The sequence below is a fragment of the Saccostrea echinata genome, unplaced genomic scaffold (assembly GCF_033153115.1).
Source record: "Saccostrea echinata isolate AGI-Se365-2 ecotype Australia unplaced genomic scaffold, CSIRO_AGI_Sech_v1 ptg000055l, whole genome shotgun sequence".
Lineage (NCBI taxonomy): Eukaryota > Metazoa > Mollusca > Bivalvia > Ostreida > Ostreidae > Saccostrea > Saccostrea echinata.
The window spans coordinates 784,073-856,161 of record NW_026889804.1 but is presented as its reverse complement, the minus strand read 5'-3'; the positions used below and the strand labels follow the sequence as shown (position 1 = coordinate 856,161).

Here is a 72,089-nt window from a genome sequence, read left to right as displayed (position 1 = left end):
GGGCTCAGAAGGGCCAAAAGACTTTTATCTATAACTCTTTAATGATCAATATTTTGTTATAAATTACTGAAGCAAAAATGTTTATCTTAACATTCTGCAACTATATATTATAAAATTTTGATCATATGTTACGTAATAAGGGGCCATAAGGGGCCAGAATGCTAAATCTTTGACACTTTGTATCTCGAAAAGGAGAAATATTTTGATCAGCAATATTGAACAAAAAATGTTCAGAATAATGTTCTAAACAATATACACCCTTTTAATTTTTGCAAGGCATCCCCATAAAGGACTTGGAGGGCTGGCCCCTAGATATTGTTATTCTATATATCTCTTAAACGAAAGGAAATTTCTGAATAGTTGTTAGACACAAAGTCTTCAAAATCACAAGACCTTTTATTTGATATCAAGAAAAAGGGGCTGACCCCTCAAATTAGGGGCTCAGAAGGGCCAAAAGTCTTTTATCTATAACTCTTTAATGATCAATATTTTGTTATAAATTACTGAAGCAAAAATGTTCATCTTAACATTCTGCAACTATATATTATAAAATTTTGATCATATGTTACGTAATAAGGGGCCAGAATGCTAAATCTTTGACACTTTGTATCTCGAAAAGGAGAAATATTTTGATAAGCAATATTGAACAAAAGATGTTCAGTATAATGTTCTAAACAATATACACCCTTTTAATTTTTGCAAGGCATCCCCTTTAAGGACTTAGAGGGCTGGCCCCTAAATATTGTTATTCTATATATCTCTTAAACGAAAAGAAATTTCTGAATAGTTGTTTAACAAAAAGTCCTCATAATCACAAGACCTTTCATTTGATATCAAGAAAAAGGGGCTGATCCCTCAAACTAGGGGCTCAGAAGGGCCAAAAGACTTTTATCTATAACTCTTTAATGATCAATATTTTGTTATAAATTACTGAAGCAAAAATGTTCATCTTAACATTCTGCAACTATATATTATAAAATTTTGATCATATGTTACGTAATAAGGGGCCATAAGGGGCCAGAATGCTAAATCTTTGACACTTTGTATCTCGAAAAGGAGAAATATTTTGATAAGCAATATTGAACAAAAGATGTTCAGAGTAATGTTCTAAACAAAATACACCCTTTTAATTTTTGCAAGGCATCCCCATAAAGGACTTGGAGGGCTGGCCCCTAAATATTGTTATTCTATATATCTCTTAAACGAAAGGAAATTTCTGAATAGTTGTTGAACAAAAAGTCTTCAAAATTACAAGACCTTTTATTTGATATCAAGAAAAAGGGGCTGACCCCTCAAATTAGGGGCTCAGAAGGGCCAAAAGTCTTTTATCTATAACTTTTTAATGATCAATATTTTGCTATAAATTACTGAAGCAAAAACGTTCATATTAATATTTTGCAGCTAATATTGTAAAGTTTTGATCATATGTTGCGTAATAAGGGACTTTAATGTGCCAGAATGCTAAATCTTTGACACTTTATGTCTCGAAAAGGGGAAATATTTGGATAAGCAATATTGAACAAAAGATGATCAGAATAATGTTTTTAACAATATGCATCCTTTAATTTTTTATAGACGAATATTTCAGTCAAGATCTTGACGAATCTTATCCAAAATGACACGGAAGACCCACTCGTTGCTCGCAACGAGAACCATCTAGTTATTATTATTATTCTTTTTTTTTTCCTTACCGATTTTGTGCAGAAGATTTCTCGGAGATCTCTTGATCGATTTGCTTCAAAATTTCAGGGTTAATGCGTTGCCATCTGAAGTTTATAACGCCGCTTCAGTTTTTGAAAAATCACTTCCGGTCAGAAGTTATCGCCCTTGGATCGATTTTTACATAGACCTTGTGTCTGCACAAAAACTCAAGAACGACAAATGCTAGAGTGTTGAAACTTTCAGTGGTGATAGAGGACATATTCTAGATGTGCACCTTGGTTTTCAAATTTTCCGGAAGTGCGAAGTATGGAAGCTCGGTAGCGGTCAAAATTTAGGACGTGATTTATGAGTGAATTTTAGAGACATTTCTTATAATAACATTTTAAATAGAAGTATTTTGTTATAATATATTGAACAAAAACTCTTCAAAATTACAAGACCTTTCATTTGATATCAAGAAAAAGGGGCTGACCTTTTAAATTAGGGGCTCAGAAGGGCCAAAAGTCTTTCATCTATAACTCTTTAATGATGAATATATTGTTATAAGTTATTGAAGCAAAAATGTTCATCTTAACATTCTTCAACGATATATTATAAAATTTTGATCATATGTTACGTAATAAGGGGTCGGAAGGGGCCAGAATGCTAAATCTTTAACACATTATATCTCGAAAAGGAGAAATATTTTGATAAGCAATATTGAACAAAAGATGTTCAGAATAATGTTCTAAACAATATACACCCTTATAATTTTTGCAAGACATCCCCATTAAGGAGTTGGAGGGCTGGCCCCTAAAAAGTGTTATTCTATATATCTCTTAAACGAAAGGATATTTCTGAATATTTGTTGAACAAAAAGTCTTCAAAATCAGAAGACCTTTTATTTGATATCAAGAAAAAGGGGCTGACCCCTCAAATTAGGGGCTCAAAAGGGCCAAAAGTCTTTCATCTATAACTCTTTAATGATCAATATTTTGTTATAAAATACTGACACAAAAATGTTCATCTTAACATTCTGCAACTATATATTATAAAATTTTGATCATATGTTACGTAATAAGGGGCGATAAGGGGCCAGAATGCTTAATCTTTGACACATTATATCTCGAAAAGGGCAAATATTTTGATAAGCAATATTGAACAAAAGATGTTCAGAATTATGTTCTAAACAATATACACCCTTTTAAATTTTGCAAGACATCCCCATTAAGGTCTTGGAGGGCTGGCCCCTAAATATTGTTATTCTATATATCTCTTAAGCGAAAGGAAATTTCTGAATAGTTGTTGAACAAAAAGTCTTCAAAATCAGAAGACCTTGATATCAAGAAAAAGGGGCTGACCCCTCAAATTAGGGGCTCAGAAGGGCCAAAAGTCTTTCATCCTTAACTTTTTAATGTTCAATATTTTGTTATAAATTACTGAAGCAAAAATGTTCATCTTAACATTCTATAACTATATATTATGAAACTTTGATCATATCTTCAAAATAATGGGCCAAAAGGGGCCAGAATGCCAAATCTTTGACACGTCAAACAAGGGGAAATATTTTGATAAGCAATTTTGAACAAAAGATGCTCAGAATAATGTTTTAAACAATATGCATCCTTTCACTTTTTATAGACGAATATCTCAGTCAAGGTCTTGACTAATCTTATCCAAAATCAGACGGAAGACCCACTCGTTGCTCGCAACGAGAACCATCTAGTTATTATTATTATTATTCTTTTTTCTCCTTACAAAATTTGTGCAGACGATTTCTCGGAGATGGCTCGTTCGATTTTATTCAAATTTTCAAGGTAGATGCGTTGACATCTGAAATTAATTCCGGCAAGTCCATTAAGGGATATCTACTTCCGGTCGAGCGTTATCGCCCTTTTATTAAAATTCAGAGGACCTCCTTGTCTGTGATGGAACTCAAAAACGGCTTCAGCTAGAGCGCTGAAATTTTCAGTGATGATAGAGGACATGTTGCCATTTTGCACCTGGGTTTGGATATTTTCCGGAAGTGCCTAGTATGGAAGCTCGGTAGGGGTCGAAATTTAGGACACGAATCATGAGTGAATTTTTGAGACATTTTATATCATATCTTTTAAAGTATAATTAATTTGTTAAAACATATTGAACAAAATTTGTGCAGAATGACAAGATCTGTAACATGATATCAAGAAAAAAGCGCTGACTCATCACATTAGGGGCCGATAGGGGCCAAAAGTCTGAAATCGATAACTCTTAAACAAGCATTATTTTGGTATACATTACTGAAGCAAAAATATTTATCTTAACAATTTACAATTATATATTATGATTTTTACCTCGTATGGCACATAATTAGGGGCCACAAGGGGCCAGAATGCTTAATTTTTGACGCTTTATATCTCGAAAAGGGGAAATATTTTGAAAACCAATATTGAACAAAAGTTGTTTAGAATGATGTTCTCAACAATGTGCATCCTTTGGATTTTTCCTAAACAGCCTTAAAGGGACGGCCCCTAAATATTTCAAGTCTACATATCTCGAAAATGAAACGAAACTTCTGAATACTTGTTGAACAAAAAGTCTTCAGAATTACAAGACCTTTCATGTGATATCAAGAAAAAGGGGCTGACCCATCAAATTAGGGGCTCAGAGGGGCCAGAAGTCTTTCATCTTTAACTCCTTAACGTTTAATATTTTGATATTAATTATTGAAGCAAAAATGTTCATCTTCACAATCTGCAACTATATATCTGAAAGTTTTCTTCAAATATTACGTAATTAGGGACCATAAGGGGCCAGAATGCCTAATTTTTGACGCTTTATATCTCGAAAAGGGGAAACATTTTGAAAAGCAATATTGAACAAAAGTTGTTTAGAATGATGTTCTCAACAATGTGCATCCTTTGAATTATTCCTAAACAGACCCTAAACGGACTTAAAGGGACGGCCCCTAAATATTTCAAGTCTAATATCTCGAAAACGAAACAAAACTTCTGAATACTTGTTGAACAAAAAGTTTTCAGAATTACAAGACCTTTCAAGTGATATCAAGAAAAAGGGGCTGACCCCTCGAATTAGGGGCTCAGAGAGGCCAAAAGTCTTTTATCTATTACCCTTTTACAGTAATGTTCATCTTCACGATCTGCTACTATAAATATTTTAAAATCTTCATCAAACATTGCGTTTTTAGGTGCCATAATCATCAAAATTTTGTTAAACATAACTGAAGCAAATTGTACGTTTTCACTATTTATATATTTATGAACGAAAATCTCAGTCAAATTCGTATCTCATCTTATCAAAAATCGGACGGAAGACCCACTCGTTGCTCGCAACGAGATCTCATCTAGTTATTATTTTTATTCTTTTTTCTTCTTACAAATTTTGTGCAGACGATTTCTCTGAGATGGCTTGTTCAATTTCATTCAAATTTTCATGGTAGATGCGTTGTCATCTGAAGTTAATTCCGGCAATTCCGTTAAGGGATATTAACTTCCGGTCGGAAGTTATCGCCCTTTTATCAAAATTTAGAGGACCTCCTTGTCTGCGATGGAAATCAAAAACGGCTTAAGCTAGAGCACTGAAATTTTCAGTGATGATAGAGGACATGTTGCCATTTTGCACCTGGGTTTGGATATTTTCCGGAAGTGCCTAGTATGGAAGCTCGGTAGGGGTCAAAATTTAGGACACGAAACATGAGTGAATTTTTGAGACATTTTGTATCATATCTTTTAAAGTATAATTATTTTGTTTAAACATACTGAACAATATTTGTGCAGAATGACAAGATCTTTAATTTGATATCAAGAAAAAAGGGCTGACTTGTCATATTAGGGGCCGAGAGGGACCAAAAGTATTAAATCAATAACTCTTTAACGATCAATATTTTGGTATACATTACTGAAGCAAAAATGTTTATCTTAACAATTTACAACTATACATTATAATATTTATGTCATATGTTACATAAATAGGGGCCATAAAGGGCCAGAATGCCAAATCTTTGACATTTTATATCTTAAAACTATGAAATGTTTTGATAAGCAATATTGAACAAAAGATGTTCAAAATAATGTTCTAAACAATATGCAACCTTTCATTTTTTGCTAAACGTCCCCATTAAGGAGTTGAAGGACTGGCCCCTAAATTCTTCTTTTGCAAATATCTCAGAAACGAAAAAGAATTTCTGACTAATTGTTGAACAAAAAGTGTTCAAAATCATGAGAGCTTTAAAATGATGTGAAAAAAAAGGGGCTGGACCCTCAAAATAGGGGCTGAGAGGGGCCGAAAGTCTTTGATCAATTACTCTTTAACGATCAATATTTTGTAATGCATTACTGAAGCAAAAATGTTTATCTCAACACTTTACAACTATATATTATGATATTCACATCAAATGTTACATAATTAGGGGACATAAGGGGCCAGAATGCTAAATCTTTGACGCTGTATATATTAAAACTATGAAATATTTTGATAAGCAATATTGAACAAAAGATGTTCAAAATAATGTTCTAAACAATATGCAACCTTTCATTTTTTGCTAAACGTCCCCATTAAGGAGTTGAAGGACCGGCCCCTAAATTCTTCTTTTGCAAATATCTCAGAAACGAAAAAGAATTTCTGACTAATTGTTGAACAAAAAGTGTTCAAAACCATGAATGCTTTAAAATGATGTGAAGAAAAAGGGGCTGGACCCTCAAAATAGGGGCTGAGAGGGGCCGAAAGTCTTTGATCAATTACTCTTTAACGATCAATATTTTGTAATGCATTACTGAAGCAAAAATGTTTATCTCAACACTTTACAACTATATATTATGTTATTCACATCAAATGTTACATAATTAGGGGCCATAAGGGGCCAGAATGCCAAATCTTTGACGCTGTATATCTTAAAACTATGAAATATTTTGATAAGCAATATTGAACAAAAGATGTTCAAAATAATGTTATAAACAATATGCAACCTTTCATTTTTTGTTAAACGTCCCCATAAAGGAGTTGAAGGACCGGCCCCTAAATATATACTTCACATATATTTTGAAAACGAAAAAGAATTTTTGAATAGTTGTTGAACAAAAAGTGTTCAAAATCATGAGAGCTTTAAGGTGATATCAATGAAAAGGGTCTGACCCCTTAAATAAAGGGCCGAGAGGGGCCGAAAAAATACCATTAATAACTCTTTAATGATCAATATTTTGTAATACATTACTGAAGCGAAATAGTTCATATTCACACACTTTTTCTAAATAACATGATGTTGATATCATATGTTACGCAATAAGGGGTCTTTAGGGGGCCAGATTGCATAATCTTTGGCGCAATATATCTCGAAAAGGAAGAATATTTTGATAAACAGTATTGAACAAAAGACGATCAAAATAATATTCTGAACAATATGCATTCTTTCAATTTTTGCTAGACGTCCCCATTTAGGACTTGAAGGACCGGCCCTTAATACTTCTTTTGCATATATCCCGAAAACGAAAAAGAATTTCTGAATAGTTGTTGAACAAAAAGTGTTCAAAATCATGAGAGCTTGAAAGTGATATGAAGAAAAAGGGGCTGGCCCCTCAAAATAGGGGCTGAGAGGGGCCGAAAGTTTTTGAACAATAACTCTTTAACGATCAATATTTTGTAATGCATTACTGAAGCAAAAATGTTTATCTCAACAATTCACAACTATATATTCTGATATTCACATCATATTTAAATAATTAGGGGCCATAAGGGGCCAGAATGCTAAATCTTTGACGCTTTATATCTCAAAAGTGGGAAATATTTTGATAAGCAATATTGAACAAAAGTTATTCAAAATAATGTTCTAAACAATATGCAACCTTTTGATTTTTTCTAAACGTCCCCATTAAGGAGTTGAAGGGCTGGCCCCTAAATATATCCTTCGGATATATCTCGGAAACGAAAAAGAATTTTTGAATAATTCTTGAACAAAAAGTGTTCAAAATCATGAGAGCTTTAAGGTGATATCAAGGAAAAGGGTCTGACCCATTAAATAAGGGGCTGAGAGTATACAAACAATAACTCTTTAATGATCAATATTTTGTAATATATTACTGAAGCGAAATAGTACTTCTTCACACACTTTTTCTAAATAACATGATGTTGATATCATATATTACGCAGTAAGGGGTCTTAAGGGGGCCAGATTGCATAATCTATGGCGCAATATATCTTGAAAAGGAAGAATATTTTGATAAACAGTATTGAACAAAAGACGATCAAAATAATATTCTGAACAATATGCACTCTTTCAGTTTTTGCTAGACGTCCCCATTTAAGACTTGAAGGGCTGGCCTTTAATATTTCTTTTGCATATATCCCGAAAACAGAAAAGAAATTCTGACTAGTAGTTGAACAAAAAGTGTTCAAAATCATGAGAGCTTTAAAATGATATCAAGAAAAAGGGGCTGACCTCTCACATTAGGGGCTAAGAAGGGGGGAAAGTCATTAATCTATATTCCTTTAATGATCAATATTTTGTAAAACATTATTAAAGCAAAATTGTTCGTCTTAACAATTTACTTATATCATTATATTTGAACGAAAATCTCAATCAAATTCTTATCTCATCTTATCAAAAATCGGACGGAAGACCCACTCGTTGCTCGCAACGAGATCTCATCTAGTTATTATTATTATTTTTCCTACACCGGTATCTCAGTAACGGTTCAGTGGATTTTTATGAAACTTTCGGAGATGATAGGGAAGGATGTTCCCTCGGGATATTTTTTTCATTTTTGATGATTTCACTTCCGGTCACGAAATATGACGTATTTTTGACGTTTTTCTGCAATTCCGGTCTGTCCTACTCCGAAGAAACTGCGCAAAATAAAAATTTGAAATTTTCAGGAATGATAGAATTGTGACCTTGACATGTGCACCTGACTTTTGAAATTTTAAGAAGATGTTTAAATTTTTCAAATTTTAAAGTTAAATTTTTCAAAAAAAATTTTTTAATCGAATTTTGAAATTTTTTATATTGTCAAATAGATCTTGGCGAGAACTTTCCAAAAATGTACTTGTTTTGCATGTGAGTACATTAATAAACAATATATAATCTCAGGTGTGTTAGGTCACTTGAGTGCAAGTGTACTTTAAGAACTTTTCTTTAAAAAATCATTACTCTTTTATTTCTTGACCGATTTTAAAACTTTTTACACCGTCAAATAGATCTTTACGAGACCTTTCCAACAGTATATTTGGTTTTATTGTAAGTGCACTAATAAAGAAAATATGAGCTCAGGTAAGTTAGCCTTTTGTTTTGACAAGACATGTCAAAATCATTGTCAAGGACACTTGCGTATGACCGTACTCTTTGATCTTTGGCAGATATCCTTTGATTTCTTTTAAAAAGCATTACTCTTTTATTTCTTGACCGATTTTAGAACTTTATACACCATCAAATAGATCTTTACGAGACCTTTCCAACAATGTATTTCTTTTGTTTGTAAATGCACTAATAAAGAAAATATGAGCTCAGGTATGTTAGCTTTTTTTTGACAGGACATGTCAAACTCATTATCAAGGACACTTGTGGATGACCGTACTCTTTCATCTTTGGCGGATATCCTTTTATTTTTAAAAAATCTTTACTCTTTTATTTCTTGACCGATTTTAAAACTTTTTACACCGTCTGATAGGTCTTCCTGTGACCTTTCTTACAGTATATTTGTTTTGATTTTAGGTGCAATTTTAAAGAAAATATGAGCTCAGGTGTGTTAGAGAATTTTGACGGCCCATGTATAAGCTATCGATTTTCTTCAGCGACGTTTAATACACAGTGACCTAGAAGAAAGCAAGGACATTCAATTAAGTCTGAAATAGTGATTTCATAATGTACCTGCGATTATGAAAATTTGTGTATTCAATTTAAGTCATTGAAAGTTTTGAATACTGTAATTTCAAATTTTAAAACCTTTAAAATCGTAAGATTTTGATATATCCTCTAATGTTTAAAGCGGTAAGCTCCTACTTGATGAATTTTTATTACAGAATTTAAAACTTCAAAAATTTTCAAATTTGGAATAATTTAAAAGCCTTAAAATATGAAATCAAGGACATCTAAAATAATGAGAACATGAATGAGAGTGATTTGGAGTCTATTGGAGGTCAAAAAGAGTGAAATTTAAGCGATTTAAATTTAAAAAAAAAATTCAAAACTGCTTCCAAAGATGGAGAACATCATACAATGAGGTGAAATCTCTCAAAGGTCAAAGAAAGTAAAATTTTATCGATTTAATTTTTTTCAAAAAATTTAAACTGAATCCAAATGTTAAAACAAGGACTGTCTCTGTATTTTGAAAGATGTAGAACATCAAACAATGTGTTTTGAATCTCTAAAAGGTCAAATAAAGTGAATTCTAAACGATTTAATTTTTTCAAAAAATTCAAATTGAATTCAAATGTTAAAACAAGGACTATTTCTATATCTTGAAAGATGGAGAACATCATATAATGTGTTTTGAAATCTCTCAAAGGTCAAATAGAGTGAAATTTAAACGATTTAAATTTTTCAAAAAAATTAAATTGAATCCAAACGTTAAAACAGGGACTATCTCTATATTTTGAAAGATGGAGAACATCATACAATGTGTTTTGAAATCTCTCAAAGGTCAAATAGAGTGAAATTTAAACGATTTAAATTCTTCAAAAAATTTAAATTGAATCCAAACGTTAAAACAAGGACTATCTCTGTATTTTGAAAGATGGAGAACATCATACAATGTGTTTTGAAATCTCTCAAAGGTCAAATAGACTGAGATTTAAACGATTTAAATTTTTCAAAAAATTTAAATTGAATCCAAACGTTAAAACAAGGACTATCTCTGTATTTTGAAAGATGGAGAACATCATACAATGTGTTTTAAAATCTCTTAAAGGTCAAATAGGGTGAAATTTAAACGATTTAAATTTTTCAAAAAATTTAAATTGCTTCCACAAACATAAAAAACGCAACAAATGATGTTCTCTTCCTTCAAAATATGTAAGTTGACTTTTGTTTAATTTTTCAGTGCAATTTAAATTTTTGGAAAAAATTAAATCGTTTAAATCTCACTCAAATTGACCTTTGAGAGGTTTCAAAACACATTGTATGATGTTCTCCATCTTTCAAAATACAGAGATAGTCCTTGTTTTAACATTTGGATTCAATTTAATTTTTTTGAAAAATTTAAATTGTTTCAATTCCACTCTATTTGACCTCTGAGATATTGCAAACCACATTGTATGATGTTCTCCATCTTTCAAAATACAGAGATAGTCCTTGTTTTTATATTTGAAATCAATTAAATTTTTTTGAAAAATTTTAATCGTTTAAATTTCACTCTATTTGATCTTTGAAAGATTTCAAAACACATTGTATGATGTTCACCATCTCCCAAAATACAGAGATAGTCCTTGTTTTAACATTTGGATTTAATTTAAATTTTTTGAAAAATTTAAATCGTTTAAATTTCACTCTATTTGACCTTTGAGTGATTTCAAAACACATTATATGATGTTCTCCATCTTCCAAAATACAGAGATAGTCCTTGTTTTCACAATTGGATTCAATTTAAATTTTTTGAAATATTTGAATCCTTTAAATGTCACTCTCTTTGACCTTTAAGTGATTTCAAAACACATTGTATGATGTTCTCTGTCTTTCAAAATACAGAGATAGTCCTTGTTTTAACATTTTGAAGCAATTTAAATTTTTGGAAAAATTTAAATCCTTTAAATCTCACTCTATTTGACCTTTGAGTGATTTCAAAACACATAGTATGATGTTCTCCATCTTTCAAAATACAGAGATAGTCCTTCTTTTTACATTTGGAAACAAATTGAATTTTTTGAAAATTTTAAATCGTTTGAATCTCACTCTATTTGAACTTTGAAAGATTTCAAAACACATTGTATGATATTCTCCATCTTTCAAAATACAGGGATAGTCCTTGTTTTAACATTTAAAACCAATTTAAATTTTTAGAAAAATTTAAATCCTTTAAATCTCACTCTAGTTGACCTTTAAGTGATTTCAAAACACATTGTATGATGTTCTCCATTTTTCAAAATACAGAGATAGTCCTTGTTTTAATGGTTGGTTTCAATTTCAATTTTTTGAAAAATTTAAATCGTTTAAATTTCACTCTATTTGACCTTTGAAAGATTTCAAAACACATTGTATGATGTTCTCCATCTTTCAAAATACAGAGATAGTCCTTGTTTTAACATTTGGATTTAATTTAAATTTTTTGAAAATTTTAAATCGTTTAAATTTCACTCTCCTTGACCTTTGAAAGATTTCAAAACAAATTATATGATGTTCTCCATCTTCCAAAATACAGAGATAGTCCTTGTTTTAACATTTGGATTTAATTTAAACTTTTTGAAAAATTTAAATCGTTTAAATTTCACTCTATATAACCTTTAAGTGATTTCAAAACACATACAGTACCGACCGGACACAGCCTAACACCAGAGCGAACCCAAAGCGCACCCCGGGTTCGCTTCCTGGGTTCGCTCGGGGTCCGCTGCGGGTCCGCTTTCAGAAAATTTGGGACCGTTCTGGGTGCGCATCGGGTTCGCTCTGCGTTCGCTCGGGGTCAGCTCTGGGTCCGCTAGAGCGAACCCGGCGTTCGCTTTCCGGGTTCGCTTTACGCACTCATGCGTGAAGCGGACCCCGCTTTAATCTTGCCGCCAGTAAGCCCCGCCCCTTGTATATTCCAAATACAGTAGTGAAATCGATCATTACTGTTTTTATGGCGATCGAAACATGTACATGTAAGTGACAATATGGAGAACGTTGATATAAATTTTCAAGAATTTCACCGTACATTCGACGTAGAATTATCATTTTTATTTTTCTTAACTTATAAAACTTATAAGCTAAGTATATCTCGAAAGAAAAATTGTCAAATTTATTTTCGATGTATCGGATGGAGTGAAATTGATAAGAGTATCTTAATAAAAAAAAAGTTTTCAAATTCATTTGTTTACATTATTCTTGCGTTTTAAAATAAGTTGGAACTTCCAATTGTAATTGCAATTGCTAAATCGTAATTTAAATGTTTGAAAGACAAACAACTGAATTATGATCTTATCTATGAAATAACTGAGACATACTGTACACGTAAAATGCTAAGTTTTCATATTTAGCAGTATACATTTAAGCTAGGTTGTCGTCTATTACATGTATATGTAGGTCGTGATAATCACAAAAAATTCTCATACAGTGTAACTTGAGTTTCGTTTTACAGATCGTTTATAATTTACTTCCATGCTATTAATCATTGTTTATAAGGCGAGTTCAACGTAGGACTTATAAAAAAACAACAACAATCAAAAAACCAAAACAAACAAAAACTAATAACTGGTCCACTGATAAGGACATATTATTTTTTTAAGTTGTTTTGAAATACATGTAAATGATCATTTGAATAGTTTGTGTTCCTTACTGGTTCATGAACCCCCCCCCCCCCCCCCACTACATACATGTACATACTGGAGCGACATGATAACAAACAAAATTCTAAATGTTTAAAAATAAATAAAAACAAGAAAGAAAAGAAACAAAACAAGAATTCAATAACTGTAAACTCGCATGATTAAGTAGATGAAATTAAAATAATAACGCCCAATTTTTTTTAATATATTGTTTTATTTCGATGAGCGCCCCACTCCTCTCCGTACTCGAATTGTTTTCTATGGGCCGGTTGTAGCGATTTTAATTTCAAATTATATACAGTGTTCTCTCTCTCTCTCTCTCTCTCTCTCTCGTAAAGCTATTTTACTGATTTTCAGCATTCAGGTGGCAGCAAATAACATGAACATGTACTCTTCATGCAACGTACCAAAGAACTATGACGTTTCCAAATTCAAAAATCAAAAAAAAAAAAAAAAAAAAAAGAATAATAATTGAATTTCTTATTGATGACATGCCCAGACGAGGTACATGTAACTTAAGGGGCATCGAATGTAGGGGGAGTATATACTCAGGTATACCGTGACCATGGAGACAGTATACATCCAGCTAGCAAGCGTCAATTAAAAAAACCCACCGCAATTGCTCTTAGCACCCGCAGTATCTTCGAAACATGTGGATGATTACCGACACGTGATGACCTTAGCTTCACTTTGAAACTATAATTATTAAAGTGTTAAAATTAAATAGTTATGACAATTACAAAGTTCAAATACAGGTACCTATGTAATGAAAAGATATATGTACGTTTTCGTATTAAGGTATCTTTGCAAGTTCAATTTACTAATGTTAGAATTACGTGTACTTTTTATGCACAAGTACAAAACGTACCCGTCTAGTATTTTTTTTATATCCATATGAAGTATTTCGAAAATTACATGTAGTGCATGTAAGAGGTTCGTGAACATGTAAACCTGTATAATTATATATATCGACGCGAAGGAAAGTGATAAGCATTTTTTTTGTCTTGCAAGTAGTTACAAAAATTCAAAAACATACAATGTAAGGTCTACATGTAGGATAATTAGAATTGACAAAATAATCTTTCCCTATATACATGTATTTAAATCAAGCTATTTATTAAATTTTGGTAAAAAAGTCATTAAAAAAATATCATAGTAGTTGAAAAAATGAGATTTTTTTCTCCAATTTACGTATTGACATAATGCACATTTATACTGTACAATGTACATTTAATTTTTTCATGATCAATTATTAAGATCGATAACTTCGATGGTGATCTGGATAAATTAAAACGTGGATGTAAATTGAAATAATAGATAAAAAATAATCAAATTAAAGCACGTACATGTTCTTATACTGTATCTTGAGATAATAAAATTCTATAATTTATCGGAAACCAGTTTTTTTTAATTCTTTTTTTAAATAACAATTGTTATAATCATTATAATCTTCTTTTTTTCTATTATAAATTACTTATTGTACTTATTGTCTGATAAAATTACGCAATGTATATTTATATATTAATGGATTTTAAAAATATAAAGAAATAAATATGTAAATATACATGTAACATGCTACCTGGATAATAAAAATATATAATGTATTAAAAGATTTTAGAAATAAAAAAAATAATGAAAATAGATGTGTAAATATTGCATGCTGTCTGGAGAATTAAAATATATAAATGTAAAATCATGTTTAAAAATCATATTAAAAATATTTTTACACTGTACATTCACACGCTTTGCTTGTACAATGTTTAGATTACAAACTGACATGTTGACTGGTCGATGAGCTGATGGTCAACGCATTTTATCACTTATCCTGATTGACAGACCTGTTCGGCATGTTGATTGGTCGACGCGCTGATGAGTTAATCGCTAATCCTGATTGACAGCTCTGTTACGCAACACCGAGCGCGCGTTCGCTTTCTGGGACCGCTACTGAATTTGGGGTTCGCTTTCAGCGTTCGCTCTGGGTCCGCTCTGGGTTCGCTGCGGGTTCGCTACGGGTGCGCTCCGGGTTCGCTCGGGGTCAGCACTAGCGGACCCCAAGCGAACCCGAAGCGAACCCAGAGAGCGAACCCGGGGTGCGCTCTGGGTTCGCTTTCTGTTAGGTTGTGTCTGGTCGGTACTGTAGTATGATGTTCTCCGTCTTTCAAAATACAGAGATAGTCCTTGTTTCAATCAAAATGACACCTCATCGAAATCGGACGGAAGACCCACTCGTTGCTCGCAACGAGATCGGATCTAGTTAGGGTCTTCCGTCTTCAGCGGAAGACCCTTCTATTATTCTTCGGTTTCTTTTTTACCTTTATTAGGGTCTTCCGTCTTCAGCGGAAGACCCTTCTATTATTCTTCGGTTTCTTTTTCACTTTTATTATTATTAGGGTCTTCCGTCTTCAACGGAAGACCCTTCTATTATTCTTATGTTTCTTTTTCAATTTTCTTATTATTATTCTTTTTTCTGCACAAATTTTGTGCAGACGATTTCTCAGAGACGGATTGATGGATTTGCATCAGATTTCCAGGGTTGGTGCTAGGTTATCTGAAGTTAATTCCGGCTAAATATTTTTTTGAAAATCACTTCCGGTCGAAAGTTATCGCCCTTTTAATAAGATTTAGAGGACCTCCTTGTCTGTGATGGAACTCAAAAACGGCTTAAGCTAGAATGCTGAAATTTTCAGTGATGATAGAGGACATGTTGCCATTATGCACCTGGGTTTAGATATTTTGCGGAAGTGTCTAGTATGGAAACTCGGTAGGGGTCAAAATTTAGGACACGAATCATGAGTGAATTTTTGAGACATTTTGTATCATATCATTAAAAGTATAAATATTTTGTTAAAACATACTGAACAATATTTCTGCAGAATGACAAGATCTTTAACAGGATATCAAGAAAAAAGGGCTGACTCATCACATTAGGGGCCGATAGGGGCCGAAAGTCTTTAATCGATAACTCTTAAACAAGCAATATTTTGGTATACATTACTGAAGCAAATTATTTATCTTAACAAACTACAACTATATATTATGATTTTTACGTCATATGTTACATAAATAAAGGCCACAAGGGGCCAGAATGCTTAATCTTTGACGCTTTATATCTTGAAAAGGGGAAACATTTTGAAAAGCAATATTGAACAAAAGTTGTTTAGAATGATGATCTAAACAATGTGATATCAAGAAAAAAGGGCTGACTCCTCAAATTAGGGACTCAGATTGGCCAAAATCCTTTCATCTATAACTCCTTTACGTTAAATATTTTGATATTAAATATTGAAGCAAAAATGTTCATCGTCACAATCTGCAACTATATATCTTAAAATTTTCTTCAAATATTACGTAATTAGGGGCCATAAGGGGCCAGAATGCTTAGTCTTTGAAGCTTTATATCTCGAAAAGGTGAAACATTTTGAAAAGCAATATTGAACAAAAGTTGTTTAGAATGATGATCTAAACAATGTGCATCCTTTGAATTTTTCCTAAACAGCCCCTATAAGGACTTAAAGGGACGGCCCCTAAATATTTCAAGTCTACATATCTCGAAAACGAAATGAAACTTCTGAATAGTTGTTGAACAAAAAGTCTTCAGAATTAGAGGACCTTTCAAGTGATATCAAGGAGAAGGGGCTGACCCCTCAAATTAGGGACTCAGAGTGGCCAAAAGCCTTTCATCTATAACTCCTTAACGTTAAATATTTTGATATCAAATATTAAAGCAAAAATGTTCATCTTCACAATTTGCAACTATATATCTTAAAATTTTCTTCAAATATTACGAAATTAGGGGCCATAAGGGTCCAGAATGCTTAATCTTTGAAGCTTTATATCTCGAAAAGGGGAAACATTTGGAAAAGCAATATTGAACAAAAGTTGTTTAGAATGATGATCTGAACAATGTGCATCCTTTGAATTTTTCCTAAACAGTCCCTATAAGGACTTAAAGGGACGGCCCCTAAATATTTCAAGTCTGCATATCTCGAAAACTGAATAGTTGTTAAACGAAAAGTCTTCAGAATTGCAAGACCTTTCATGTGATATCAAGACCCCTCGAATTAGGGGCTCAAAGGGGCTAAAAGTCTTTCATCTATAACCCTTTTAAAGTAATGTTAATCTTCACGATCTGCTACAATAAATATTTTAAAATCTTCTTCAAATATTGCGTTTTTTTGGTGCCATAATGATCAAAATTTCGTTAAGCAAAACTGAAGCAAATTGTACGTTTTCACTATTTATATACTAGTATTTATGAACGAAAATCTCAGTCAAATTCGAATCTCATCTTATCAAAAATCGGACGGAAGACCCACTCGTTGCTCGCAACGAGATCGCATCTAGTTATTATTATTATTCTTTTTTTTCTTTACAAAATTTGTGCAGAAGATTTCTCGGAGATGGCTCGTTCGATTTTATTCAAATTTTCATGGTAGACATCTGAAGTTAATTCCGGCAAAATCGTTTTTTGAAAATCACTTTCGGTCGGAAGTTATCGCCCTTTTATTAGAATTCAGAGGACCTCCTTGTCTGTGATGGAACTCAAAAACGGCTTAAGCTAGAGCGCTGAAATTTTCAGTGATGATAGAGGACATGTTGCCATTTTGCACCAGGGTTTAGATATTTTCCGGAACTGCCTAGTATGGAAGCTCGGTAGGGGTCGAAATTTAGGACACGAATCATGACTGAATTTTTGAGACATTTTGTGTCATATCTTTTAAAGTATAATTATTTTGTTAAAACATATTGAACAAAATTTGTGCAGAATGACAAGATCTGTAACATGATATCAAGAAAAAAGCGCTGACTCATCACATTAGGGGCCGATAGGTGCCAAATGTCTGAAATCGATAACTCTTAAACAAGCAATATTTTGGTATACATTACTGAAGCAAAAATATTTATCTTAACAATTTACAACTATATATTATGATTTTTACGTCGCATGGAACATAATTAGGGGCCACAAGGGGCCAGAATGCTAAATCTTTGACGCTTTATATCTCGAAAAGGGGAAACATTTTGAAAAGCAATATTGAACAAAAGTTGTTTAGAATGATGGTCTCAACAATGTGCATCCTTTGAATTTTTCCTAAACAGCCCCTATAAGGACTTAAAAAGACGGCCCCTAAACATTTCAAGTCCACATATCTCGAAAACGAAACGAAACTTCTGAATAGTTGTTGAACAAAACGTCTACAGAATTGCAAGACCTTTCATGTGATATCAAGAAAAAGGGGCTGATCCCTCAGATCAGGGGCTCAGAGGGGCCAAAAGTCTTTCATCTATAACTCCTTAACGTTAAATATTTTAATATTAATTATTGAAGCAAAAATGTTCATCTTCACAATCTGCAACTATATATTTTAAAATTTTCATCAAATATTACGTAATTAGGGGCCACAAGGGGCCAGAATGCTTAATCTTTGATGCTTTTTATCTCGAAAAGGGGAAATATTTTGAAAAGCAATATTGAACAAAAGTTGTTAAGAATGATGTTCTCAATAATGTGTAACCTTTGAATTTTTCCTAAACAGCACCTAAAAGGACTTTAATGGACGGCCCCTAATTATTTCAAGTCCACATATCTCGAAAACGAAACGAAACTTCTGAATAGTTTTTGAACAAAAAGTCTTCAGAATTACAAGACCTTTCATGTGATATCAAGAAAAAGGGGCTGACCTCTCAAATTAGGGGCTCAGAGGGGCCAAAAGTCTTTCATCTATAACTCCTTAACGTTAAATATTTTGATATTAATTATTGAAGCAAAAATGTTCATCTTCACAATTTCCAACTATATATCTTAATATTTTCATCAAATATTACGCAATTAGGGGCCACAAGGGGCAAAAGTGCTTAATCTTTGAAGCTTTCTATCTCGAAAGAAGGGAATATTTTGAAAAGCAATATTGAACAAAAGTTGTTTAGAATGATGTTCTGAATAATGTGCATCCTTTGAATTTTTCCTAAACAGCCCCTATAAGGACTTAAAGGGACGGCCCCTAAATATTTCAAGTCCACATATCTCGAAAACGAAACGAAACTTCTGAATAGTTGTTGAACAAAAAGTCTTCAGAATTACAAGACCTTTCATGTGATATCAGGAAGAAGGGGCTGACCCCTCAAATTAGGGGCTCAGAGGGTCCAAAAGTCTTTCATCTATAACTCCTTAACGTTAAATATTTTGCTATTAATTATTCAAGCAAAAATGTTCATCTTCACAATCTGCAACTATATATCTTAAAATTTTCATCAAATATTACGTAATTAGGGGCCACAAGGGGCCAGAATGCTAAATCTTTGACGATTTATATCTCGAAAGAAGGGAATATTTTGAAAAGCAATATTGAACAAAAGTTGTTTAGAATGATGTTCTCAACAATGTGCATCCTTTGAATTTTTCCTAAACAGCCCCTATAAGGACTTTAAGGGACGGCCCTTAATTATTTCAAGTCTACATGTCTCGAAAACGAAACGAAACTTCTGAATAGTTGTTGAACAAAAAGTGTCTTCAGAATTACAAGACCTTTCATGTGATATCAAGAAAAAGGGGCTGACCCCTCGAATTAGGGGCTCAGAGGGGCCAAAAGTCTTTTATCTATAACCCTTTTACAGTAATGTTCATCTTCACGATCTGCTACTATAAATATTTTAAAATCTTCATCAAACATTGCGTTTTTAGGTGTCATAATGATGAAAATTTTGTAAAACATAACTGAAGCAAATTTTGTAAAACATAACTGAAGCAAATTGTATGTTTTCACTATATATTTATGAACGAAAATCTCAGTCAAATTCGTATCTCATCTTATCAAAAATCGGACGGAAGACCCACTCGTTGCTCGCAACGAGATCGCATCTAGTTATTATTCTTTTTTTTTTCTTTACAATTTTTGTGCAGAAGATTTCTCGGAGTTGGCTCGATCGGTTTACTTGAAAATTTCAGGGAAGATGTAAATGTATCTTTGTCTGAACCTTATACGTTTTTTTTTTTCATTTTTGTGGAATTCACTTCCGGTCGGAAGTTATCGGCCTTTAATCAAAATTCAGAGGACCTCCTTGTCTGCGATGGAACTCAAAAAAGATTAAAGCTAGAGTGCTGAAATTTTCAGCGATGATAGAGGGCATGCTGTCATTGATCACCTGGGTTTTCAAATCTTCCGGAAGTGCCTAGTATGGAAGCTAGGTAGGGGTCAAAATTTAGGACACGAATCATGAGTGAATTTTAGAGACATTTCTTACGATAACTTTTTAACTATGAGTATTTTGTTAAACTATATTGAACAGAAATTGTGTAGAATTACATGATCTTTTTTATGATATCAAAGAAAAAGGACTGACTCATCACATTAGGGGCTGAGAAGGGCCAAAAGTCTTTAATCAATAACTCTATAACGATCAATATTTTGTAATGCATTACTGAAGCAAAAATGTTTATCTCAACAATTTACAACTATATATTATGATATTTACATCATTTGTTACATAATTAGGGGCCATAAGGGGCCAGAATACTAAATCTTTGACACTTTATATCTCAAAAGTGGGAAATATTTTGATAAGCAATATTGAACAAAAGATGTTCAAAATAATGTTCTAAACAAGATGCAACCTTTCATTTTTTGCTAAATGTCCCCATTAAGGAGTTGAAGGGCCGGCCCCTAAATACTTCTTTTGTAAATAACTCAGAAACGAAAAAGAATTTCTGACTAGTTGTAGAACAAAAAGTGTTCAAAATCATGAGAGATTTAAAGTGAAATGAAAAAAGGGCTGGACCCTCACAATAGGGGCTGAGAGGGGCCGAAAGTCTTTGAACAATAACTCTTCAACGATCAATATATTGTAATGCATTACTGAAGTAAAAATGTTTATTTCAACTATTTACAACTATATATTATGATATTCACATCACATGTGACATAATTAAGGGCCATAAGGGGCCAGAATGCTAAATCTTTGACGCTTTATATCTCAAAAGTGGGAAATATTTTGAAAAGCAATATTGAACAAAAGATGTCCAAAATGATGTTCTAAACAAGATGCATCTTTTCATATTTTGCTAAACGTCCCCATTAAGGAGTTGAAGGGCCGGCCCCTAAATACTTCTTTTGCGAATATCTCAGAAACGAAAAAGAATTTCTGGCTAGTTGTTGAACAAAAAAGTGTAAAAAATCATGAGAGCTGTAAGGTAATATCAAGGAAAAGGGTCTGACCCCTTAAATAAGGGACCGAGAGGGGCCAAAAGTACACAATCAATAACTCTTTAATGATCAATACTTTGTAATATATTACTGAAGCGAAATAGTTCTTCTTCACACACTTTATCTAAATAACATGATATAGATATCATATGTTGCGCAACAAGGGGTCTTTAGGGGGCTAAATTGCATAATCTTTGGTGCAATATGTCTCGAAAAGGAAGCATATTTTGATAAACAGTATTGAAAAAAAGACGTTCAAAATGATATTCTAAACAATATGCACTCTTTGAATTTTTGTTAGACGTCTCCATTTAGGACTTGAAGGGCCGGCCCTTAATATTTCTTTTGCATATATCCCGAAAACAAAAAAGAATTTCTGAATAGTTGTTGAACAAAAAGGGTTCAAAATCATGAGAGCTTTAATATGATATTAAGAAAAAGGGGCTGACCTCTTACATTAGGGGCCAAGAAGGGCCGAAAATCTTTAATCTATAACCCTTTAATGACCAATATTTTGTTAAACATTATTAAAGCAAAATTGTTCTTCTTAACAATTTATTTATATCATAATATTAAAACGAAAATCTCAGTCAAACTCTTATCTCATCTTATCAAAAATCGGACGGAAGACTCACTCGTTGCTCGCAACGAGATCTCATCTAGTTATTAGGGTCTTCCGTCTTCAGCGGAAGACCCGTCTATTATTCTTCGGTTTCTTTTTCACTTTTATTATTAAGGTCTTCCGTCTTCAGCGGAAGACCTTCTTGTTATTCTTAGGTTTCTTTTTCACTTTTATTATTATTGTTTTTTTTCTTACCGATTTTGTGCACGCGATTTCTCGAAAACGGCTCGATGGATTTCCATCAAACTTTTAGGACTTATGGAACATCAGTTGATCCCTATGCGTTTTTTTCTGTTTTGATGACGTCACCTCCAGTCTGGAGATATTGCCGATTTAATGGTTTTCGAAGGGTAGGGTTGTCTCCAGATTTCCTCATATACGGCTTTAGTTAGAACCATGAAACTTTCAGGTATGATAGACCTATGTCTTTAGATATGCATAACGCATTTCATTTTTACCGGAAGTGCCGCACGTCGGCGCTCGCTATGGCCCGAAAGAAGTCCAATCGGGAATTTTAAATTTTCTAACACTTTATCTATAATATCTTTTTACCTGTAAATATCTTGTTAAAACATATAGAATAAGTTGTGTAAAATGTTACGATCTTTCAAAGGATACCAACAATAAGGACCTGGCCCCTAATATTAGGGAGCTAGAGGGGCCAGAAGTGTTTTCCTGATATCTCAAAAAGTATCGAGAATTTGTATAGCTTCATAGAAGAAAAGCTGTTCCAAATGACAAGTAGCAGCTATGGTGACCATTAAAAGTCGTCAAAATGACGTCACTTCCGGTCACACCGAGAGTAATGGTAAATGGCTCATTTTTGTACATACGACCGTAGAAGTCTCTCGATGTCAATCTCATCTCCTTGAGATTTAGACGGAAGACTTTTTTGTTGCTTTGCAACAAGCTCGTCTAGTTAGGGTCTTCCGTCCTCAGCGGAAGACCCTTCTATTATTCTTCGGTTTCTTTTTTACCTTTATTAGGGTCTTCCGTCTTCAGCGGAAGACCCTTCTATTATTCTTATGTTTCTTTTTCAAGCTTCTTCTTCTTATTATTAGGGTCTTCCGTCTTCTGGGTTAAATTTTCAGGGTTAATGCGCTGCTATCTGAAGTTTATAACTCCGCTTCAGTTTTTGAAAAATCACTTCCGGTCAAAAATTATCGCCCTTTGATCGATTTTTACATAGACCTTGTGTCTGCACAAAAACTCAAGAACGACAAATGCTAGAGTGTTGAAACTTTCAGGGGTGATAAAGGACATGTTGTAGATGTGCACCTTGGTTTTCAAATTTTCCGGAAGTGTAAAGTATGGAAGCTCGGTAGGGGTCGAAATTTAGGACGTGATTTATGAGTGAATTTTAGAGACATTTCTTATAATAACATTTTAAATAGAAGTATTTTGTTAAAACATATTGAACAAAAAGTCTTCAAAATCACAAGACCTTTCATTTGATATCAAAAAAAAGGGCTGACCCCTCAAATTAGGGGCTCAGAAGGGCCAAAAGTCTTTCATCTATAACTCTTTAATGATCAACATTTTGTTATAAATTACTGAAGCAAAAATGTTCATCTTAACAATCTGCAACTATATATTATAAAATTTTGATCATATGTTACGTAATAAGGGGTCATAAGGGGCCAGAATGCTAAATCTTTGACACATTATATCTCGAAAAGGGGAAATATTTTGATAAGCAATATTGAACAAAAGATGTTCAGAATAATGTTCTAAACAATATACACCCTTTTAATTTTTGCAAGACATCCCCATTAAGGACTTGGAGGGCTGGCCCCTAACTATTGTTATTTTACATATCTCTTAAACGAAAGGAAATTTCTGAATAGTTGTTGAACAAAAAGTCTTCAAAATCACAAGAACTATTATTTGATATGAAGAAAAAGGGGCTGACCCCTCAAATTAGGGGCTCAGAAGGGCCAAAAGTCTTTCATCTATAACTCTTTAATGATCAATATTTTCTTATAAATTACTGAAGCAAGAATGTTCATCGTAACAATCTGCAACTATATATTATAAAATTTGATCATATGTTACGTAATAAGGGGCCAGAAGGGGCCAGAATGCTAAATCTTTGACACATTATATCTCGAAAAGGGGAAATATTTTGATAAGCAATTTGAACAAAAGATGTTCAGAATAATGTTCTAAACAATACACACCCTTTTAATTTTTGCAAGACATCCCCATTCAGGACGTGCTGGGCTGGCCCCTAAATATTGTTATTCTATATATCTCTTAAACGAAAGGAAATTTCTCAATAGTTGTTGAACAAAAAGTCTTCAAAATCACAAGACCTTTTGTTTGATATCAAGAAAAAGGGGCTGACCCCTTAAATTAGGGGCTCAGAAGGGCCAAAAGTCTTTCATCTATAATTCTTTAATGATCAATATATTGTTATAAATTATTGAAGCAAAAATGTTTATCTTAACATTGTCCAACTATATATTATAAAATTTGGATCATATGTTACGTAATAAGGGGCCATAAGGGGCTAGAATGCTAAATCTTTGACACCTCGAACAAGGGGAATTATTTTGATAAGGAATATTGAACAAAAGATGCTCAGAATAATGTTTTAAATAATTTGCATCCTTTCACTTTTTTATAGACGAATATCTCTGTCAAGATCTTGACTAATCTTATCCAAAATCAGACGGAAGACCCACTCGTTCCTCGCAACGAGAACCATCTAGTTAAGGTCTACCGTCTCAACGGAAGACCTTCTTATTATTCTGTTGTTTCTTTTCAACTTTTTTTATTATTATTATTCTTACCGATTTTGTGCAGGCGATTTCTCGTAAATGCATCAATGGATTTTCATGAATCTTTCAGCAATGATGGCAAATTACATGAACTTAAGGCTTTTTTTTATTTTGATGATGTCACTTCCGGTCGCGAGTTATACTTGATTTTCTCTTTTTAGATTGAAATTTTGTTTGTGTCTCTTCTCAAAAACGGTTGATGATGGAGTCAAGAAACTTTCTGGGATAATAGATTATGACCTGTACATTTGTCTCCGGTGTTTTTTTTTTTTCCGGCGTCACTTCCGTTGTCCACCGGAAGTAGCTTAAATATATGCAAATTTTGATTTTTTTTATTTTTAAATGTTTATAACATTGACACATATAGGGTTTAAAGTCATTTCATTTTCCACCGGAAGTTGTACTTTTAAACCGGAAGTTGTCCAAAAAATAAATATTTTTCATCCAAACTTTCAGGAAAGATTTGTACACACTCACTGTGGAGTTTTAAGGCGTTTTGAGCACTTCTTGCCATACCAGAAGTGAATTTAAAGAACCGGAAATGGATTGAAATTAAAAGATATCACTCTTTCATGTGTTTCTAAACATATTTGAATAATTCAAGCGCCTATTTTATTCAATTATACTTGTTCTTCCTTCTTTTTTCTTTTTTTTTTTGAGTAAATTTTTCACAGTCAACATCGTTAATCGGACGGAAGACCTACCCGTTGCTTTGCAACGAGCTTTGCTCTAGTTATTGTTATTATTCTTTTTTTTTTTTTCCTTACCGATTTTGTGCAGAAGAATTCTCGGATATCGCTCGATCGATTTGCTTCAATTTTTTTTTAGGGTTAATGCGTTGCTATCTGAAGTTTATAACGCCCTGTCAGTTTTTGAAAAATCACTTCCGGTCAGAAGTTATAGCCCTTTGATCGATTTTTAGATAGACCTTGTGTCTGCACAAAAACTCAGGAAAGACAAATGCTAGAGTGTTGAAACTTTCAGTGGTGATAGAGGACATGTTCTAGATGTGCACCTTGGTTTACATATTTTCCGCAAGTGCAAAGTATGGAAGCTCAGTAGGGGTCAAAATTTAGGACGTGATTTATGAGTGAATTTTAGAGACATTTCTGATAATAACATTTTAAATAGAAGTATTTTGTTAAAACATATTGAACAAAAAGTCTTCAAAATCACAAGACCTTTTATTTGATATAAAGAAAAAGGGGCTGACCCCTCAAATTAGGGGCTCAGAAGGGCCAAAAGTTTTTCATCTATAACTTTTTAATGATGAATAATTTGTTATAAATTATTGAAGCAAAAATGTTTATCTTAACATTCTGTAGTTATATATTATAAAATTTGGATCATATGTTACGTAATAAGGGGTCATAAGGGACAAGAATGCAAAATCTTTGACACTTTATATCTCGAAAAGAGGAAATATTTTTATAAGCAATATTAAACAAAAGTTGTTCAGAATAATGTTCTAAACAATATACACCCTTTAAATTTTTGCAAGATATCCCCATTAAGGACTTGGAGGGCTGGCACCTAAATACTGTTATTCTATATATCTCTTAAACGAAAGGAAATTTCTGAATAGTTGTTGAACAAAAAATCTTCAAAATCACAAGATCTTTCATTTGATATCAAGAAAAGGGGGGGGGGGCTGACTCCTCATATTAGGGGCTCAGAAGGGCCAAAAGTCTTTCATCTATAATTCTTTAATGATCAATATATTGTTATAAATTATTGAAGCAAAAATGTTTATCTCAAAGTGATATGAAGAAAAAGGGGCTGGACCCTCAAATTAGGGCTGAGAAGGGCAGAAATTCTTCAATCAATAACTCTTTAACGATCAATATTTTGTAATGTATTACTGAAGCAAAAATGTTTATCTCATATATTAACAACTATATATTATGATATTCACATCATTTGTTACATAATTAGGGGCCATAAGGGGCCAGAATGCTAAATCTTTGACGCTTTGTATCTCAAAAGTGGGAAATATTTTGATAAGCAATATTGAACAAAAGATGTCCAAAATAATGTTCTAAACAGGATGCAACCTATCATTTTTTGCTAAACGTCCCCATTAAGGAGTTGAAGGGCCGCGAATATCTCAGAAACGAAAAAGTATTTCTGACTAGTTTTTGAACAAAAAGTGTAAAAGATCATGAGAGCTTTAAGGTGATATCAAGGAAAAGGGTCTGACCTCTTAAATAAGGGGCCGAGAGGGGCCGAAAGTATACAATTAATAACTCTTTGATGATCAATATTTTGTTACACATTACTGAGGCGAAATAGTTCTTCTTCACACACTTTATCTAAATAACATGATGTTGATATCATATATTACGCAATAAGGGGTCTTTAGGGGTCGAGATTGCATAATCTTTGGCGCAATATGTCTCGAAAAGGAAGAATATTTTGATAAATAGTATTGAACAAAAGAAGTTCAAAATAATATTCTGAACAATATGCACTCTTTGAATTTTTGCTAGACGTCCCCATTCAGGACTTGAAGGGGCGGCCCTTAATATTTCTTTTGCATATATCCCGAAAACAAAAAAGAATTTCTGAATAGTTGTTGAACAAAAAGGGTTCAAAATCATGAGAGCTTTAAGATGATATCAAGAAAGAGAGGCTGACCTCTCACATTAGGGGCCAAGAAGAACCGAAAGTCTTTAATCTATAACCCTTTAATGATCAATATTTTGTTAAATATTATTAAAGCAAAATTGTTCGTCTTAACAATTTATTTATATCATTATATTCGAAAATCTCAGTCAAATTCTTATCTCATCTAATCAAAAATCGGATGGAAGACCCACTCGTTACTCGCAACGAGATCTCATCTAGTTATTATTAAGGTCTGCCGTCTTCATGGAAGACCTTATAGTGATTCTACTGTTTCTTATTATTATTATTAAGGTCTTTCGACTTCCTTCGGAAGACCTTATTGTTTTCCGTCTGTTTTCTATTATTATTAGGGTCTTTCGTCTTCAACGGAAGACCCTTCTATTATTCTTATGTTTCTTTTTCAAGCTTCTTCTTATTAGGGTCTTCCGTCTTCAGCGGAAGACCCTTCTATTATTCTTATGTTTCTTTTTCACTTTTATTAGGGTCTTTCGTCTTCAGCGGAAGACCCTTCTATTATTCTTAGGTTTCTTTTTCACCTTTATTAATATCTTCCGTCTCCAACGGAAGACCTTATTGTTTTCGTTCGGTTTCTTTTTCCCTATTAATATTATTATTATTATTCTTACCGATTTCGTGCACGCAAGTTCTCTGAAACCTCTCGGCCGATTTTCATGAAACTTTCAGATCTGATAGGTATTGATCTGAACTTTATTGGAAATTTTTTTCGTTGATGACGTCACTTTCCATCTTGAGATATTTGGGATTTTCTGATTTTCAGAGGGTCGGCTTGTCCTGGAAATTCCTCCGAAACGACTTAAGATATTGATTCAAGATTTTCAGTGAAGGTAGGGAAAGTTTGTGAAATTGCAGGCAGGTGTCCAAATTTCTCTAGCGCAAAAGGCGCCAAAGCTCGGTAGGGCTCAAAAAATGTCTCAGAAACATCTCACAAAATTTTACACCTTTTCTTTCATATGATATCAAGAAAAAGGGGCTGACCATTCAAATTAGGGGCTGAGAGGGGCCATAAGTCTTTCTTCTTTAACTCATTAACGGTCAATAATTTGTAATACATTATTGAAGCAAATATGTTTATCTTAATAATTTACAACAATATATGATAAGATTTTGATCATATCTTACGTAATAAGGGGTCACAAGGGGCCAGAATGCTTAATTTTTGACGCTTTATATCTCGAAAAGGGAGAATATTTGGATAAGCAATACTGAACAAAAGATGGTCAGAATAATATTCTTAACAATATGCATCCTTTCAATTTTTGTCAAACGGCCCCATTAAGGACCTGGAGGGGTGGCCCCTAAATATTTCCATTCAGCATATCTCCACAACGAAAAGAAATCTCTGAATAGTTGTTGAACAAAAAGTCTTCAGAATTACAAGACCTTTCATTTGATGTCAAGAAAAAAGGGCTGACCCCTCAAATTAGGGGCTAAGAGGGGCCAAATGTCTTTCATCTATTACTCTTTAACGATCAATAATTTGTAATACATTACTGAAGCAAAGATGTTTATCTTAATGATTTACAACAATATATGATAAGATTTTGATCATATGTTACGTAATAAGGGGTCACAAGGGGCCAGAATGCTAAATCTGTGACGCTTTATATCTTGAAAAGGGAGAATATTTTGATAAGCAATACTGAACAAAAGATGGTCAGAATAATGTTCTAAACAATATGCACTCTTTCAATTTTTGTCAAACGGGCCCCATTAAGGACTTGGAGGGGTGGCCCCTAAATATTTCCATTAAGTATATCTCCACAACGAAAGGAAATCTGAATATTTCTTGAACAAAACGTTTTCAAAATCACAAGATCTTTCAATTGATATCAAGAAAAAAGGGGCTGACCCCTCAAACTAGGGGCTCAGAGGGGCCAAAAGCATGTCATCTATAGCTCTTTGATAATGTTATATAAATCAAAAGAATGAAATCTAATTAGGGAAGTCTATATATTATTATCTTTTAACAAAGAATATAGTCAAAATCATATCTCATCTTATCGAAAAATCGGACGGAAGACCTACTCGTTGCTCGCAACGAGATCTCTTCTAGTTATTATTATTCTTTTTTCTCCTTACAAAATTTGTGCAGAGGATTTCTCGGAGATGCCTGGCTCGATTTTATTCAAATTTTCAAGGTAGATGCGTTGACATCTGAAGTTAATTCCGGCAAGTCTGTTAAGGGATATTTACTTCCGGTCGAGTTATCGCCCTTTTATTAAAATTCAGAGGACCTCCTTGTCTGCGATGGAACTCAAAAACGGCTTTAGCTAGAGCGCTGAAATTTTCAGTGATGATAAAGGACATGTTGCCATTTTGCACCTGGGTTTGGATATTTTCCGGAAGTGCCTAGTATGGAAGCTCGGAAGGGGTCGAAATTTAGGACACGAATCATGAGCGAATTTTTGAGACATTTTGTGTCATATCTTTTAAAGTATAATTATTTTGTAAAAGCATACTGAACAATATTTGTGCAGAATGACAAGATCTTTAATATGTTATCAAGAAAAAAGGGCTGACTCGTCATATTTGGGGCCGAGAGGGGCCAAAAGTATTAAATCAATAACTCTTTAACGATCAATATTTTATTATACATTACTGAAACAGAAATGTTCATCTTAACAATTTACAACTATATATTATAATATTTATGTCATATGTTACATAATTAGGGGCCATAAGGGGCCAGAATGCCAAATCTTTGGCACTTTATATCTCGAAAGTGAGAAATATTTTGATAAGCAATATTGAATAAAAGATGTTCAAAATTATGTTTTAAACAAGATTTAACCTTTCGATTTTTTGCTACACGTCCCCATTAAGGAGCTAAAGGGCTGGCCCCTAAATATATCTTTTGCATATAGCTCGGAAACGAAAAAGAATTTCTGAATCGTTGTTGAACAAAACGTGTTCAAAATCATTAAAGCTTTAAAGTGGTATGAAGAAAAAGGGGCTGGCCCCTCAAAATAGGAGCTGAGAGGGGCCGAAATTCTTTAATCAATAACTCTTTAACGATCAATATTTTGCGATTCATTACTGAAGCAAAAATGTTTATCTTGACAATTTCCAACTATATATTATGATATTCACATCACATGTTACATAATTAGGGGCCATAAGGGGCCAGAATGCTAAATCTTTGATGCTTTATATCTCGAAGATGGGAAATATTTTGATAAGAAATATTGAACAAAAGATGATCAAAATAATGCTCTGAACAATATGCAACCTTTTAATTTTTGTTAAATATCCCCATTGAGGAGTTGAAGGGCTGGCCCCTTAATATATCTTTTGCATATATCTCGGAAGCGAAAAAGAATTTCTGAATAGTTGTTGAACAAAAAGTGTTCAAAATCATAAGAGCTTTGAAGAGGTATGAAGAAAAAGGGGCTGGCCAAACAAAATAGGGGCCAGAGGGGCCAAACGTCTTTAATCAATAACTCTTTAACGATCAATATTTTGCGATTCATTACTGAAGCAAAAATGTTTAACTGGACAATTTCCAACTATATATTATGATATTCACATCACATGTTACATAATTAAGGGCCATAAGGGGCCAGAATGCCAAATCTTTGGCACTTTATATCTCGAAAGTGGGAAATGTTTTGATAAGCAATATTGAATAAAAGATGTTCAAAATAATGATCTGATCAATATGTTACCTTTCGATTTTTGCTAAAGGTCCCCATTAAGGAGTTGAAGGGCTGGCCCCTAAGTATATCTTTTGCATATATCTCAAAAACGAAAAAGAATTTCTGACTAGTTGTTGAAGAAAAATTGTTCAAAATCATAAGGGCTTTTAAGTGGTATGAAGAAAAAGGGGCTGGCACCTCAAAATAGGGGCCGAGAGGGGCCAAAGTCTTTAATTAATAACTATTTAATGATCAATATTTTGTAATGTGTTACTGAAGCGAAATAGTTCATCTTCACACTCTTTAACTATATAACATGGTGTTTACATCATATCTTATGCAATAAGGGGTAATTCGGGATCAGATTGTATAATCTTTGGCGCAATAAATCTTGAAAAGGAAGAATATTTTGATAACCAATATTTTAACAAAAGACGTTCAAAATAATATTCTTAAAAATATGCAATCATTCAATTTTTGCTAGACGTCCACATTTAAGGCCGCCCCTTAATATATCTTTTGCATATATCTTGGAAACGAAAAAGAATTTCTCAATAGTTTTGTTGAATAAAAAGTGTTCAAAATCATGAGAGCTTTAAGATGATATCAAGAGAAAGGGGCTGACCACTCATATAAGGGGCCAAGACGGGCCGGAAGTGTTTAATCTATAACTTTTTAATGATCAATATTTTGGTACACATTACTGAAGGAAAATTGTTTGTCTCAACAATTTATTTATATACCTATTTTAAACGAAAATCTCAGTCAAATTCTTATCTCATCTTATCGAAAATTGGACGGAAGACCCACTCGTTGCTTGCAACAAGATCGCATCTAGTTATTAGGGTCTTCCGTTTTCAGCGGAAGACCCTTCTATTATTCTTATGTTTCTTTTTCAAGCTTCTTCTTCTTATTATTAGGGTCTTTCGTCTCCAACGGAAGACCCTTCTATTATTGTATTGTTTCTTTTTCACTTTTATTAGGGTCTTTCGTCTCCAACGGAAGACCCTTCTATTATTGTATTGTTTCTTTTTCACTTTTATTAGGGTCTTCCGTCTTCAGCGGAAGACCCTTCTATTATTCTTAGGTTTCTTTTTTACCTTTATTAGGGTCTTCTGTCTTCAGCGGAAGACCCTTCTATTATTCTTAGGTTTCTTTTTCACTTTTATTAGGGTCTTCCGTCTTCAGCGGAAGACCCTTCTATTATTCTATTGTTTCTTTTTCACTTTTTTTATTCTTCTTCTTCTTTTTTTTTCTTTACAAATTTTGTGCAGAAGATTTCTTGGAGATGGTTCGATCGATTTTATTCAAATTTTCAGCATTAACACCTTTTTATCTGAAGTTAACTCCGGCAATTCCGTTTCTAGAAAATAACTTCCGGTCGGAAGTTATCGCCCTTTTATCAAAATTCAGAGGACCTCCTTGTCTGCGATGGAACTCAAAACGGCTTAAGCTAGAGTGCTGAAATTTTCAGCGATGATAGAGGACATATTGCCATTGTGCACCTCGGTTTAGATATTTTCCGGAAGTACCTAGTATGGAAGCTCGGTAGAGGTCGAAATTTAGGACACGAATCATGAGTGAATTTTAGAGACATTTCTTACGATAACTTTTTAACTATGAGTATTTTGTTAAAACATATTGAACAGAAATTGTGTAGAATTACAAGATCTGTTATATGATATCAAAGAAAAAGGGCACGAGTAACTTCCGTGAAAATGGACATCAACAGTAAAAGTAAGTTCTTAACAACATATTTTGACAATTTTTACATAGTACAAAATCCGAATTAACTGTTTTTGACATGTTTTATTATTATTTAGTCGCTTAAAGACCAGAGTATTGATAAAAAAAATTATAACATGATTTTAACAGATTGTTTTGTTAGAAATGACATTCAGTTAAGGATGTGAATAAAGTTGCACTTCTTCTAAGGATATTTTCTCTATTAATTGAAATAATTAACTTTAAAATAACGTACCGTGTTTAATGAAATTTTTATTTTAAACTTTAAAATCAGTTTTATATGTTACATAACATTTATTAATATTGACTGAATTTCCTCGAAACTCCGACATTTTAAAGTAGTTTGTCAAAGACAATGCGATTGCAAACAGATAAATTAACAAATTATAGGCCCTAAGTTTGTCTTTTGTGCACTTAACATTAGGGTATTGAAAAAAGTCATTGTGAGTTACTGGTTGTAAAAGTAGAATGATGGATAATCCGAATTTCCTGATCAAGAATGATAAAAGTGGACTTACCTTTTCTTAAAAAAAAAATGTTTAGTAAATAAATATATGTAAATATTTTAGTTAAAAACAAGTGAATTTGTTTTAGTGTTCTTTTATCCGTTTGTTTGGGTTTTTTTTAGTGTTTTTTATCTGTTTTAAAAAATTCATTTTAAATAATGTTGCCTTATCTAATGAGATTATTTCATCATCTCTAATGAAATTATTTCATCATATAATCTCACATTTTATATACCAGTAATTTGACTTTACCAGAACTTCCTGAAAGTTAAGTTTATTTGAAAGAATGAGTTTGATACACTTGCAAAATATTCAAGAGAAAAAATAAAATTCTTTCATATTTGCTTAATATTAAAGAACAAGTAATTAAAATAATTGTTTGCTTGTTTACCATCCCTTTGAAAATTTTTCTCTCGTACTGAGATGCCACCACTTGCCGGTGGAGGGCCAAAAATTTAGACCTGTGCACCCATAAGCAATTATGGATCTTTTTCATGCCAGCACATACTATGAAACAGAAGCTCGGTATATACTGTCATCCAAAGGACCTGTCCCCATGTCCCGCAATGAGATTCGAATCTGCAATGTAAGCTGCGACTCCAGAGCAAATGCTATAACCACTGCGCATAGTATTAGTAATTAAAAAAGATAAATGTGAGTTAAATGGAAAGAATTTTCAAGCTTTCTTTATGCAAAAGGACGGGAGCAAAATAAATCAACATTTTTAGACTAACATTTTGGTTGGCTTTCAGTTTTCAGATTATTTCTGCTGCTGTAGGGTCAGTGCTGAGTTCTAGTAACTGAGATTCTTTAAATGTGGTCATATTTACATGTAAAATCTGTTGAATCAATTTCATTTTTATTTATTAATTTTTTCCCTTAACTATTTTTTCATTTTGCCATTCAATTGAATAGTTTTAATTTTATGACCACGGTCTCCACGACTCGGTTTATACAGTCTCATCCGAAGACCGGTGTCCACGACCCGCAGTGGGATTCGAACCTGCAACGTAAGGATCAACTCCTTTCTCCGCGACTCTAGAGCAGACACCCTAACCACTGCGTCATGCAGGCGACAAGAAATCTTATTAAAAAGTCTAATAAACTGTAGCTCTGTACATTGTATTTACCCTAAAATGTGCGAATTCAATGCATCACCAAACTCGATAAATCATGATATCTGTATAACAACATATTGCTGTTTCCTAATTAATGAGAATTAGTTTGTGTATATATATAGTGCAAACATATAGTGCATATGCATATATGCATAGTGTATATGTATATAAACATATAAAGTTTTCAAGCAATAATTACTTAAGTTGAACTTCAGTATCCACGACACTGATATATTGAATATCATGGATATGTTGAAGGGATTTTGAAGTCCCAAACCCTTATTCTTTGGGTATTTTGCCCTGGATATCTTGAATCCTCAGATATCAAGGTTTGACTGTATTTAATATTTTTGGAGTTTCATTGTTATTTTGCTAACCCAGTCAAGCAGGTATTACTATTTCAATCTATACTATATGTCTTGTTAATTCCTAACCCATACTAATTATCAGACTATATGATCACTTTCAGGTACATTAACAGTGGCAGATTCACTCAACTACACTCAACTTAGTATTTATATAATACAATCTCAAACTTTATATTACTGAGAAAGAACTTCAAGATTCCCAAGGATTCAGGATATCGAGGGCTGTGCCTCGGTTGACAGTGGTTTTCTTGGGGTGAAAATTTTCAATGATACACTCAACTACATGCAATATTTATTATATTATGCTGAATGTTTTATGCGAATACATATAAAAGTGAACCTTGCGCGCATAAATTCTGCGCAGTCACTATTTTTGGAATATCACCCGTCATCAAGCATTGTTGACTGTTGCTATGCCGGAGGGCATGACTTTATCATTCAGTGGGTAATAGTGTTTTTTAACAAATGTTTCTCGACGAATCAGATTCAACTAAGTTACATGAAAGTATAATATACTTAAATAATATATGGTTGGACCACAAAATCACTCCGACATATCCATGGTATTCTAGATAGCAGTGTTTGAGATACTGAATCTCAACCATTACGGTAGTTATTGATATATTAAATCATGTAAAGGTTAACAGATTTTAACAAATAGACCTCATGTTTAAGTCAAGTTTGCCCAGTTTTTACAACAGTGTAAAATTGGAGTGTTACAACCTGTCTGGTGGCAGTTCAAATGAAAAATTAATTGGTAAGAATTAGGTTAAAAATAGAAAAACACATTATTGGTCATAAAATTAAAACTATTCAATTGAATGGCAAAATGAATAAATAGATAAGGAAAAAAATTAATAAATAAAAATGAAATTGATTCAACAGATTTTACATGTAAATATGACCACATTTAAAGAATCTCAGTTACTAGAACTCAGCACTGACCCTACAGCAGCAGAAATAATCTGAAAACTGAAAGCCAACCAAAATGTTAGTCTAAAAATGTTGATTTATTTTGCTCCCGTCCTTTTGCATAAAGAAAGCTTGAAAATTCTTTCCATTTAACTCACATTTATCTTTTTTAATTACTAATACTATGCGCAGTGGTTATAGCATTTGCTCTGGAGTCGCAGCTTACATTGCAGATTCGAATCTCATTGCGGGACATGGGGACAGGTCCTTTGGATGACAGTATATACCGAGCTTCTGTTTCATAGTATGTGCTGGCATGAAAAAGATCCATAATTGCTTATGGGTGCACAGGTCTAAATTTTTGGCCCTCCACCGGCAAGTGGTGGCATCTCAGTACGAGAGAAAAATTTTCAAAGGGATGGTAAACAAGCAAACAATTATTTTAATTACTTGTTCTTTAATATTAAGCAAATATGAAAGAATTTTATTTTTTCTCTTGAATATTTTGCAAGTGTATCAAACTCATTCTTTCAAATAAACTTAACTTTCAGGAAGTTCTGGTAAAGTCAAATTACTGGTATATAAAATGTGAGATTATATGATGAAATAATTTCATTAGAGATGATGAAATAATCTCATTAGATAAGGCAACATTATTTAAAATGAATTTTTTAAAACAGATAAAAAAACACTAAAAAAAACCCAAACAAACGGATAAAAGAACACTAAAACAAATTCACTTGTTTTTAACTAAAATATTTACATATATTTATTTACTAAACATTTTTTTTTTAAGAAAAGGTAAGTCCACTTTTATCATTCTTGATCAGGAAATTCGGATTATCCATCATTCTACTTTTACAACCAGTAACTCACAATGACTTTTTTCAATACCCTAATGTTAAGTGCACAAAAGACAAACTTAGGGCCTATAATTTGTTAATTTATCTGTTTGCAATCGCATTGTCTTTGACAAACTACTTTAAAATGTCGGAGTTTCGAGGAAATTCAGTCAATATTAATAAATGTTATGTAACATATAAAACTGATTTTAAAGTTTAAAATAAAAATTTCATTAAACACGGTACGTTATTTTAAAGTTAATTATTTCAATTAATAGAGAAAATATCCTTAGAAGAAGTGCAACTTTATTCACATCCTTAACTGAATGTCATTTCTAACAAAACAATCTGTTAAAATCATGTTATAATTTTTTTTATCAGTACTCTGGTCTTTAAGCGACTAAATAATAATAAAACATGTCAAAAACAGTTAATTCGGATTTTGTACTATGTAAAAATTGTCAAAATATGTTGTTAAGAACTTACTTTTACTGTTGATGTCCATTTTCACGGAAGTTACTCGTGCGCATGCGCAAAAAATCCATCAGGAGAAAGTGTGTAAACGCCATGGTGCAGCATGAAAATGTGTGTGGAAAAAATCACGTTCAGACCGGAAACACACACTATGAACAATTTCGTATTTTCTGGGTAATATACGGTGCGAAATTCCGTTTTCAACACTTTAGAAAACTCACTACATGAGTGTAAAAGGTGACTCTTCAAAATGTAGTAACTTGGTGGTGTGTTACCTAGTACGTGTAGTGAGTATCGGAGTCTTACACACACACACACACCCATACGTGTACAACCGCAATTCTCACTACACGAGGTTTTACACCTGAAAGTCACTACACTATGTTCCAGCAATGCTAACAAGATAAACAGACCATAACTGTGATTCTATGGGTCTTTGTATATGCAAATGATGTTCAGAAAGATGAAAATTCAAATAATGAAAAAATGATTTTTCACCTAAAAGTCACTACATTTGGTCACATGATTTTGCTCAATCACACACCGGAAGTTGACAAGTCACTACATGGCTTTACCAGGACACACACAGGAAACTCAGTACATAAACACTCTTGTAAGATATTATACAAGAAAATCACTACATTCAGTAAATTTTGAACGCGTTTCCCGTAAAAACACCAATTTTTCCAAAAAATTATCGAAAATACATGACAATGTCTGCATGAAATCTGTATGCTATTGAAAAAAAAATTGTCAAAGGATATCCGATAAAGTTAAAAGATAAAAAATTGGCTTTCAACATCTGTATATAGATTAAAATAAAGCAAATGAAAGGAGAAGAATAAATTAACAGTCATGACAAAGATTTAAAAGTATTAACGGCCAGGCACGTAACATCGTTTTTGAAAGTCGGGGGTGGGGGGTGGGGGCAGAAAATACAACTTAATACCCGAAAATCTTTGGCAAGCAAGAGAAATAGGTAAACTTCAAAAAGTCGAAAATCCTATTGGTGGGTTGAACTTTTGTGAACCCTCCAAAAAATTTCTTTACAATAAAATGACCGCATTTAAATACATAACAAAACAGTGTGTGTATGGGGGGGGGGGGGGGGGGGTTAATGAACACTTTCACAGTAAATTAAAAATAAAACTTTTAAGTTTGAAAAAAGGAGGGGCCAAGCTACCCCTCCCCTCTGCTTTTACGTCGCTGACGGCAATGAATTGCCGAGTGTGCGTTGATTCAAGACTTGCTTCGTCAAGAATATTCGTTTTGGGTTTTTTTTTCTTTTGCATTGAGTAAGACAAGTAGAAATTGAAAATCGTTCCCCAGTTTTAAATGCAATCATTATGTTTTTTATGATCTTAAAGAGTTTATTTTTTTCTTAACAAGAATTTTATAGGATTACAAATTCTTTAACTACTGTTCATGTAATAACATCTCGTTCTTTTTTATGTGGATGACACCACAACCAGCATTCAAAGGAAAATTTACAATAGTAATATAGTATATTCAGAAAAGGGGGGGGGTAGCCTCCGCGTTCTACGGACCTGAAATAAGGGGAAAAATAATGATCCCTCTTATTTATTCTTGCAATTTAATGACTTCAAAAAACTGAAATTACTTTGGTGGGGAAAGTCCACTTCATTGTTTTTTTATGCATAACATTCTATCATTTCATATTCATCATTTCATTTTCCAATTCAGCATTTAAAAATCCCATTGCTCAAATATGTTGGTCTCTAAAACCATGATTTTTTACGAAATGCAGTTCATACAGCACCCTTTAGTTTTCTTATCCCTTTGCTCAAATGTTTTACAACATTTTGAAAGATCAAACAAAAAAGACGGTTTGTTTGCATGAAACAATTTAATTGCATCAACTATACAAAAAAGTACATAAAAAGAATGCCGACATGAAATAAGATACACATGTATAAGCCAAGTGTTAACAGATAATTCTTGCTGTTAATTTTTAAGGTATCCAAAATAAGTTTATTTTCACAGAACAACCAAGGACAATCAGTCAGTATTTGTGCAAAATATAGTGACATTTTCTTAGTGCATTAAACAACATACAAGTTTCGAAATAAAAAAAAAAACTCTTTAAGCTTAAAGCTGACAACCAAGCAAGAAATATAAATATCATGCAGTTAATAACTTCCTGTGTTTAAAATGCAACAAAAGGCCCTAGGCTTTGACTATTACCTGAGTATTATGAATTTCTCAGGCTGTGGTCATTTCAAAACCGCCTGGATCTAGAAATCTAGACCCATGCAACAAAAATCGTAAATTTTCACAAGAATTCTATATTTATTATCATATTGATGCAGCTGACCTCCTAGAAATTCAAAAGTAAAGAGGATAAGGTATACTGGCTAATACTGTATAAAACATTCTAATTTATGACTAACTCTGCCTTTTCATGGGCCAGAAACATGAAGAAGCTTTCAATTAGAGGGCTAAGCATTAATTAAGATTAATTTTAGAGGTCCATGTTTGCTCTGCTACGAATATGGATTATTCTAATGGACTTTTGAGTTTGATTACTATTCATAATCTTCATATTTAATTTTATGCCTGCTAGTTTGCCTGCTAGATGTTCCCCAGTAAAGGATTTTTTAAAACTTCAATTTACAGCCCATAGCAAGGGTTTCAAAAGTAGGGGGACTTCAAAAAATATCTGACAATCAAAAAAAAACATTATTTACTGAACCGACCTTATTGCAACAAAAAGGGGGGGGGGGAGGGGCAACCAGGATATAAAGGATACTTTACTATAGCAAAATACTATACTCAGAAAAAGTGGGGGGGGGGGGTTCTATGGGCCTGTTGCAGTGTCAATATAAATAGGTAAACCTTGCATGAACAATGGGTCATGAGCGATAAATTTCACAAATTTGGGTTAAAAAATAATTACTTGCTTAAATTATGCAAACAGCTGTCTGCTACATGTCTATGAAAAAAAAAATTATAGGATATATTTTTTCAATACTCAGCTCCATCCTGAACCTATATGCAAAAATGAATCTCACAATTTTTTGTACTTAAAGAGCTATGGGCTTATATGATATGCATACCATCAACTGCCTGCTGGCAAAACTTCTCACAAAAGAGACATGAATGTTTTTTATTATCATAGTTCCCAGACGATGTTTTTGGCCTCTAAAAACCTGGTCTTTCGCTTCTCTGACTGTGGTAAAACTTTGCCGACATCATCATGATCATCTTCACATTCACTGTCCTTTTCGCTGTCACTTGCAAGTGCAGCTTGTTTCTGCTGCATTTCAGATTTGAGAGGCTTACTGGGCATATCTGAAATTATTATATATGTACATGTATTGACAAAAGGGATTCATCTTTATTTTTATAGAAGAGGCCAATGGGCCACATGGCTCACCCAAGTCACAATGGCCCTGCACATTCCCCCCCCCCCCCCATATATCCCTATGTAAAGCTTTGATTGCCTATTATGGCCTCATCTTACCCATTCAAACCTAATGAAGAGGTATGAAAGTTGTTCTTCCATACTTCAATCTGTTAGGCATGATTGAAACACTCTATGTACGCTCCTTATGGAGATATTTATAATTTATAATGCTGGCTAATGAACATCATGTTAATGTGATGCAAAGGAAAGTAATTTATTTAAAATGAATTTTGTCAATTTATCAGACTGTGATCATGTCTGGAGAAAAAAACAACTTATGGAATTAATCCTTAACTGTAATAAAGAAACAGTCATACTTAAAATTCAAGACAGAAATTCTGCCAGAATTTTAATTCACTCTAAACAATCTACATATTGTACAATGTAATACATAACACCTTATACAAGAGGTCCATGGTCCATGACACCTGAGCCCTTTTGCAAGAGAAAAGCAGAAATCAGTTCAGTATTGGAAAGTTTGAGTAATTATACAATTGGTGCCACCCTATGCCCTGTGGGTGATGATTTGAACAAACCTGAAACTACTTCTCCCATCCTACCCCTTGATGTTACGATTTGAATAAATTTGAATGTACACTACCTGAAAAATACTCCTGTATTAATATAACAAAATCATGGCTTTGCTGTTCTTGAGAAGAAGGCCTTTAAAGACATTTTCTATATAATTCCATGTAAAAGTCTTATGCCCCATTGTGTCCCCACCCTTCTGCCAGGGGTCATTAGTTGATAAAACTTCAAGCTACATTACCTGAGTATGCTTCTGTATTAATATGACTTGTCATGGCTTTGCTGTTCTGGAGAATAATTTTTCTGGCCCACTCAGACCTGTTTAACTTTTCTAACTGATGTCAGTATTCTAGAAGTTGTCAGTATTTTGAGCAGTTTGTCGGTAAAAATGCAACTCAGCTTATTAGACATTTTTATATGAAGAACCCCTTGTTATACAAATACTAAGCACTAACTACGCAAGTCACCGTATGCTGTCTACTGTTGCTTACATATTTTACATTTGCCTTAATTATATTGTTTTTAGATCATTTTTGATAAGACCACTTCAATCAACAAGCTTCTTTATCAAACTGATTGGCAAATTTCGGGAACGACTCTGATTTTTTCCGTCTTTAGGGAAAATCTGTATATTTTCAACGTGAATCTGTAGAGCACCTTTTTACTCGGAAGATTCATGGAAAATACTAAAAAGCTGTACAAGTAAACAACTCTGCCCATTGTTTCTGGAGAAGATTTTTTTAAAGATGCCATCAAATTTGCACTTATTTTTGATTATATCCCCTTAAAATAGGGAGATGCCTTTCATGTGAACAAACTTGAATCCCCCACCGAAGAATACTTTGTGGCAAGTTTGGTTGAAATTGACGCAGTGGTTCTTGAGAAGGAGCTGAAAATTTGAAACAACAGTGACGCTGGAGATGGACAATGGACAAACTTTGATCAGAAAAGCTTACTTGAGCTTAAGAAAGTTCTGTTTTCAGCTTTATTACCAAGATCATTAATGGTATCTTCATCACAGCTTTTTTCATCGCTTGAAGGATGGTATGATTCATCATCATTACCATCATCATACTCGTCTGCTTCATCACTTAAAAGTGGCCCTGTATCATGTTCTATTTAAAATTCTAAAAAAGAAATTATCATTTTAAGACTGTTCATTTTTATGGGGTTAACTTTTAATTTGTAACATCCAAACAACATCATAAATATAGATTACCATTCTCATTGACAACATCATGACTGCTGCTTTCATTTACAAATGATTGGTGTGATTCCTCATCCTGCTCAATTGCAAAAGACTCTGTGAAAACATTCAAATTAGATATTAAATTGGAAAATAACACTTTTCTTAAAAAGTAAGATTCAAATTTATGAATACAATAGGGGTTATCTATTTTTGTCTTTTTGCCTTTACTATGCATGCAAAGAAGAGTCCCATGGGCTACAACATTTCCCATGTAAAAGAAGCTTTTCTTAATGTTTATAAAGAGTTTTTCTCCTTAATTTTCTCATGCAAAATTGTGAACTCATATTATGACCCTATCCTAACTCTAAAGGGTCTCTGAATCCACTATCCCCCCCCCCCGCTCCCTTCCTCCCTTTGGCCATGATTTGAACAAAAAGGAAGCTACAAGAAGGTTTAAAAATACTTTTTGTGGTCCAGTTGTTCTTAAGAGGATTTGTAAAGATTTTAACTAGTACATAAATGTATGTATATATTTCAAGGTAAATCTTTGATCCCCTATTGTGGCCCCATCTACCTCAAAGGCCATTTTTTGAACAATTTAAAATCTTTATTACATCAGGAAGCTTTCACATAAATTTCAGCTCCTGACCAGTGAAGTGAGAGTATTATGGGCTTTGAGAAGAAAATACACATTATGGTTTAATTTGACCTCCAAATCTTTTTTCTAGTACCATAATAGTGTACGATACATTTATTAACTTGACAACATACCAATCTTCTCCTGGATTTTGTATGCTGGTGAGCACAGACTGGGCTCACAGTTTCCAGCAAAGTTATCAGCTGTAACTCTAAACTCCCACTCTGAGTCCTGAGGAAGATCGGTGACAGTAAAGAGGGGTCAGTGCAGGGGTACTCATTTCTCTGTTCCCTTAAACTTCTCTTCTACAAGGTAGTCTACAAAGATAATCAATATTATCAACTGCTACAGTGTTTATGTGGTTTTGAACAGAGATCAACATTTCCCTTTTTTTATTCTACTTTTAAATTAGTACCTGTAATTTTACAGCCACCATTATGTTTAGGTGGTTCCCATTTCAGATAAGTTATAGAATTGTTGACAGCCTCTGGTACACCAGGTGGCAAAACCTTGGCTAAAATAAAAGTTTAAAAAAAGTGAAAGAAAAAATAATTGAAATAAAGTACAATATGGTAATTGTTTTTTAAAATGTTATAATTTTTTTCAAATATACTTACTGTATTTGGGCTTGGGAGTTATGGGACCAATCACATCACTAGACTCACTGATTTAAAAACCTTCAAGATTCTTGGCCTGTATGTGGAAGTTGTATTCCTTGTCCTTTTTTAATCCCTTCACTGATGAAAAAACTCTCAAATTCAAGTTTTGTAAACAAAACAAATTTCAAGAATCACTTTTGTAAAACATCTTTTCACAGTTTTCAGCCATGATATACTAATTACATGCAACAAAAGGACATGTAAATCCACTTACTAGTTCATAAGAAAGATACATGTGTCAACAAGTAATCAGTTACTCACCCTCATAAACACACTCATCTACTGGGTAGTCATTAGCCTGCCTCCAGTGGTGGGGTCTTCGTATTCTATGACATATCCTATAATCTTCTTAAAACCATCATTTCTTGGTTTGGTCCAAGAGAGAGATTGACAAAATCTTCATCAATGTCGAAAACACTTGGATGTCCAGGAGGATCACAACAAGCTGAGGGAAACATTTAATATTTTCAAAATTTTTCAACCCAGTTCATCATGCAAGCACAAAGACATTCTTTTAATTGTATACACCAATCAATGCTCGAATCTTAACATATCCCTTCATATTGAAACGAAGTCTTAAAGTTTGGAATTCATTTGATATCTAACAATTCATGTTCAACAGAATTATCACTTCACTTCAGCTTAGCTTCAGGGGAGAGATCAAAATTCATACACATCTACAAAAACTAATCAATCACCTGAAAATGAATTTCTTTGGCTACCACTTAAATATTTAGATGACTTGCAAAATAAAGTGGACAGACAGGACAGTATATATAGCTTGAACAAATAGGGATATACTAAAATACTTAACTAAATGTGCATTCTCAACCAAATTTGTGCACAGTGCACTATTTAAAGAATGTCCATACAAAGTAGTCAAAATACCAATCCCAAAGATCTTGAACTTAGCATTTTACAATTTTTTCCTCATAAAAATAGACGAATTCAAAATTTGATGAAAAATATTAATGCTCTCAAACTAGGAATAAATAACATTTTTGGTGGAATGGCTCTGTTCAATGGTACCAGTTATGGAAGAAAAAAAATGCTGCTGTTTGTTCTTTATCACAAAATACATTGTATTTAAAAAAAATTCCATTTCTTTTTTATTTTAAACATTTTTTCCTTTATATTCCCACAAAAAACTTTAATCCACTATTGTTGTGCCACTCTACGGGTACCTCTAGGAACCATGATTGGGAAAAAAATTGTACAGCACTTTCTGAGGATAACAGCTAGGACATTAATATCACTAATCAATGTCCTCTTGTGACATACATTCCAATGAAAAACTTCAATCCTTCATTGTAGCCCTATCCTACCCCACTGTAGATGCACTTCATTTATTTATTTTTAATTACAAAAAGACAATTGAACAAACTACCATGTTATGACCGCATCTTATTATGACATTTTTTTTATATGTTGATGTAAACAAAATATTGATTCCATACTGGTTCCACCTACCCCATTAAGTCAGATTTGAACATGCAAACTTGAATCTATACCATGTCAGGACACTTCCACATAAGTTTCAATGGTTTATAAAAAGGAGATTTTTATATGAATCAAATTTTCACTGTTTCATAGCTACTTCTCCTTGAAAAGTTGGTCACCATTCATTTAAACAAATTAAAATTGCTAAGTGGTTCTCCAGAAGAAGTAAAATGCTCCAGAGCTTTTGAGTAGATTTTTGTCTTAACCTATATTTCCACATTTGCATAATGTTTTAGTTCTTACAATAAATTTGGATTCTACAATACCAATTAAAATACATTCAGTTAAAACTCCATGATTAAATTCCATACCAAAAGCATTAAGTGAGGAACTACTGTATGTGTACTTAAAAAAGCAGGCTTCATATTTTAGGGGGCCCTTGGTGCAGACAACAATGCCCTAATTCATGAATACCACTAAGAAATCATTTATAAATACAATATATGGTACAGACATTTATAGCGCTAATTCATGATGTCGCCAACACCTCAAAACCCAGTGATTTCGCTAAATTTTGAATACACTATTTTATGGACACATACAGTATATTTTGTGGCGGAAGGTTTTTTTTTTAGAAGAAAATGATCATTTCTTTCTCTTTCAAAGTATTTAAAGTATGCTAAGTTTGGATTCCTATTTTTCCATGCAGCCTACACACAGAGTTATTCTGAGCCATGAATTGTTTTATGCTGGTCCTAAATTATATATCAAATAAAATATCATGAATTCTATCATTATATTTGATAAGTATAGCAAATATATTGTGAAAATCCAGAAAAAATAGCCGTAATTTAAATTAAGCTTAAAATTAGCACTATTTTGGTAATATCTAAAAATTAACATCACAGACCCCCACTTTTAATTTTCTTTTCTGAATATATAAAATACTTTTAACCATTCTTCTTAAATTCAGTAAAATGTCATTACTTTCAAGATATTTTATAGCTTGATAAATTTTTTAATGCCAGAAAAATATTTTCTGAGTGCAAAAAGGTCAAATAATTGAACTTGCAAAGTAATTTGAAAATTTTTTGTTGTCACAAATTTTAATACACCTATATATTCAAGGTGAAATAAGACTGTGTTTGTTCCCATAATTTATTTGAAAAAAATATTGGAGGAAAAACTTTAAAAATTGATTTATGTGTAAGACGTATTTACAGTGCAAAAAAGTCAAACTAAATGCTCAATAGCACCAAGAGAAGCACATTAACCCCTATTTTTTGTTTTGATTTTTAATTAAGCTAGGTGTGTAGATTCTAAAAATATACTTGATAAAAGATTCTCATTACTTTTGAATTTAAAATTTCAAAATTATGCTTTGTAAAGTAGAAATCTGGTGTCTGATTATAATCGATAACATTGAAACACTAGAAGCTGATTCCAAACATTGATTGAAAATGAAAATAAACCAATGCAAGGAAACTCACAACATCTGTGTGATAAATGTATACAGACAGGGAAACTCACTACATGTGGGTAAATAATGCACTCTGGCAAGGAAACTCACTACATGTGTGTTAATAATGTACTCTGGCATGGAAACTCACTACATGTGTGTTAATAATGTACTCTGGCATGGAAACTCACTACATGTGTGTAAATAATGTACTCTGGCAAGGAAACTAACTACATGTGTGCAAATAATGTACTCTGGCAAGGAAACTCACTACATGTGTATGATAATTTTAAACAGACAAGGAAACTCACTACGTGTGTGTAAATAATATACTCTGGCAAGGAAACTCACTACATATGTGTAAATAATGTACTCTGACAAGGAAACTCACTACATGAGTGTAAATAATTTACCCTGGCAAGGAAACTCACTACATGTGTGCAAATAATGTACTTTGGCAATGAAACTCACTACATCTGTGTAAATAATGTACTCTGGCAAGGAAACTCACTACATCTGTGTAAATAATGTACTCTGGCAAGGAAACTCACTACATGTGTGTGATAATTTTAAACAGACAAGGAAACTCACTACATCTGTGTAAATAATATACTCTGGCAAGGAAACTCACTACATATGTGTAAATAATGTACTCTGGCAAGGAAACTCACTACATGTGTGTGTAAATAATATACTCTGGGAAGGAAAATCGCTACGTGTGCAATTATTGTCCTCTGACACGGAAATTCACTACATCTGCGTGATAAATTTTAAAATTAAAGATAGAAACTCAAAACGTCGACACAAATACTGAGGTATGTGACTAATGCAGAGATTATTAGATACTGTACGTAGCATGAAAAAAATTGCTGGCTTCACATCAATGTTGCTATGGAATGAAGGAAAAAAATATACTACATGTTTTGTCTTTGATGAAAAAAGAAGAAAAAAAAAAAAAGATAGAAATAATGTTATATTGTAATATATTTCAATACAAAATTTAATATTGCAATGTATCCAAGGTATTGTAATAGGATTTTTAATTTGCAATACCTAGCACTTAACTATGAACACAATGAGTGATTTGGCAATGTTAAAACAAACTACATTTCCTTTGCAGTAAATTCATCATCAACTTGTTCCTACTATGGATAAATTATATATGGCTCAACTAGTATTATAAACAATGAAAGTATATCCCTGAATAGAAAATAGCAAAATTTATATTTTTTTCCCTAAAAATGTATGTCTGTAACATGAATATATTTCATTCAGAATGAAAGTAATAATAAAGAAATAATCCTTGAAATATGTTTTTTACGTTATGTCAAAAATCTTGACGCGAGCCCATTGCAGAGGTGTGAGAGAGGAACGAACGACTACTCTGCATAGGAGATTGGTAAACAGCAACACCCCCCCCCGCCAAACAAACAAACAAACAAACAAAACAAAAAACACGATATAATATCTAATCATAATATTTAACCTCCTGGGGTAGTGAACTCTATAAAACATGTTTAGTAGACTTATCTATAATGCATATCATAGAAGAAATATGGAATCAAAATAATCATCCCAAATTAAACGTACATGTATTAACCATTAGAGAGAATCTAGGTATGTCACTCCAGTTTGTTTACTTTGTACCCCATTGGTTTTTCTGAGTTGAAATCATGTTTTTATTTCAAAATGAAATGCCATTTCACATTCTTTTGACATATAATTCAGTCTGTCTTTAATTTGATGAAGCTTTTAAATTGGATTTGCATCTCATAAGAATCCTACAATTTATTCTCAAATACAAATCAATCAGTGTTTTGGAAAATCCTTAAGTAAAAGCAAGAGGCCACTCAATCTCATTCATAACAGTATGTCACTTCTTTTCATATCCATGCTCAATACATTTCACTCTGATTCTTATTCTTCATAATTTCAATACTTTGCCGATGCTTCATTGTGTTAGCAATGTATACCAGTTCTTCTTACTTTTATACTAATTCCAGTTCTTAACTACTGTAACATTATTTTTAAATTTGCAAATTAAATCTCTGTTACAAATATCAATTTAAATATTTTTGTTGTAGGCAACCAAGAATTCAAGTAATGTAAGAAAAACAAAATGCCAGTAATATGTCTTCAATTATTTCATAAAAATGACTCTGGCCATCCGAACCGAGCAGTATCCAATCTTATAATTATGTGTTGATACTTATAAGTGTTGTCAAATCGGACAATTTTTAGTAACCGGTTACTCGCTTACTTTTCCGATCAAGTAAACAGTTACACGGATGGATTTTTTTATAGACCTTTAAACATCCTTGCTCATGGTATGTATTCAATAATAACTGTAATATATGTAACGTCATTACAATTTCCATGTTTAACATTTACATACTGGCCAATATCAAACTCAAATGCACTGTAGATGCATTTCATTTATTTATTTTTAATTACACAAAGACAAATTAAAGCTTCTAAATGAATTTGTTCTTGAATATCCTGTAATAGTTGGCAATTTTTGCGGATGTCCTAAATATAAACTTACTTTAGTTTCGTTTCTGTGTATGTTAATTTCATTTTACATATTTTACACCTTTCGGATTTAAATTCTTTTAAAACATTTCGGAATCTATGCTTTTGATGGCTGTGGAGGCATCTTGTTTAAAATTAATCCTGTACTGCGGACTAGCACAGTATAAGTGAGGTAATTATAATTAACCCAGGTTTTCTACATTGTATACTGCTTGGCAATCAAAGCCATTGATTAGATAAGCTGTGAAAACTAAGTGTTATCAAAACAAATCGGTCATGTTTGTGAAACGCTAGATCAAGTCTAACGTTAAATAACGGTAAATAAAATGGTAGAGGTGTACATTCATTTCTGAACAAAATAACATTTCTTTTCTACTTTTGTCTATATATCCGAGTAACTGAGTAGCAGTTTTACTATCTGATACTCGCATTGTTTGCCGATTAACCGGTTAACCAGGTACTCGTTGACAACACTAGTAGAAATGGTTAAAATGGCATCACACAAAATAAAGATAAATTAATTATTCAAACAACAGGGAGTAATACAGTAAAACATGCTTACAATAGCAAAGAGCCGGGGACCAAAATATTTAATTCTTTATAATCATAAACTTTCCATTTACAACACTTTTAAATCTATGGGGAAGGAAATCACTTCAATGTAGGCATATAAATTCATTTTAAGCATGTTTACTCTAACAATGTTCTGGCTGATTGATTTGAAAATTTTATAAATGGTTCTTCAATGATGTGCACAATTTAGGAAACACTGCAACAAATGGAAGCTAGACCTCTGCTCCTTGATGAAAATATATCCTTGTTCGTAACCTTATTATAAATCTAGCTTAATAGTCAGACTGGGTGAAGCCTATCTTTATGAAGTATTGATACTGATGGTGGCATTACATAAAACCAAAGGCCTGAAGGCCTGAGAGACGCATCGCACTGAAGGTAGAAAACTCAAATTTTTTTACTTAGAAAAATTCGACATACATCTTGAGGGAACGAAAAAAAATCAGGAATAAAAATAAAAATTAAAAATATCATTTCTTTGAGGTTAAAAAAAGATTTTGAGTTGTGGAATTTTTTTAGTCGGTTGGAAGAGGGCAAACAAACATTTTTTTAAAGATAGTCTGATATATCAATTATAATTCATTGATATTTAAATTAATCTATAATTGATTTTAATTATACTTTTATTTTTTTTTATTCTTTCATTATAAACATAGTAGAAAGATGAAATAATGAACGAGAATTTAGAAATGAATGATTATTGAATAATTCTATATAATTTCATATCTGAATTTTTTCTGTTTCTTTCATTATGAGCATTTTTTTTTTAAATATCAATACTTTGTCTTAGACTGGTTTTATCAATCAAAATGACATAATACGTAAACCATAGTGGGATACATGAAATGTTTATATAATTCGGACTGAAAAAAAAAAAAAAACAATCGGGAGTGGTATACGGTATACTATGAAACAGGTTTCCTCCGATATTTTATATAAAATTAACTCAAAAAGTCTATGTTTATACGGTATTAGTAAACCTATAAATTGAAATCCACTGTCATTGCAATTTTTTATCAGATATTTTATCATACTCAACTGACATTTTACCAAAAACCGATCATTTCACCGTTTCGTGTCACCCTTCCTCGTGGAATTTTTTTCCCAAAACAGTCTAGACAAACTCCAAAAACAGCTTTGCTTTTCCGGAAGTAAGAAATTGAGACTGAAAAAGACTCCGAAAATAGAGTCCACGCATGCGCACGCGCAGAAAAAATAGCGATTTTTCGGCAAAAATGATGGGTCTACAAAAACTGTCTGTGCAAAGTTTTGGAAAGTATGGCAATTATGCCAGTACTCAGAAATGCTAAATAAAAGACTTCGGAAGAGATCGTATTTGTCAGATTTTTTATTTTATTTGCAAAAAAGGAGATATTTACTTTCAAAGTTGACGTTTGAAGTCAGGTCAATTACAGAGAAAATGATACGTTTGAGAAGTAAATATGCATAATAAAAGGGATATATATGCAAAATGGGACAATACATATTGTAACTGTTAAAAACTTGACTGAATTTTACACATATATTAGCATTCCAGTATTTTTATTTGTGTACGACATCTGAATTAAACGCGTAAGTTCTTACCATGGTTATTTACCGATTTTTTTTTTATCACATACGAACAGATATTATTATGAAAACATTTTTTAAAACTATTAGCTATCAAAATGAAATCTTTAAAAACCACTCTTCTAGAAATTAAGGTCACAACATGTCTTCTAAATATAAACCTGTGAATATCTCTGCTCCGTAGTGAAAAATGCACATTTTCTAATTAAAATACATACAAGCTGGGTGTCTTCAAAAACAAGTAAAAGCACCTAGATATCGTAGGAACAACATAAAATTTAAATCAAGGAGACAATAAATCAAATAAGAAAATAATTCTTACCGGCAGTATTGAATTCGAATAATTTCATAAATATAATTATCCATTCAACAAAATTAAAGTCAAGTCACAATGCACTAAATACAGCCATTATGCAGCCGTATATTTGAAGAAAGCGAACGACAATCCATCGTTTGTTTACATCGGACGCCATTTTGCCGCAATGCATGATGGAGCCAAAGACTTCGTTTTCGGAGTTCATGCTGTTTTTAGAGTTCGTCTTGACTGCGAAAGGTGGCCCTTGTTGCAAAAATTTATTCAGTTGAACATCTTACTATTCGTTTCATCAAGTGAAAAAATAATGATATCCCTTCTACTTCTATAAAAACAACCATCTTGTTCCTACTGTTAGTGATGTTTTATAAAATAAAATTATTGTATATTTTTCTCAGATATTCGTACAAGCAATGTCATATTACAAGGCTTAATAATTTATGGCAAGAGCTGTTGCGATGTAAATAGATCTTACTCCGCGTAGCACATGTTTGTTTGTTGTTGTTTTCTCTCTTTCTCTATTTTTGTTTTGTTTTGTAATTGTTTCTTTTTTGTTATCTTTGTTGCTTTCAAAGTATAAACAACATATATATGTGAGATTTTATGTTATTTGGTATTTAAAATAGACAATGAATATCACCAACTTGTCAATATACATTTGCTCTATTTTCAATGGCGTATTTAGAATCAATATTGTGGAGTCCTTTGTCGCCGCAGTAATTGAAAAGAAAGAAATGGGGGTCGACTGCAATGAGGCCACATCGCTGTTAGGGATGCGCCTCAAAAAATAGTTTGTGTCCAAAAACATGTGAATAAACATGATAAATATTAAATCCCTCTTTTTGACATTATGATATCATGAAATTAGCTTAACAGCAGACTGGGTAGTGCAACTTGTATAATTATATTTATATATATTACCTGAATTAATCTCATCATCATCATCACTGTCAAATGAATTTCCATTGAATTCCCAACTAAAAGGGTCCGATTCCACTTCCACATCTGAGCTAGCCATTTGGATGTCTAAAACATCAAAGCATTTAGATTCAACATCACCTTTTAAAAATTAAAACTGTCTTCAAACAAGAGGCCCATGGGCCACGATGCTCACTTTGGTCAAATAGGTTCAATAAAAGACTTACTTATAGACATAAAATATTACAAAAAAATTTATCAATTCAGATTCTGAGATCTTATTTTCCAGGTATAAGTCTTCTTCTAAATGTGTCTTTGTGTGACATCATATTGTAACTAGGGGATTGCTCTAAAATCAGCCCCAGTATTTCCAATTTGTTTAAGCATCATTTATGTTAAAAATTATACAAAAAATATTTTTTGGAAAAAATATACAAACTTAAATTTAAATACAGATCAATCTGGATTTTAACTTTTTTGCACAAAACTATAAATTAAGAGTATATAAAATTATAATCATGTAATGAAAAAATATGAAATTCAAGCAATATTATCATTCTTTCTACATCCATCCACTTTACAAAACAAAACCACAGATGTTGAGAGTAAATTAATAATATAAACTTACTTTTATAGTCTGATATAAATTTGATCTCAAAACCTTTTTGGTCAAAGCCAGCCTGGCAGTAAAAATCTGCTTCTGACGAAGGTGACATTCGTCTTCTCTGAAAATAGATGTGATCAGGGAATACATAAGCTTTAATTCATAACATACTATATAAATGGTGCCTGTTTTGGAGGGTAACAAATGAAATTGACACCCTTTTGAAAACCATTAACCTTTTGTTTTGTCATTGAAATGATCCCTCCTGAAATATTTTATCGACCAAATATTATAAGATTTTTTTAAAATTTTAATCAATTCTTTGCCTGTAATCAAATGACCACCAAAACTTGTGTTGGATCTAAGGGAAAACAAGTCTCTTGGTTGACTAGTGATACTTTTTACAAAAAAGTTAACTGTTTATTGAGTTTTTTTTAAAACATATAAACATAGGTAATCAAAGATTACAAAGCTCAATGAATGGTACATGTGTATCCATAAGTAAGGTAAATCTTGTACCAATTTTGTGCGAGATCAATTATCAATGCAAGTTTGGTTAAAGTAGGACTAATAGTTGCATGGGAATAGACCTGCTCCAAAAACTTTAAACTTAAACTGTTTACTCATAAAGAAAATGTAGGTCAGTTCCAGCATCCATAGCATGTCTGGTAGTGTCCATCCCTAGTTTCGTCATCCATGCAAGTTTAGTCATAACATGTCATATAGTGATAGAGCTACTCCAGACATTACTCTGGTCACATATCTGAAAAATGTAGGTCAGATTCAGCATCAAAAGCAAGTCTTCTTGTGTCCATCTTTAGATACATCATTCCATGCTAGTTTGGTTCTGGTAAGGCTAATAATTACTCATCTGGAAAATAAAGGTTAGATCCAGCATCCAAAGCAAGTCTGGTAGTGTCCATCCCTAGGTGCATCCTCCATGCAACTTTGGTTCAGGTAGGGCTTAGTTACTTGGAAATGCATGGACTTGCTCCAAAAACTTTAACCTGGTCACTCATCTAGAAAAATTTAGGTCAGATCCAGTATCTGAAGCAAGTCTAGTATTGTCCATCCCTAGATGCATCATCCATGTAAGTTGGGTCCAGGTACGGCTTATAGTTACTTGGGAATGGACTTGCTCCTAAAACTTTAACCGGGATGCCGACACAAACGAAAATCAATAATTATGATTTGCCATCTAAATCACATGTTCAATTTCAAGTGTGATTTACAACATTTTCATAATTTTATTCGGTAAACAAATAAAAAAAATTACAAATTCATTTTTAATGGACCCAAATTATAGCTTGTATAGCCACTTTATTAGTGTAAAATGTGCACTGTGCCATTTGGCTGACCCCACGAAATGCAAGAAAGCCTGATTTTCTAGTTTGTAAGTTCATTGCAGTCTGCACTCTTGGTATTCGTCATCGAAATTAAATGATATCCATGATGTATCATATAACAAGAGGCCCAAGGGCCTTAACGGTCACGTGAGTATAAAACAATAATCCATAGAGGATCCATAGAGTATAAAATAAACTGATAGAACCTTAATTTGTTGCCCAAAAGCAAGAAAAAATAGGATGATCATGATCTTCGAAATAATTAGTCTAATATTGAGTAACAACTCATAAATTAAGTTCTAATCTGTCCCCAATTTAGATTTTTTTCCTATAAGTTTTATTTTCTAATATGCCCCCACCCTACCCCCGAGGGTCATAATTTGAATAATCTTGAATCTACACTACTGTAAAACACTTTTTATTCACAAGAACTTTATTTTTGCGTAATTACGTGAGACAGTGTGCTCGTGAAAATTTCATTCTCACTTATCTTAGTATTCCTAAAGATTATATACAGCAAACACATTTCGCTAATAAGGAGTCAGTGACTATCTCGCGAAAATGAAGTGTCCCGAAAATTTAGTGATCTACAGCACCTGAAGATGTTTCTGTATTAAAATGACTAATCATGACTTTGTTGTTCTTGAGAAGAAAATTTTTAAATGATCTTTCATATATATTCCTAACTAAAATTTGATCACCTGTTGTGTCCCCTCCCTACCCCAGGGGGTCATGATTTGAACAAATTTGAATTTACATTACCCAAGGATGCTTCCATATAAATAAGACAAATCATGGCTTTGCTATTCTTGAGAAGAAGATTGTTAAAGATTTTTCCTATGTATTCATATGTAAATCTTTGATCATAAATTGTGGCCCCACTCTATATTACCTGAGGATGCTTCCATGTAAATATAACCAATCATGGCTTTGCTGTTCTTGAGAAAATAATTTTTTCAAGATTTTTCCTATGTATTCCAATGTAAAAATTTCATTGTTCATTATGGCCCCACCCTCCCCGGGGTTCATCATTTTAAGAAATTTGAATCTACACTACCTGAAGATGTTTCTACATCAGTTTCATCTTTCTTGGCCCAGTGGTTCTGGAGAAGATTTTTCCAATGTATTCCCATGTAAAACTTTGATCTCCCATTGTGACCCGCCCTGCCCCCCGCAGGGGTGTGCAATTACCATTGCCCAATGCTCAGGGCTACCAATTTTAGAGGTTGGGCTATCATAAATCTATACTGCATTAGTCTGTCGGGCTAGTAAATCTGAAACGAAAGTATATGTATATTTACATCGACTGAATTGATGTACGAATTAACTTTGTTGTAAAATCATAATCTTTAATTCTTTTCAACATATATGTATTGTGTGTTGCTATCGCCAGTCGTTTCAGTGACTGTCACAATTATATTCAATAAAAATAGGGAGAAGTACCTGACAATAACATAGTGGAAACCATTATTTGTTTTATTTATTTCAACTTAATTTTTTTTTTTTTTTTTACCTTTTTGTTATACTTATACATGTATTGTTTTCGGTAGTTAATGGGCTAGTGATGATTGTCAACCTCGAGCTAGTAACTTTGTTACTTCCACTAGCCCAGGCTAGTAACTAATTTTTGTAATTGCACACCCCTGCCCAGGGGTCATGATTTGAACAAACTTGAATCTACACTACCTGGGGATGTTTCCACGTAAGTTTTATCTTTCTTGGCCCAGTGGTTCTGGAGAAGAAGATTTTTAAAGATTTTTCCTATGTATTCCAATAATGTAAAACTTTGATCGTCCATTGTGGCCCCACCCTACCCCTGGGAGTTATGATTTTAACAAACTTGAGTCTACACTACCTGAGGATGTTTCCACATAAGTTTCATCTTACCTGGTCCAGTGGTTCTTGAGAAGAAGATTTTTAAAAGATGCCATTAATTTTTCACTAATTCTTAGTTATCTCCCCTTGGAAGACGGTGTGGCGCTTCATTTGTACAAACTTGAATTACCTTTACCCAAGGATACTTTGTTGCAAGTTTGGTTGAAATTGGCCCGGTGGTTCTTGAGAAGAAGTTGAAAATGTAAAAAGTTTATGCAAGACGCACACCCGCACGACGACGGATGAAAACAGATACATGTAGCAATAGGTCACCTGAGTGACTCAGGTGACCTAATAAAATCAGAGCCACCAATCAACATATTGACATCCACTGGCTAAGCAACAAACTTCTCCTCTGATGTGGTTCCTAACTCCAAAATATCAAGTCATTTTGCATGGCTGCACCACAGATTTATGAAATTGATGCATATGGAAAATATTACCTTAGGCCATTCCAAGTTTTTTCTATGTTTAGCATCCACCCATCTTTCAAATACTTCCCTACCAATTTCAGGACTCCTGATTTTGTTTGTTTGGTTTTTTTTTTTTTTTTGTCAAGGGATGTCAAAAAATCCAAGGCACACGCGGACGCTAAACATTGAAAAAACTTGGAATTGCCTTAAATGTACAATGAAATACCATACTAACAAATTCTAATTAATTATCTAGGCTCGCTCTTTGATCTCTAAAAGTTGGCATTAAAAAATGATTTTGGTTTAAATATATTTTATTCTAAATACTTGCTGTAATAGATGACAAATCTCCATAAGTTCTAAAAACAGAAAATTTATTTCCACATATCTGTTATCAAGGTGGCAGGGGATAATTTTTCTTTTCAATGCCAAACATGTGCCGAGGGGGTAGGCATATGCATGAGGTCAATAAAAACAGATCATAGTTTGGGGCAGTTTCTTGGGTGCTAATTAATTGCACTTCATATATCTATAGCTCAAAAAATGTGTCAACGTATAACATGTAACCTACATATTAAAGTGCACATGTACCGAAAATGCACTTGGAGGTCTCCAAAGATTTTGGCTTGTTTTTCCAAGATTTGGGCTGCTGTCGCACCTATACAGCCCATCCCATTCCCGAGCGAGCAGGATAAAACACCCAGTATTCTGTAGAACAATGCATGCCCTAATGAAAATTCACCAATTGATCTGGGGCCATTCACCTTCCCTCTGAGATGCACACCACTGCTTTTCAGCTGAATTTCCTCTGCGACTGACCAAATGTCTTAGTTTCGCATTTACAACTCTATATATGCTAAGCATCAGAGTGATACCTACATGATGCACATCATTTTTCTCAGCAAGCTCTGCTACACTGCACATGTACATGTATCCCATAATTATTCTATTCATTTTTCTACATAAAATATCACATCAATCAGGGGATATCTCAGTTTTTAAAGAAATTTGACAGCGCGTACTAATCTATAGTATGAAACTATCCCCTGCCACCCAATGCCATATGGCCATAGTCAAGTCGTACCCAAGGCAATTCAAATCTTAACATGTTAACATACAAACATATATGGTTTTGAGTTGACACAGATAAATGCTGTTTTTATTCTCACGGATCAAAAAGTTCCTTGATAAAATGGTTTGCTTAATGGATAAAAGTTATGTAATTGATCCTAAAAGTTTCCTTTTATTATATTTTGCTAGTTGTAAAGGGGTATATAATAAATTTATCATTATAACAGTAACTTGATCCTGAGACCCGTATTACGTCTCGTTGACAGGCGCGGATCATCAGATCAAACTGATTTGATCTGATGATCCGTGCATGTCAACTTGACATGATACGGCTCTTCGGATCAAGTTACTATTATAATTATATATATATACTGGCCTCTGTTCTTCTTTCAGAAAATATCATAGGCTCAATTTCGTTGAGTCAATAATTTGGAATATCCCATAATTATCTCTTAATTTGAATCACTTAAACATGTTAAATCAACACATGCCCCTGATCGGCCGAGAATTGCAAAATTTGGTGAAAAATTATGTTAATCACTGAAATGTGCATAGAGACTATGACAGAATGTAATATGGGTTTGCTGCGCATAAGGCGACGTGATTTGAAAATGACATCATAATAGCCTTACTGAATAGCCTTACTGTAGAAATAAAATTTTAATTCCCATTAGTTTACTTCGCATTAGCTGTAGTGTGAACACAATTTAATTTGCATTATTTTAATTCACATTATTTACTTCGCATTAATTTACTGCGAATTAAACTCTCCGTGTGAACAGGGCATAACAATTTAATGCATGTTACTGTCAATCAAAAATTGTTTTAATCAGTAAATCATGATGCAAAAACTAACATAACTTGCAGAAGTCAGCATAAACAACTTCACTAGCGAATCAAGATCCCATTCAAAAAACATTGGTAATGTAATGCAATATCATGCACTCAAGTGTATAATATATAATTTTCTTATCGGTATTGTAAAACAATTGATACCCCATATGAGTTCCACATGGTGAAAAGAAGGACCCTTGACATGACCGACTTGCTAACCAGACATGACCTCGGCCACTACGTGGCCTTGGTCAGGTTAATTAGAATAATCTAACTGTGTCTTGGGACAGGCCCTCACTACAGTTAGAATCCCTCCCATATACATGTACCAATAATATAGCAGAAAATTGCAGAATCGCTCCGAAATGATTTTGGAGAAAATTAATGAAGTTGCATTGAAAATAACAGTCAAATTAATCATAAAAAACCTTTTGAGACTGTAAATACCTTTCATCTAAAAATTTAATCCATATAATGGAAGAATTCAACACTTTTTCACCAACATTTTTTACTCGTTTCAAATTTACACAAGATGTTGACATTCAGAACTCTCGGGATATTTCATAGTAAATGCACAAAGTTAGAGTTATCTCCCATATTTTCTTTGCTACATGGACAATACACGGAATGCATTCTATCGTTAAACAGGGTCCGTAGGACATTTATCATTTTAATGATAGAACATTCTATCTATGGTCAGGTCAGTTAACCTCGTAGACCAAGTCTTGGGTCCGTATTTCACCATGTTGACCTCAGAAGAGGTAATAAATTGTTAATATTGTTAAGTTATGAGTTTTCATCAATTTATATAGGGGAGTCAGCTTGTAACAATTCTCCTGGTTACGAGTTGAATTTTGTCGTTTCATTAATGAGTTGACCTATTGGGTTTGATCTGATCTACTCAACATGCTAGAGGTTCACGGCGATATACTTTTGACTTGGCGCTCCGAGGTATATAAGGAGCGTACGGACGTTTAACCGAGGCTCTTACTTGTAGGAGGAGATCTGACCTAGATACGATCATACGAGAATGGTTACGAGTTGACCAAAAACCCTTAAACAGACACTGTAACCTTTCTGTGTTTCCCAATCCCAAACAAGGATAGACTGTAATGCAGGCCCAACTGTGTTCATTGTACGTGTATAAAAAATGAATAAAACGGGCACTATAAAGATTATCGTTCCGAAAAATTGACACATACAACTGACCTAGTTCGAATTTTCTCAACTAAGTGACAACTTTCCAAAGTTCACAGTACATACGATGAACTTCAAGCATCTTCTAAATTTCCATCTTCAAAAGTAAAAAGAGAAGATTTTTATACTCTAAAGCTTACAAATACTTACAAAACTGTCTTTCATACGCAATGCAGTCTCAGTGATCAGTTCATGTTCATGTTGTAGGGTGTTACCTTCGCTTGACTGGTTCTTGTGAACTTCCGGTAACCAGCACATTTCTGAAAAGTGAAAATCTTGTAATATGCAGGCAATATTTATGACTTTTAGAGTGGGACAGTTGCAAAGTATGATGGCAAAGGTACTTATTTTGGCCATTTTAGGGTGGGACAAGTCATTTTAACAACAAAAGACCCTAGATACATAATCTATATAACTCAGTAACTGTAGGGCAGTGGCGGATCCAGAAGGGTGTCTAAAGATTAAGGGCCTGGGACACAAATTATAAATGCAATTAGCAACAACAATATAAAAATTTCTTAATCTTTATACGAATAATTTTGGTTATAACAGGGGAGTTGGCGCCCCCCCCCCCCCGAACCCCCTCCTAATAAAGGTCCCTGATTTTATTATGAATTGAGAAAAGACTCAAATACATGTAGTTATTCAAATCCATGAAATAAACCCTCAAATCACAGGTTCCTCCTAGTTTTTAAACAATTTAGACCTGGCCTTCAGTGCAAAACTGTCAAATTAATCAATATAATCAAATTATCAGGAAATTAATTAATCCACTGGCGGATTTAAGGGGGGGGGCGTGGGGGGCGCACGCCCCCCTAAAATTTTCAAAGTATGATATGACTAATATCAATAATGCCATACTTTGGTATATAACAAACCAATACCGCTATTTTTGTGCCTGGTTTTACTCTTAAAATACACGAAAACCCAGGAGCTTCCGGGGGCTTCGCCCCCTGGGCCCCCTCTATTCAAAGTATGATATGACTAGTATTAATAATGCCAAACTTTGGTACATATAAACTAACCAATACCCCTATTATTGTGCCTGGTTTTACTCTTAAAATACACGAAAACCCAGGAGCTTCCGGGGGCTTCGCCCCCTGGGCCCCACCAGGGCTTCGCCCTGGACCCACTGGGGGCCTTAAGGCGGCCCCCAGACCCCCTGCCTAAACAAAGTTATCCACGCCCCCCCCAATCACAAATCCTGTATCCGCCCATGTAATCAATTTAGATTTAGAAAGTATGCTACATTTAAGATTTAGACAGTATGTTAGAAGCATATAATATACTTTTAGTCAAGAGTGTATGGGGATTTACCCTGGATTGTATTCCATACACCTTGAGGCTGAATCAAGGGTGTAGGGGATTTACTCTGTGTTGTATTCCATACATGTGTGCAGAAGGCCCCAGTGCTTTTTAACTATGCCTTGTGACATCACAATATTTTACCTTCAGCTCAAGCTGTACATAGTACATGTATACTAAATTACACCAGCTGGCTTGCTATACAAACAAATCTTGTATTACAAGTTAGCTTGCTGCTTCAGCCTCTGAGGATGTATAGAATACAATTTACCAGAGGAAAATCTCTTTACATCCTTGATTGAATTGCAGTGGATATATCCCTGCTAGAATTACAAGAAAAACAATCCAATGCATGTCATATTTCCTTAGAAATAAAAAATGTCATGGTCAAGTAAGATTTTATACAACTTTCAAACATTTTCAGGTTGCTTGATATCCAAAATCATGCACGTTTAAAATTCCCAAAATTATTTCATTTAAAAAAGGAAATCACCAAATATTTTGCAACTGAATGGAGTCTGTACCCTTCAAGTAGTAGCCATCTATATCACAGCCTCAACATGGCTGATGAAGGAGAAATTTAAAGGTCATATTATATTGTATATATGTACAGGGGTATTTATGAACTTTAATTTACTTTGATTTAATTTTCATACAAAATGAGGACGGGAAATATATTCTTTCACTGCAGTGGAAGGTATGAGACCAATTTATTTAAGACTTTATAAATCTATGTTTATGCACTGGTCCCACTCTGGTGAATAATATTGCCTAGTCTCTTATTCATGGACTATAAATTTGTGGAAACTTGAATGTAATTGATATTGCAATTCAAATTATCCTAGTAATTAAGAATACGAAGCCAAATATACTTATAAAGCGGATGTTGCATTATTTTGTATGCTTTCTGTGGTTCATGACATTATGCTGAAAATTCTTTCCAAAAAATATTTACTTGTACATACTTATGTTTATCTAGAGTGTTCCAAGAAAAAACATGTGTTGCCTGCTATATAGTCTCATAAAAGTTGCAAATAAATCTAAGGATGGTCAGGTATTTGCTGTACAGTGCATAAAAAAATCCACAAATAGGAAGGCTCTGATAGAAATTGACAATATAATAGAAAAAGTTGAATATGACTCCCCTATCCTCAAAACTAAACAAAATAATATTACAATTAAATCAGAAATAATTATAATTTAATGCATGTTTCCAACAATCCTCTGAAAGTCTGACTATCCCTATGATATTGACTTTACTACACTTGAATTTAACATTCAGCTGATTTTCAAAGGAAATACTTAGTATTCAAGATATCTTTATCTAAATTCACACAATGATATATTGTGAGAACTATTCAAATGTGTCCATTTTTTTTTACCTTGACTTAGCTTTTTCATTTTGCATTTTGTTCAGTTTTAAAGGAACTTTTTTTTTATCCAAATACACATACAGTGTACTATCACATGTTGGTAAGACGTATTCAAATGTGTCCTGAATTTTTTATTGTGACCCCTATGATATTGACCCAACTATTTCAATCTGCATTTAGCTCAATTTCAAAGAAATTATTCAAGATATTTTTATCTATACACATATCTGAGATAAACTATGTCAATTTTTTTTATCTTGATCTTCCCTTTGACCTTGACCTTGCTATTCCTTATTTTGCATGTAGCTTAGTCTTAAAAAAATCTTTTAATTTATTTTTATCTATGCACTTGCACTGACACATATTGGTGATAACATTTCAACTGTGTCCAAATTATGACCTGTTCCTTTTGTTAATCATTAATCTTACTATTTATTTTAGTTACAGCTCTTTTTTTTTAAAGAAAGTATTCAAAATATTTCTATCAAACGTACAATAACACAAAATTGGTGAGAGTTATTCAACTGTGTCATAATACTTCAAACCTTTATAAAGTTTCCTTTGACCTTGACCTCATCATTCCTCCTTTACTCTGATTTTGAACCATAGAAGCCTGATGCTTTTTTCCTTGTTTCATCAAAACTTATCCTGGGTAAGGCATTCATGTCCTGTTATAGATTTTAATTTCTTTTAATGAAGGTTGTTATCTAGAACACTGATATCTCAAATACAGGGATACATGTATGTCGAAGAGAGTTGGCACTCCCTAAATTTTTTTTTCCAGCATTCTTCATGTTTTTAACCCTTGTCATTTCCAATCTTTCTGCGAAAATTTCAAATTGTTATTAAAAAAAATGAATTGCAATGTTTATGCCTTTATAAAAAAAATTTAAACAAAATAAAAACAAAATTTTACCTATCAACCCTATTTTTTATTAGCAAGTAATGGTACATGTATACAAGCATGTTTTTTTCCTTAGGCCTGATGTCTTATAGATTTCATTCCAGTTAATAAATCTTGTTGATCGATTGATTGTTTGTTGTTTAATGTCCCTCTTGAGAATTTTTCATTCATATAGAGATGCTACCACTTGCTGGTGTAGGGCTACAAATGTTGACCTATACTTGGCACTCAGGGCCAGTGAGGGATATTTTTCGAGCCAGCACTTACTGTAACAAGGGACCTTGGTTTATACAGTCTCATCCAAAGGACCGGTCTCCACGACCCGCAGTGGGATTTCGAACCTGCGACGTAAGGATCAACTCCTTACTCCGCGACTCTAGAGCAGACACCCTAACCACTGCGTCATGCAGGCGACAAGAAATCTTATTAAAAAGTCTAATAAACTGTAGCTCTGTACATTGTATTTACCCTAAAATGTGCGAATTCAATGCATCACCAAACTCGATAAATCATGATATCTGTATAACAACATATTGCTGTTTCCTAATTAATGAGAATTAGTTTGTGTATATATATAGTGCAAACATATAGTGCATATGCATATATGCATAGTGTATATGCATATAAACATATCAAGTTTTCAAGCAATAATTACTTAAGTTGAACTTCAGTATCCATGACACTGATATATTGAATATCATGGATATGTTGAAAGGGATTTTGAAGTCCCAAACCCTTATTCTTTGGGTATTTTGCCCTGGATATCTTGAATCCTTAGATATCAAGGTTTGACTGTATTTAAAACTTTTGGAGTTTCATTGTTATTCTGCTAACCCAGTTAAGCAGGTATTACTATTTCAATCTATACTATATGTCTTGTTAATTCCTAACCCATACTAATTATCAGACTAATAATCAATGACTTCCCTAAGTAAGTTGTGACTTATTGACCACTTTGGGGTACATTAAAAGTGGCAGATTCAGGACCCCCCCCCCCCCCACTCCAAGATATTTTTTTTAAATTGTCATTTTTACAACATATTGCATAAATGAGATTGTCTCTTTGCTATATCCAAACACATTGTTCTGTATTGTATTATATGTATTAAAAAACCCAAACATTTACCTATTGTAGTACTCTTAGATAGATTAAAGGCCGACTGAGTCATAATTTTTAATATCATACTTTCATGTAAATTAGTTGAATCTGATTCATCAAGAAACATTTGTTAAAAACACTATTACCCGCTGAATAATGAAGCCACACCCTCCAGGATAGCAACAGTCGACATTGCTTGACTACAGGTGATATTCCAAAAAAATATTGACTCTGCAGAATTTATGCGCGCAAGGTTCACTGTAATGTGATTGTTTGTTTGTTTGTATGTTGTTTAATGTCCCTCTCGAGAATATTTCACTCATATGGAGACGCCACCACTTGCCGGTGGAGAGCTGCAAATTTTGTCCTATACTCTGCACTTACGGCCTTTGAGCAGTGAGGGATCTTTTTTGTGCCAGCACCTACTGCGACACGGGACCTTGATTTATACGGTCTCATCCAAAGGACCGGTCTCCACGTCCCACAGTGGGATTCAAATCCGCGACGTAAGGATCAACTCCTTACTTCGCGAATCTAGAGCAGGCGCTCTAACCACTGCGCCACGCGGGCGACTCACTGTACTGTGTATTTGTATAAAACATTCAGTATGATATGAAAAATACTTCATGTAGTTGCAATTGAGGGTAACATTGAAAATTTTCACCCCAAGAAAACCATTGTCAACCTCGGCTGTGCATCGGTTGACAATGGTTTTCTAAGGCTGAAAATTTTCAATGTTGCCATGGTTACACTCAACTACATGCAGTATTTATATAATACAATCTCAAACTTTATATTACTGAGAAAGAACTTCAAGATATCCAAGGATTCAGGATATTGAGCCTCGGTTGACAATGGTTTTCTTGGGGTGAAATTTTTCAATGTTACACTCAACTTCATGCAGTATTTATTATATTATGCTGAATGTTTTTGCTAATACATATAAAAGTGAACCTTGCATGCATAAATTCTGCGCAGTCACTATTTTTGGAATATCACCCGTCATGAAGCATTGTTGACTGTTGCTATGCCGGAGGGCATGACTTCATCATTCGGTGGGTAATAGTGTTTTTTAACAAATGTTTCTCGGCGAATCAGATTCAACTATATAGCAGCAGAAATAATCTGAAAACTGAAAGCCAACCAAAATGTTAGTCTAAAAATGTTGATTTATTTTGCTCCCATCCTTTTGCATAAAGAAAGCTTGAAAATTCTTTCCACTTAACTCACATTTATCTTTTGTAATTACTAATAGTATGCGCAGTGGTTATAGCATTTGCTCTGGAGTCGCAGCTTACATTGCGGATTCGAATCTCATTGCAGGACATGGGGACAGGTCCTTTGGATGACAGTATATACCGAGCTTCTGTTTCATAGTATGCGCTGGCATGAAAAAGATCCATAATTGCTTATGGGTGCACAGGTCTAAATTTTTGGCCCTCCACCGGCAAGTGGTGGCATCTCAGTATGAGAGAAAAATTTTCAAAGGGATGGTAAACAAGCAAACAATTATTTTAATTACTTGTTCTTTAATATTAAGCAAATATGAAAGAATTTTATTTTTTCTCTTGAATATTTTGCAATTGTATCACAGCTTGAATACTGTTCGTTATCTCCATATATTTCGTCAAACTCTTTCTTTCAAATAAACTTAACTTTCGGGAAGTTCTGGTAAAGTCAAATTACTGGTATATAAAATGTGAGATTATATGATGAAATAATTTCATTAGAGATGATGAAAGAATCTCATTAGATAAGGCAACATTATTTAAAATGAATTGTTTAAAACAGATAAAAAACACTAAAAAAAAAAAAAAAACCAAACAAACAGATAAAAGAACACTAAAACAAATTCACTTGTTTTAAGTAAAATATTTACATATGTTTATTTACTAAACATTTTTTTTAAGAAAAGGTAAGTCCACTTTTATCATTCTTGATCAGGAAATTCGGATTATCCCTCATTCTACTTTTACAACCAGTAACTCGCAATGACTTTTTTTCAATATCCTAATGTTAAGTGCACAAAAGACAAACTTAGGGCCTATAATTTATTAATTTATCTGTTTGCAATCGCATTGCCTTTGACAAACTACTTTAAAATGTCGGAGTTTCGAGGAAATTCAGTCAATATTAATAAATGTTATGTAACATATAAAACTGATTTTAAAGTTTAAAATAAGAATTACATTAAACACGGTACCTTATTTTAAAGTTAATTATTTCAAGTAATAGAGAAAATATCCTTAGAAGAAGTGCAACTTTATTCACATCCTTAACTGAATGTCATTTCTAACAAAATAATCTGTTAAAATCATGTTATAATTTTTTTTATCAGTACTCTGGTCTTTAAGCGACTAAATAATAATAAAACATATCAAAAACAGTTAATTCGGATTTTGTACTATGTAAAAATTGTCAAAATATGTTGTTAATAACTTACTTTTACTGTTGATGTCCATTTTCACGGAAGTTACTCGTGCGCATGCGCAAAAAATCCATCAGGGGAAAGTGTGTAAACGCCATGATGCAGCATGAAAATGTGTGTGGAAAAAATCACGTTCAGACCGGAAACTCACACTATGAACAATTTTGTATTTTCTGGGTAATATACGGTGCGAAATTCCGTTTTCAACACTTTAGAAAACTCACTACATGAGTGTAAGTGGTGACTCTTCAAAATGTAGTGACTTGCTGGTGTGTTACCTAGTGCGTGTAGTGAGTATCGGGGTCTTACAAACACACCCTCACACACATCCACACACACACACACACACATACTCGTATTCGCCTGAAACTCACTACATATGACTTAACACCTGCAACACATTACCGTAGTATCAAAAGAATAGGTGATATTATGTAAATTTGAAATTTGTTATTCTCTATCATACCTAGAACATTATTTACCTATTAAAAGCTGCGAATTTCGACCTGTACGCTGCACTTACATGTGCATGTGTATGTCCATATATCAGTGGCAGGACCTTCCGTGTTCAACTTTTGACATGTATACTCGGCGGCATTTTCCTACAAGTAAGAGCCTCGGTTAAACGTCCCTACGCTCCTTATATACCTCGGAGAGCCAAGTCAAAAGTATATCGCCGTGAACCTCTAGCATGTTGAGTAGATCAGATCAAACCCAACAGGTCAACTCATATCAATGAAACGACAAAATTCGTAACCAGGAGAATTGTTACAAGCTGACTCCCCTATATAAATTGATGACAACTCGTAACTTAACAATATTAGCAACGTATTACCCCTTTTGAGGTCAACATGGTGAAATACGGACCCAAGACTTGGTCTACGAGGTGAACTGACCTGACCATAGATAGAATGTTCTATCGTTAAAATGATAAATGTCCTACGGACCCTGTTTAACGATAGAATGCATTCCGTGTATTGTCTATGTAGCAAAGAAAATACGGGAGATAACTCTAACTTAGTGCATTTACTATGAAAAATCCCGAGAGTTCTGAATGTCAACATGGTGTGTAAATTTGAAACGAGTAAAAAATGTTGGTGGAAAAAGTGTTGAATTCTTCCATTATATGGATTAAATTTTTAGATGAAAGATATTTACAGTCTCAAAAAGGTTTTTTATGATTAATTTGACTGTTATTTTCAATGCAACTTCATTAATTTTCTCCAAAATCATTTCGGAGCGATTCTGCAATTTTCTGCTATATTACTGGTATAGGGGAGGCATTCTAACTGTAGTGAGGGCCTGTCCCAAGACACAGTTAGATTATTCTAATTAACCTGACCAAGGCCACATACATCTTCGCTAGCCAAGGGTTTCTGATACGCTACTCTCCTCATAAACCCTTGGCATACGGTGCTGACAAAAGACGGGATTGTTTTTGTCACGTGATCATGATTCTTACCAGGTACGCACAGATTGCGTCATCGACAAAAATAAAAAGCGTATTTAAAATAATTTTGTTTTTAAAGAATAATTAACAAGAAGGTATTGAGTTATGTTAATTTGTTATTTAAACATGTAAAAATGCAAATTTACATCTTCATTATAGATTCTTAATCACATATTTTGCACGTTGCTTTAGAAATTGGATGACACCATATTGCTATTCATAGAATGGCATGTTATCTTACGGATCATTGTTTACTTGCGTTTTACATTACCGATATTAAAGAGTCAAGATATATCCCGAACGCAAATATCGTCATTTACAAAAAACAATTGCTGATTGGTCGAACGATGTCGATCAACTCCAATCACAACTTGAGAAAAAAATCCCAACTTTTTTTAACACCGTATGCCAAGGGCTTATGAGGAGAGTAGCATATCAGAAGCCCTTGGCTAGCGAAGATGGGCCACATAGTGGCCGAGGTCTGGTCTAGTTAGCAACTCGGTCATGTCAAGGGTCCTTCTTTTCACCATGTGGAACTCATATGGGGTATCAATTGTTTTATTATACCGATAAGAAAATTATATATTATACACTTGAGTGCATGACATTGCATTACATTACCAATGTTTTTTGAATGGGATCTTGATTCGCTAGTGAAGTTGTTTATGCTGACTTCTGCAAGTCATGTAAGTTTTTGCATAATGATTTACTGATTAAAACAATTTTTGATTGACAGTAACATGCATTAAATTGTTATGCCCTGTTCACACAGAGAGTTTAATTCACAGTAAATTAATGCGAAGTAAATAATGTGAATTAAAATAATGCGAATTAAAATGTGTTCACACGACAGCTAATGCGAAGTAAACTAATGGGAATTAAAATTTTATTTCTACAGTAAGGCTATTCAGTAAGGCTATTATGACGTCATTTTCAAATCACGTCACGTTATGCGCAGCAAACCCATATTACATTCTGTTATAGTGTATATGCACATTTTAGTGATTAACATAATTTTTCTTTGTTTTCCACTAAAAAATAGCATAAGAATCCATATCTGTCCACAGACATGTGGCATGTGACTTAATTGTGCCATTACGCATTTAAATTTAATTCGAATTAGCTTCGCTTAGCGTTCACACGGAGCTAATGCAAAGTAATTTAATGTGCAGTTAATTAATTTGAATTAAACTAATTCGCATTAAATTCCCTGTGTGAACGCGGTTCAAATTTAATTCGCAGTTACTTATGTTTAATTCGAATTAAACTCTCCGTATGAACAGGGCATTATAATTGAAGGTAACTTTTACTGAGCAAAATGAAAATCTGGTGCAGAATTTTACTATAAAGAAGAGCCAAGTCTGCATTTCCTGGAATTGAATTGTAACTAAATTTTCAAATGAATAAACAAATAAATTTTTTGACTTATAGGCCCTAGATCTGTTGTATTCCGTATCATAAACAGACAATGCAAATTATATAACACACTTTTTTAACGTATAATCATTATTCTATGCATTAAGTCAGGGATCTATATACTAACGGGATAGGCATCTCCTTCAGTACCATGTTTACTCGCCCAAAACGTCACACACAACACTACAAGTTTTTCAAACTATGTTTATTCTCAGTAAAAAAAATTGTTTTCTGATAAATGTAATCTGTTCTTTTTGTTTATTGGAATGGATATTTAATAAATTTTAAAGTATACGTTGTAAAATAATCTAAATGTAAAGCAAATTACCACCAAATTTTGCAATTCTTGGCCGATCAGGGGCATGTGTTGATTTAACATGTTTAAGTGATTCAAATTAAGAGATAATTATGGGATATTCCAAATTATTGACTCAATGAAATTGAGCCTATGATATTTTCCGACAGAAGAACAGAGGTCAGTATATATATATAATTACAAAAGTAACTTGATCCGAAGAGCCGTATCGTGTCAAGTTGACATGCACGGATCATCAGATAAAATGAGACGCGAAGTGTCGAGTTTGATCTGATGATCCGTGCCTGTTAACGAGACGTGATACGGGTCTCAGGATCAAGTTACTGTTACAATGATAAATTTATTATATACCCCTTTACAACTAGCAAAATATAATTAAAGGAAACTTTTAGGATCAATTACATAACTTTTATCCGTTAAGCAAACCATTTTATCAAGGAACTTTTTGATCCGTGAGAATAAAAACAGCATTTATCTGTGTCAACTCAAAACCATATATGTTTGTATGTTAACATGTTAAGATTTGAATTGCCTTGGTACGACTTGACTAAGGCCATATGACATTGGGTGACAGGGGATAGTTTCATACTATAGTACGAGCTGTCAAATTTCTTTAAAAACTGAGGTATCCCATGATTGATGTGATATTTTATGTAGAAAAATGAATAGAATAATTATGGGATACATGTACATGTGCAGTGTAGCAGAGCTTGCTGAGAAAAATGATGTGCATCATGTAGGTGTCACTATGATGCTTAGCATATATAGAGTTGTAAATGCGAAACCAAGACATTTGGTCAGTCGCAGAGGAAATTCAGCTGAAAAGCAGTGGTGTGCATCTCAGAGGAAGGTGAATGGCCCCAGATCAATTGGTGAATTTTCATTAGGGCATGCATTGTTCTACAGAATACTGGGTGTTTTATCCTGCTCGATCGGGAATTGGATGGGCCGTGTAGGTGTGACAGTGGCCCAAATCTTGGAAAAACAAGCCAAAATCTTTGGAGACCTCCAAGTGCATTTTCAGTACATGTGCCCTTTAATATGTAGGTTACATGTTATATGTTGACACATTTTTTGAGTTATAGATATATGAAGTGCAATTAATTAGCACCCAAGAAACTGCCCCAAACTATCTGTTTTTATTGACCTCATGCATATGCCTACCCCCTCGGCACATGTTTGGCATTGAAAAGAAAAATTATCCCCAGCCACCTTGATAACAGATATGTGGAAATTAATTTTCTGTTTTTAGAACTTCATGGAGATTTGTCATCTATTACAGCAAGTATTTAGAATAAAATATATTTAAACCAAAATCATTGTTAATGCCAACTTTTAGAGATCAAAGAGCGAGCCTAGATAATTAATTAGAATTTGTTAGTATGGTATTTCATTGTACATGTAAGGCCATTCCAAGTTTTTTTCTATGTTTAGCGTCCGCGTGTGCCTTGGTTTTTCGACATCCCTTATCAAAAAAAAAAAACAAAAACAAACAAACAAACAAACAAAATCAGGAGTCCTGAAATTGTTTATTCTGGTCGAAATCACTGAATTCTGTCAATTTCTCTAAGTATTTGTCTACAATATGCCATATTTGGAATATTTTAAGCATTTAATACCTTGATTTTGCTGAAGAATAAATATTTCTACGAGAAAAATAGATTAATGGAATCATATCCTTTGAATGACATCATTTTTATGACTATAATGACTTGTGTTTTACTTTTTGGTTTGTGTGTTTTTTGCGAATAGGTAGGGAGGTATTTGAAAGATGGGTGGACGCTAAACATAGAAAAAACTTGGAATGGCCTAAGGTAATATTTTCCATGCGCATCAATTTCATAAATCTGTGGTGCAGTCATGCAAAATGACTCGATATTTTGGAGTTAGGAACCACATCAGAGGAAAAGTTTGTTGCTTTGCCAGTGGATGTCAATATGTTGATTGGTGACTCTGATTTTATTAGGTCACCTGAGTCACTCAGGTGACCTATTGCTACATGTATCTGTTTTCATCCGTCGTCGTGCGGGTGTGCGTCTTGCGTAAATTTTTTACATTTTCAACTTCTTCTCAAGAACCACCGGGCCAATTTCAACCAAACTTGCCACAAAGTATCCTTAGGTAAAGGTAATTCAAGTTTGTTCAAATGAAGGGCCACACCATCTTCCAAGGGAGATAACTAACTTAGATATTTAAGAATTAAAGATTATGATTTTACAACAAAGTTAATTCGTACATCAATTCAATCGATGTAAATATACGTATACTTTCGTTT

At 33.2% G+C, this 72,089-nt stretch overlaps 1 long non-coding RNA gene across 3 annotated transcripts; it reads right to left on the bottom strand.

Moving 5' to 3' along the window:
* Positions 1-38,805: 38,805 nt before the first annotated feature.
* LOC133172855 (uncharacterized) lies at positions 38,806-59,743 on the bottom strand. 3 transcript variants are annotated; one of them, XR_009718971.1, is made up of 10 exons: positions 55,191-55,291; positions 52,812-52,908; positions 52,187-52,291; positions 43,641-43,824; positions 43,338-43,452; positions 43,136-43,234; positions 42,855-43,037; positions 42,114-42,197; positions 41,887-42,021; positions 38,806-40,251 (listed from the first exon to the last, which is right to left on the bottom strand). It is a non-coding gene; the product is annotated as an uncharacterized LOC133172855 (long non-coding RNA). The 3 variants fall into 3 exon arrangements; XR_009718970.1 differs by lacking the exon at positions 55,191-55,291 and adding an exon at positions 59,674-59,743 and having other exon boundaries at positions 39,911-40,251; positions 43,338-43,457; XR_009718969.1 differs by having other exon boundaries at positions 39,911-40,251; positions 43,338-43,457.
* Positions 59,744-72,089: the final 12,346 nt, after the last annotated feature.